The sequence below is a fragment of the Ruditapes philippinarum genome, unplaced genomic scaffold (assembly GCF_026571515.1).
Source record: "Ruditapes philippinarum isolate M1 unplaced genomic scaffold, ASM2657151v2 ctg3248_1_1_1_1, whole genome shotgun sequence".
Classification (NCBI taxonomy): Eukaryota; Metazoa; Mollusca; class Bivalvia; order Venerida; family Veneridae; genus Ruditapes; species Ruditapes philippinarum.
In genome coordinates, this window is record NW_026864929.1 from 1 (window position 1) to 52,778 (window position 52,778).

The window sequence follows — 52,778 nt, forward strand, 5'->3', positions numbered from 1 at the left end:
TTAAACACTTCGATCAAGCTAATCAACATGGACGCTATTACTTGGTTGCACATAGAAGGACGTATAAACATTACAATAAACAAATATTCATTACTTCTGCACAATTATTTTTGTAATAGAATAATGGAACTGTGGTATGTTACCTGACCTTCCTCGCATTTTTCCACTGATTTACATTCGCGTAAATTTACAGCATCAGTACAACTGAAACACTCCAAGGAATCTAAAAGAAAAACAATCATGTGTTTAATAAAGATTATAAAATATTATTAAAATGAAAATAAATGGTACTGATTATGTCAGTCTAAGACAATACGCAGATGGAATTGACTTTAATCTTTAAAGAAGAAGCCAATTTTTCTTTGTGTTTATGCCATGCATTTGAATAACTACATAGATACAATTGCAATAAAACTGGATATGAATTGTTCTTTAAAAGGACCTTTTGAACATACTACAGTTATGGCCCATTATCAAATATTTAAACTTTTATTGTGATATCTTTTAACAAAGTTAAGTTTCAAACTGCATAGAGATTTAAGAAGATACGGTGCATGTTATTGTTAAAATTTTCCTATTCACGCATTGTTATTAAAATATTTAAAATGCACTTAATACAAAGAATAAAGATGTTACATACGTGACCTACTGATGGCAGATACAGCGAAGATGAATACCCAACCTGAATAAACAACCGAGGGTGTAACTTTTGTTTCAAGATGATAGTTTAGATAAATTATCATTGCAAATGTACAAGTTGAAAAAAAAAACATTTGTTTTTTCTTTTAAACTTTAAGTTAACCCGTCTCTGTGTTTATTGTCTTGATGGAGATAAAATATGTTCAACAATGTAAATCTTTTGAGTGCAACCAAGCTGATTTAAGTTTGTCAGGCGATGTTGGATGTGGTGCGGCTGTAGGATTTTTTTTGTTTTTGTTAACAAGATTGTATAATCATGTTTGAATCATGCTATTTTACGAATAAATGTTTACAAATGAAATTGACTTACATATTTGAAATGAAATACTAGTAGGCTTCATTCTTTTAGTTTGTAAAGATGTTTACTTCATTCTTTTCTAACAGACATAACTGTCGATGTAAGAATATAAATCAAATAAATACATGCACTGATAAGTACAATTACAATGTAAAATATCAAATGGATGTAAAAATATCGAAATAAATCTTTTATAATTTTACTTTGCTTAAAACATTATCTGCTGCAGCTTAATCTTAAAAAAAATATATTTAGAAATGGAATACTTCATAAAGGAAAACATGACTTCCCTACGTAAAAAAAAGCGGACGGTACAGACAAAGACTAAATGGGGAAATTTGATCTCATAACCTTACAAAAAATGACAATTGTGTGTATTTCTTCTCATCTATGCAAACTATGCATTTATTTTTTGTTTTATGTATTTTCTAATTATTTGTTATTAAATATGAAGACCAGGTAATACGAATGAGGCGAATTACTTACTTTATAAACAAAATTTTATAATGAATTTACTTTCAATCATTCATTTACATTCAGTTAATATTATTATTAATTAGAATTGTGTCTGATAATATAAAGCTGAATTGTTACATTGGAATTAAAAATAAAACATAAAAACATATTTAGACATTTTTTATCGGAAACTTTAGCAACATTAACAATTTTTATATCGTTAAAACATAAAATAACAGTTCACGTAATATATCGGAGCTTTAATGTGGTATAAAATTTAAAAAAATAAAAGGCTTTTTATTGGTCTACAAAAATCATTCTAAATATACACATAATTGTGATTTTTTAAATATAAAACAAACGTCATATCAAGATCAATGTAAATAGATAACTAAATTTTGATAACTTACAATATATAGTCCTACTCTCTAAACGCTCATCACAAACTATCACATTAGGCGGAAGAAGGAAAATATAAATTTTGTTATTATGTTTTTATCCAATGAATGACACTGTTCAAAATATTTTGTGCACATTTTGTAAATATTCTATTGCCTCATAAAATATAAGTTCCTTACTTTCTTAAATATAAATCTTAGCAATGAAGCTTCCATGATAACAGCCGTATTTGCAAGTTATTATGCGAATGTTCTAAAGTCAAGTTATTCATTGTTTTCATGTTTATAAGCTTATCCTACTTAAGACGGTGATAGTGGTCATGAATGGAAGCTTGCGTTTACCACTATTGTCAATAAACAGGCTTAATTAAAACGGGCATTTTACATTTCAATTTTGCCTTTTTGATTACTCCATTTTTGATCATTTTAGGAAATTATATTGTCACCACCGCGGAACTTGACTGGTATATTCTTTCTTAAAGATTTCATCATTTTGCTTTGTTTTTGTTGTGATTCTGACTCGATTCCTTAATATTTCAAAAACTCAGAGATTTTGTTTGCTATAAATTGTTATCAACCATTAGATCTATTATATTAAATTAAAAGAAACGAATATTTCCAACTCAAATGATACAATGGTTTTTAGATAAATGGTGGTGTTGCGAAAATGCTAAATGTGTGCACTTTATGCTTATCTTTTCAAAAGTATTAAAAACAATCGTGGAAATGAGCATCTACTACAATATCTAAAATAAACTTATCGCACTACATCTTAGAAAGAATATGATACCATTTTACTTTCAATGTGTTTTAGTGGCAGCTGACAAGGCGGTCTTTAACATTAATATCATATGACGCATGCATTATATAATTGTTATTTTCGAAATAAACTAAACAAAAGTTCAGAGTATTCGGAAATAATTGTTTCGAAAACGACATTGTTGACAATTAAATAATATTCCAAACTAAAAATAAAGAACACAAACTCCTTAAATGTATAGGAATCAATTTTAAAAAAAACGTCCATATAGAGTTATCTCTTTGCTAATTTTACTTCTTGTATTTTCCGAAATCTTTCAAACTATTTCTGAAAATATTCGCAAACAGGGATATATTTTAGTATATGCCATTTTAACAATAACAAATATGTTATAATGTGCCATTTCTAATAATAGAGAAAGATGTATTAAAATGTGTCATTTCTAACTATAGCAAAGATGTTATAGTGTCATATTTTAAAAATAAGGAGATTAAAAACTATATAAAAATGCTTTAATATTTATAGATCTGGAATGTGTTAAGCCAAGAGCTTGAAAGTCAAAGTCTAAAGTGTCGTTTTAATGTGTTATTTCTAATTATAACAGAAGTCTTGAAATATGCCATTTCTAACCAGAGCAGAGATGTTAAAATGAAATATTTTAATAAAAGTGGATCAAAAATTATATTAAAGTGCTTAGATCTGGAATGTGTTAAGTCCATGTATAGCTCAATAGTTAAAGTCAAAATTGCCTGTTATAATAAGCATTAACTTATATTAAAAAACCACTTAACCAATATGGAGTATTTGAGTTGTAGTACAACTAATCATAATCTTTTGCTGAAAAAAAAAACAACAAATCGCAAAAAACCTTGGACATCTGCAATTTACCAATACAAACCGTGATATTCTGAATTTTTTAACAATAAAAACCGTGTATTTCTAAGTTTTAATAATAAAAACTCACATCTGAATTACAATGTACAACTACGTTTAGTTGAAGAGCAACAAGAATTGGATTTATTCGCAAACAAGTCAAAGCGTGTGTGAGGCTCATGTGCACTCCCTTTAGAAATTCTTGTCAACACTTGCTGCAGTTAACATTCAATCTCATTTTTATGTCATCTGGTACAGGATTTATTGTTTGTTTCTTGTTGTTGATACTTTTTTCTCCAAAGTGTACTTATCGCACTTTTCTATTATAAAACATTTGATAATAATGCTGCAAAAGTGATACAAACATATGTAAAAGAAATGTTCATCCTTGTCATCTATTGAGAGTATGAATATTAACAATCATCATATCAAAATGGTGCTTTCAGGAATAGCTTTGACCAGTGTTAGTTACATGATAGCTATGTATGTAACGGTTTTTGTATAGAAATGACTGACCATATTGAAGAAATAATTAAAATAGGTGAGCAGAAGCTATACATGATGGTTATAAAGAGGTATACTGTTTTATTACAAATATGCTTTGATAAAATTACAATATTGAATTTTGCCTTTATTGTTTTCATTATTATTTTTTTAAATATATTTCTTAAAACGCCTTCTAACATTATCTTTACATACCAAGCTTTGTATAAATGATAAGATGTGTTGCCTTTCTATAACAAACAACATTTATTATATTAAATATTCCTTTAATGATAAATTACAAGGACATAACTTCAGTTGACATTTATTTTGTTCGGTTCTATTCCCAAATAGTGCCCCCATTTCGAGGGGCGAAATCGTCCAAGACCGATGCCGTAACAGTGATTCGAACCCACAAATGATGTCACATGATGACCATTGTGACCAGGGAGTCCAATTTCCATTTACTGCATAAAATATATATCCGACAAAAAATACTATTGATGATTTCCTAGAGAAATACATTTGTAACACAATACGTAACAAGGCATATATATAAATTGGTAAATGATCAGTAGATGTACCGACACTGCAAGATTGCAGTTCAGCTTTACAAACAGTCAATGATTTACACGTACAAGGTAGCATCGACTTTATTCTTGAAGCAAGTCTGGCACCCATTTAAATTACTTTTGAGAATTTAAAAGATAAGTAACACAAGTATTTATTTTATTTACTAATTTATCATGATAATTGTATAATAAAAATTGCGTCTGTGTAAAATAGCCGTTAAAATCACTTTACATTATTTTAGGTGACATACAAGTAGTCCATTCAAGTGTCCCCAGAACAAGTACAACATGTTTCAATTAATCAAATGACAAGTTTTTTACACAGAATTTTGCAAATTTTGCGCCTGTTGTAGATTTCCTTTCAGGCAGAATGTAGTAAAATTGTGAATTAACAATACTTTCTACTTACTCAGATTTTAGAGATTGCAATATTTTAGACATATCTTCTTTGCTGGACTTGTTACCTAACAAATACTAAACATGGAGTTCAATTTAGCGCAATCAACCGTCTTGTCATCATAGCAAAATTAGTCTAAAAAGTATTCCAGCTTTAAATGTACCTGCTATAATAATTTAAAGAGATAAATAAAAAATATCAAAGATAGATACTTGAAAATATCTACACTTTGTCTGATGCTACTTTTCGAATATATTTTTATAATTTTTGCGATATATCGAGAACCGGTGTAAGCAAACATAAAAGTAAAAAACAAATGAAATAAATAAATGGAATTAAAAAAATAATAGTATAAATCATGTTAATCTATGCATATCATGCTTATGTTTACTTTAGGACATAAAATAGCAACAACTTGATTTAATTGATTATATTGTTTATCAATTGCTTGTATTGTGTTTGTTGAAGCGTTAGGCACTGATCTTTTGTGATCGTCTGATAACTACCATTTATCCTTTAAACTTGGGCACTTTGAAAATATTTTGTAAACATCAGAGAGAAGTTGTTTGTGTGTCAATGTATGTTAATTAATATTAGAATTCCATTCAATTAAACATAATTAATGAGTGCAAGTTTCTGTGATTATTGCGTAAATTGAAGTGTCGCGTCTAGATCTTAGTTGTTCTTTGTAAAAATGTGTACTGTTCGGAGACAACTGGCATGAATGTTTTAAACCGGGGATAAAATGAACAAAAATTGACAAAAATTGAGACGAGATTTGATGAAAAGTAAAATGGAAGGCATCAAACCTACCAATGAAACAAGTTGCAATCTTCCTGTCTTTTAATAATGTGTCATTTTTCTTCTGACATACTCAACCATCAATACAATAAGCTATGTTTACATACTTTTATTATTCAATAGTATATGTTTGTTAATGTTTTACTATTGCCTAAAGGGGAGCAGTGGCCTAGTGGTTAAGGTGTATGCCTTTCAACCAAGAGGTCATGAGTTCGAGCCCTACTCGGGTCAAGACCATGTTTCTTCATATGACACCAGTACTGGTTGGTTCCAGAAAGCGGACTCGAAAGTGATAAATATAAGTTGCAAAAACTTGTTTCGCAATTGAGCTTAAATAATTATGTTTTAACGAATTGCTGATAGATGCATCAACGCATAACAAAGAGAAAGTATAATTTTTATTTAATTTTACCCATTAAGCACAGGGTTATATCAGCAAAATATATATCTTTTTTTTTGTGAAAAACAGAATGAAAAATAAATATCATTGTGGGCGGAGACAAAACTCATATGTATTTTTGTTATATTGTCATATTTTCTTATAATTAATTATGTATCTCTTTTGCAATGCGTAGCTTCAGCTTTTCATTTCATCATCGGTAATTTCCGGTTATGTTTTTTCAAGACCGTTATGGCTGTGACAAATTGCGTATTGAATTCAAACCGCGTCAGCCACTTATTAAATTAAATAATTAATGTATTACAGCGCGCTGTACAATTGCGCTTGCGAAGCAAATATGTATAAGCATACACACCTTTTTTGAGGTAAAATTAAAACGGTTATTTTTTTCGTTTTTTTTTTGTGAAATATGAAATATATTTGCACTTTACTATATACAATTCTATATATTTCACTCTTAAAAAGTTTTGGAAACATGTTCAGTAACGTGCGGGGTTGGAATGAAATATATAGAATTGTATATAGTAAAAATATTTGGAATTGTATCATGTTTCGTTAAAATATTTTCCATATTTCACTCAAACGAAAAAAGGTCATTGTGATCTTACACCGTAACTAACAATAGGAAAGTTAAAAGAAAGACATCTCAATGTAAAGGCATACGTCTCCTGAACATAATTAAATTTAAATGGAGGAAATCGGATGAGAATTTATAAAAACAGGTCGTTTTGTCGATTAATAAGTCGCTATTCCGCTGCCGCCGCTAGAGGGCGCTTTGACGTCATACTAACGCCTTTCCTTTACAAAATAAAGCTGCTTGAGTAAAGCATTCCAAAAATCATCAAGATCCGAGATGTTGTCAAATTTCGGTCGGAAAGTACCGAGCTACCTTAAAGCAACTCATTTTGTTTAAAGGATTGTTTTGTTGTTATCTTTTTTCTTCTTCTTAAGTTTAAAAAAATGCTTTTTAGTAAAATGGGACCCACCTATCAGCATCATCGGTTTCATTTTAGGGCCGCTTCTTCTCTTGCTACTCTAGTTTTTTTGCAGCAGAACTCCATATATATAAGAACATGTTTACTTTTCTTTACCAAAATTTCAGTTAGTGACAAATGGTTTCATATAAAAATAGACCTAACAAAGATCATCATAATGAAATCTACCTGGGTATTACTTCACGATATATTTTCAAGTCTTCCTAGGCATTCATATGTTAAATTACTTTAATCAGCGGTGTTTTTATGATAGAAAATACCTAAATACTTCATAGACGAAGAATAAAGTGACAGTGTACATTCAGAAGAACATTATAGGCAAAGACTAAATCCTTGACAAACAAAATTAGGTATATTTTTCGAAAAAAAAAAATACTGTATGAATATTAATACAATTGACATTTGCTGTTACATAAATTATTTTTGTCTTTTTTTTAACTTTTCAAACCCTATTACTATATTAGTTCTATATGTTCGATATACCGTTAATTTTGTATTTATTGCTTCAAGTTTAAAATAAGATTGAAAGTATTGTGCAAAATATACAAAAAATCATTGTTATAGCAGATATATACATGTTATTATAATTATAAGATGCAAAAGGTGTATAATAATTAAGTTTTTATTAAATATACTCAGATATAAACACGACTCTAGTCACTATTAATAAAGGCATAAAAATTATAAAGACACGTAACAGAATCTAAAAATAAAACACTAACATTTCAGGTAACTATCATACTTTATTAAATCGTTTCAGCAAGTAGTTTATTCACGAGGAAGAAGGAAAATATAAATACTTTTTTAATGTTTTTTTTTTTAAAAAAGATGGCCATTTAAACACTATATTCTGTATCAGTATGTTGGCGCCTTTGATATTCAACATTGTGGCCTTTGTATAGATTTGAGATGTTATACCTGTCAACAATATGAAAATAGAAAAATAAATAATTGTTATGCCCTTCATACTGTATTTGCATTTTTAATGCCGTCATCTTACTAAATTGTAATGTAGTTCGATTCATGTCTTGGCCGAAGACTTAATATCGTTGACTTCAGACCACTTTATCCTAACCTCTGTGGGTTAGACTCCTGCCAAGGAATTTTGATTTGATTTTTTTCATTTAAGAAAGTTATAGTGCTAGCTTATGTAACCTCGATTAGTCGCCTCGAATGCCCGTTCGTACCTAAAACAATGCAAAAAAGGGTACCGAAGGTCGTGCCTGCACAAGTAAGGCTTGAAGAAGATTGCCATGTCACCTCTACTGTGTTGTTACGGCGTTAAATAAAGAAAAGATTTTCCAAATATTGTCAAATTGTCAGGAAATAAAGACAAAATTAATAAAAAGTCATCAAACGTTAGATCGAAACAAAACGTTATCAAAGGTCAGCTCGGTATAAAACGCCATCAAAGGTTAGACCGAAATAAACGCAATCAAATGTCAGACCGGTTTCAATGTTATCTTGTAAATAAAGTTCTGTGGTTGGCAATATTACATTAACGGCGTACATTACTTTTTAACATAGTGATGTGTGCATTAGAGGCATGTCTACCATGCTACAAGACATCAAGGTTAACAAATTGTTTAACACCAAGGTGATAGTCATTTATTTAACAATTGTAACTATTTCTGTTCATTCACCTCCTACCCCCCTTTTGATACAGCATACTTACCAAATCCAAATAACAAAAGTAAGTAATTTAAAAAAATGCAAAAGTTTACATCAAAGTTTTTATAAATGTTTTAATTATTTTCCTTCTTCCTTGCCTATTATGTGCGCAAATAGGACGGCGGTAAGTTGAAAACCTTTGATAGTAAAACTATTATTATTATAATATTCATTTTCAAATATATTATATTGATATTCATGTTTTCTGTATGAGCAATATATTTTTATTTATTTTATATCATCAATATGTTACTTTAAGTTACAGATTTTTATTAAAATTGCTAGAATGTATTTTTTTCTAGTTTAAATTGTTATTCTCCGTTTTGAAAAATTGCGATGTCATAATTTTCAATAATTGTTTTAATACATAATCATTTCTTTCAACATCTATTTTTTAAATTTAAATTATTCTTATTTCCATGTGTCTGAAATAAAAAGTTATAGTAATCAAATTGTAAATTTCTGTGATCATTATCTCTGGGTAAATTGCTTACAATTTCAAATGGTGCATGAAGATACTTTTGAAAGATAAAATGATAAATTCTTAAATCATACGTCCTTTTCAAATCTCAGTATATTATATTTATGTTCAAAAACATAAAGCCTGCATCTTATGAAAGAAATTTGAGGATTGTTCGGAAAGTCCTTATACTATGTTTTACTCTTAATCCATACTTATATAAGAAATGTTGCCTGTAATATATAAATATCTAACAAACACAATTGCAAAATTGAAAAAAAGAAAATGATCAATAATAAATATTATCATTATTACTTAATACAACATAATTATACAAAAAGTCACGGAGAACTTTGACAACGTCAAATGAACGTCAGTTTTTATTTCCTTCTCAAAGTAACGTCCACTCGAGGCCACACTTTTCTGCTGTCTGCCGACCTATTGCCAGAATACTTTTGAAACAATACCGATATACCATAGACCGAACACTAATGTGTAGTTATGGTAGATCCCGCATAATTTCTAGTCTTTGAAATACAGCGGAATTAGTTGGTCTTTGTCGGAGGCCAATCACGTCAATAGTCAGCAGAGTCTCTTCACATTGCTGTGCCAGTGTGTTGTCTTCGTGAAAATACGTTTTCTATATGTCCATATAAGGTCGCTTCTTTCTAATTGCTCGAATAAGATCACGGAGGATAACCTGGTAAAAAGATCCGTTCAACTCATTGCCTCTTTTACGTTTATAAGTCCTATAAATATAACGCACAGGTCATCAATATCGTCGTCAATTTTGATTTGTTTATAATACGTTTTCGTATTATGAGAGGTTTGATGTTATTTCAAACTGAATATTTACCTTCTGATAATATTTGGCGTTTACTATTACATGGCTAGGCACAGTGTGCTGGAGCTGCATCCCTTTTCAGGGGATGAACAGAACTTCCTTTGCAGATTTAGTTTGTTAAGACTTCAACAGTGTGGGGAGTTTGGTGTTTTCAATTTCGTGGAATACCGTTTTGATTATCGCTAAATTGATGCACCAAAGTTTTGTCCATTATAGTTATATTGCTAGGTAACAACAAAACGCCTTCCGCACCCGATAATCGTAAAAAGTCCGACGACGCATGCGCATACACCCGCTATGCCATTTCCTCTGTTTTCATCAGTCGAAGAACCAATCCTTCTCACACTCTAGACATATTATGTTCCTTTGTCATTCTGTCATGTATCACAGTCCGTTTCAATAAAGTAAGGATATATCTTATTTCCCACAATGTATAGCCTTGTCTTCGAATATTCCGAACACCTCTCGTATAAACGTTGACTTTTGGTATAACTCTGCCGTTATTTGTTTTTAAAGTGTTCGATTTTCCAGTTTTTCTACATCATGTATGTTTTGTAGAAGACAAATAACAGGAAATGTATGTAATTTTAAAATGAAGAATGAGAACATGCACCTATCAAACGCAAGCGCACGGTGAACGTCAATCTTACAATCAAGTCAACGCTTTTCAAAATACTCGCAATTGCACTCAATGCAACGTTGGTGGTGATGGATCCACTCGCTTTATTAAATTAATGGTTCAATTCAAATTATATTTCATCATCTCAAAAAAAATATGTCTCCCTCGCTAGAGTGTCCGCCGCGGAGGAACGCCCCTGACTCGTTCGCCTGCGCTCTTTCTCGTAATGTTTACTGAGTCTATGTACTAATCTAGCGCGAATCTAAAAAATGAACATGAAGTTATCATCATGTCAATAATTAATTGATTCTGTAAGGAAACGTAAATCAGACTTTTCAACATATTTAAACGCTGTATCTCGTATGTTGAAATCCTATAACGTCATACTTAATAAATCATGAATACATTCGATACATATTATTAATAAACAATTATCATCAAATGAACTTTGCTTGAACATAGATATTAATGCACATCTAGCTTTGACATGTTTAATGCGGGTGTAAGAATTCCATGAAGTGTGGCAACACGCAGTTTAAACATCTACGCTAGCTGGATCTGTCAGACGGCCGTCATCTTCCTTTGAATGCTGAAATGACATGCAAATCTACAAAGACATTATAAATATGTACATTTATATTTTGGCGGAATTTACAAAAACAAATCTATTGACCCAATTTATAATCAGTGATATTTAATGATGAATATACATCGGTATATGTTGGGCTGCCCAGGATTACTGTTACTATTGCGTATCTAAACAGTGTGCCGACGGCCATCTGCAATACTATTAATATCTTTATTGCACCTATCGCTCAGGTATAAATTGAAAACACATGAGTGTTTCTTTTTGTATTCTCCTGTGTCATATTTCTGTTTTATGATAGAACTCTATGTAATGTTCGAACATCCCTCGTATATCGTATGTAAAAACTGTATCAATATTTGGACTGCCAAAGCAGTAACGTATGTGGGGGAAAACATACCTTTAAATCAGGTTTTTTGTTCCTATTTTCAACTACTACTATTAAAGATTCGTACTAATTTATGCATTCTGACTGTTATTTTACAACAGAAAAAAGAGTCATATACAAGATACAAGGACAAATAATAAAGAGGAAAATGATGCTACACTGTGAGTAGTTTCTCTTAATGATTTTACAATTTTATTGATGATAAAATGATATCTGTATCTTTATTACTTGATTACTTATCATTCATGGAATCGTGAATTAACGATAATTTCCATTAACTGTAAGTTTATAAAGATTTACTTTATCATACTCAAGTTTGGATAAATAAATCGGGTTTAGTTTTAAGATAAAACTTTATTCCAATGTCAATAATAATAGTGTCATGACTACGCCATGAAAACATCAAGATGAATCCAGGTTTGAATTTATTATTATATTTATGTATATTTTGAAACTTTTTGTTACAAAAAGTTACTCCACTCTTTTGTATTTCAGTATCTACATTGTTTCTTGCTTTATCTACAATCAGATGTACAGGTAAGTTAGAACATTCATTAGTTTCCTTAATGTTTCACGTAAATTAACGATTCAGTTTAAAAGCGTAAACTTGAAAATAGTTGTGTTTCTTGTCATATCTCTCATACTCAATCACGCGATCACTTTAAGATATGATGTATGTCAAAGAAAATAATAACATTAATGTTTAAAGCAGCGCGCTTCTAGATCCATGCTAATTTTCATGAAAATTTTGAAAATGTATTATAATGTGTAACATTTTAAAATAAGGTATAGGAAGCAGTTTACACATTATCACTGGCACTTACAAACCACGTTAACCAAAAACGTGGTCTGAAATGGATAAATAGCGTTTACTGCTTTTGTAACGCAGTATAAATAAAGTTGAAAATACTGAAAAATCAGTTATTTTATCGCAAATAATAATATTTTTTTTCTTATATTTCAGTACATTTGTCTCAAGTTTTATTTTATTGAAATATTTTGACTCATCTTGAGGCACGTGGCTTTAAGCATTCAGCTCTAATTATGCTATTTTCAATCACGTTTCAGCGTCTCTCTCTTGTTTCACATGTTCCGGTGCAAACAGATTAAGTGAATGTAGTAAATCCATTGAAAAATGTTCAGAGGGACAGGTAAAAAACAATTACATATCAGAATGGTGAAGAAGCACAATTCAAAGTCTTATTTGATTTTGTGAAAAAAAAGATAATGTAAAATTCGATGTGGTTTGCAAAAAAATGCTTTCAACTTTTAGGATTAAATGCAGATTTTTGAAACAATTAGAAATTAACTGACAAAGCAGTCTGATAATAAATAAATGATGTTCTTTTAAGTGCAGCATTTAATGTCATTCAATTAAAGTGTGTAATACATTTATATGTATAAAGTGTATTACTAAAAAATAATGGTGAAAATGACGAAATGTGTAATAATATCTTGAAAAGAAATATATTTACATACTTTACTTTCTTCAAAATATTGCAAAATGGTATCTTAAAAAGAAAACAAGCAACTTCTTTATGATTTGATAATATTGCAGTCAATTTCAAAATAACCAACCAAGCCTAATCGAACACTTCGACGTATTTTTTTTTTTTGCTTCTTAGGAGGGTATTATACCGAAATTGTATTAATTAGCTTTGATGACTACCTTATTGAAATGTATACAATGCTTGTCAGACAATTTTTCTGTATATTTTTCCCAAAGGTGTGCTATAAAAAGCGGGAATATACAACACAAATTCGGTTAAGCCTAGGGTGTATTGACAAAATGGTAATATATATTTTTATGTTCATTATATGTTTTCTTGCACCTATGTCGTGTCAACATCTAACTATAAGTGACACAGTATTTTTAAAATAAGGCTAGTTTGAAAACCAAAGCAACACTATAAATTGATATCAATAATAATAATTCAAGATCCGGTATGTAAAAGTCAAAATAAGGAATGTTTTTATAATTAATTTAACATTACACATAAACTAAGAAAATCAGTAAACTTACATTTTTGCATGGACAGTAAAGTAACGACAAGCTTATCAAAGAAGAATTTTTAAAAAATGTTTTAAGTCACTCGAAATTCGAAAAATGGCGTTACGGATGTTGCAATTTTTCATAATCCCTCATGTACAGACTAAATCGAACCGAGTCTGCAATTTTTTAAGGGTTATTTTATTTGTTAAATAGGTTTCTGGAAATCATCATTTCCAAAACTTCCTGTGGAGACAATGTCGAAATTGATATGGAAATTTTATATTTCAGCTTTTTGTGGTGAATATGCCCCAATTTCCCAAAATACTTTCGGGGGGTTAAAGCAAGATGAATTTTTAAAACCAAGTAGCTTTTGTCAGGGAAGTTTTGCTAAACGGGAAAAAATGAAAATTTGATGGACTAGTTTTTTAAACCCCTCAAAAAAAGATTTACACAAATTTAAAAAAATTTGAAAAGGGTTATTGTTGCGTAATTTTTGTTTGAAAAAAAAAAAAAGTAATTTTTTTAAAAACAAAAAAAATTTAATGCATTTTAAAAAGGATGGGGGCCCAAATTTGGGTAAAATGTGTTTTGCCTCTAAACCCCGGGAAGATAAAATGGGGTTCAAGCCTCTCGGGGTTACGACCAATTTTCTTTCATAGACGACACCCAGTACTGGTTGGTTCCAGGAAGCGGACTAGAACAGTGGTTAATATAAGTTGCAAGAACTTGTTTCGCAATCGCGCTAAACTAAATATGTTTAAACCAAAAAGTTTTGTCGCATTTTCAAGTCTATATCAATAAAAAGTACATCATACAAGTGATGTCAAACGTGTATTTTGTGGTATTAAATAAAATCAATCCCTGTGTCAATAGTGTGTCATTAAATACAAAATGTCAATCAAAATGACTTTTACAGAAGTATCCTTTTATGTATGTCAATGGACTTCGCAATATTTGAATATTTGAAATAAATACGGTTAAAACAATCCATTTTCTCTGGAACGTAATATAGTCTTTGTCACCAAATTTGAACATTTCATTTTTTATAAGTTATAATAGTAAAATAATTTAAATTAATGTCTTGTAAACCCTGACATCAATAGCTTGAAGTATGTGTTTCGTTTATTTAAAGTTAGTACTATAGTTAAAACGTTAAAATTATATTTTAATTCCCGTTGACTTATGTTATAACCTGACGTTACAGTTACGTCCATTTCAAAATTGCTGCGCTAATATGACGTCATTTGCGGTTTTCGTCTCCCAATTAGCGGGACATCCTTCTTGGTAGTACAATCCGTCTCATTCATTTTTAATTTTAAACATTAAACTGAAGAGTATTAAATTGGATTGGACTTTTTTTTGCAGGACACCAATGTTGCAAGGATGACGTTTTCAACTGACTGTGCGAAATTGAATTCAATGTTTAGTATTTGTAAAGTAACAACGCAAGCAAAGAAAATTTGTCCAAGATATTGCAATCTTTGTAATTTGGGTATGTCTGACTTGAGTTCTTATCATTAATTAAATCGCATAACATAGAAAGTGTTAAAGATTATGATTCAACATAAGCTTAGGAGGAGATCAATAAATGTTTTACTTTTTTAACGTATTTACGACAGGTGAGAAATATTTTTATTTGAATTTAAAACAGCTGACCATTTTAGCAAATTAACACTGGCTCCCATTAAAGTCAAAAAGGTTGCTGAATTAAAAATGGAATCAAAACTTTGTACGAGAATGTATGAATTTTTATAATACAATAGCATAATCTGAAGATAAATATATAAATAAATACATTACACGCTCTAAATGAAAGCATTTTTGCCAAATTGCAGTTGATGGAAATTGGTCCCCGTGGTCACCATGGTCATCCTGTGATGTCACTTGTGGAATAGGTTCAGAGGTTCGTCATCGCACATGCACTAATCCAGCGCCACAAAATGGAGGCCTTCACTGTCAAGGAAAGGGAAGCCAAAACAAATTTTGTCATCTTCAAAAATGCCCTGGTAAGTTACGCTAACGCAACCATTTATAAAATTAAATACGACAGGTTGCATAAATGAACGATACATGTTTGCTTGCAATGATGTCTGTCTTTTTTTCGTTTCTTTTTTCACCAAATGAATAAACTGTTTTGTCATCAGGAAGTCATTTAAAAACACTGATTTTTTTTTTAGAAATTGAGAAGGGCATATTTCTGTGCGAAAACAGTAATTAATATATGGTACTGCTTTGCATGGTTATCAATGGAATTTTTAATTAAATTATATCACTATTTTTATCATATCATTACTTTACGAAAATTATTGAACTCAAGATTATCGGCATATTTTGACACGTTTTTACTGGACTGTATCATATTATCTGCACGTCCATTTATTTATATGTTATATACCCTTTAGTAACTACAATACAATTTTTGCAACGTAAGTGCTGATTAATTTAGATATTTAAAACACCAGAAGAATAATAAGTCTATAACATCAGACTAAAGTTATGTCGTAGATTGCACTTTCAGATTAAGCAGTCATAACTGACATATTTATACATAAATATTTCGTATCAATTAACTTACTTCATATCATAAATGTTACAATGTAAGGGGACTTTTGAATGTGTTGAAATTTTTTTAATATTCTTAAAGTGCATAAAGTAGACATGTTTCTTGAAAATAAATTCCATATATTTTACTTAAACGAATATAATATCCTCTCGATATCTAGAAAATAAATATACAATTTGAGTGAATTGTTGTAGGATGCACCTTCCGAGTTCAAATTAGCACAAATATCATACTAAGGTTGATAGGCCTGAAGTAATTTATTTGAAAACAGTTGATTTATTGACCGTGCATTTTCTTACTGCAACGTAAGAAAAATGATATTTAAATAAAATAATCAATGCAAACATTTGAATTTTATTAAGCGTAGACGTTATTTTTCTTCGTCATTTGGTCTATTGACGTCGTATCTGACTTCATATGATGTGTTATCCTTCCATTTTTATGCCATGCATATATCGTTAAATACTACACTAGACTGCCTTATCTGTTTTTAGGGGAATTATGTGAAAAGTTATTGAATTCTATGTAAAGTTACGACTTTACTAAATCAGCACTTGTTTTTTTGTGTGTATGTTTTAACTTAAAAAAAAAAAGTTCAGGGGGCCCCAAAAAGCCCTTTTAGTTTATTTCTTTAGAATTGAATTTAAAAGATTTTCCTTGAAACGCATTTTTATCGCGCAGTTTGAAATTTAAACAAACTTTAATAAAGCCCTAAAAATTGGGTTAATGAAACGCCCCCAAGGGTATTATAAAAAGGAAATTCCCTTTTAAATTTTTAGTTAAATGGGGGGCCCGGGAAGTTCGGGAAATGGGGAAACCCATGTTCAGCGACATTTTTGGTATTGGGGATACGCCGTGGGGTAGGGTCCTGACAAAACCCACGTCCATTACGTTTTGGAAAAACCATTGTTTCGGGGGACAGGCACAAAACAGAGCGGGTTGTAAAAGAATACCCTAACAAGTAAGATAAAATATAGCATTTCCCTTGTTACTAAACATTTTTATTTCTTTTCGTTTCGTTAACAGTCTTTTGCAAAGAATATTACATAGAGCATTTCCAATTTTAAAAGAGGACATAATTTAGCTGTAGAGAAAAAAACGTGTGCGAAGTACCGAATAAAGTAATAATATTTTTTTACAGGAAATGTTGCGGTTTTAAACGCATACACAACAAAAGCAATGGTCATTACAAGCAGGGAAGAAGTACTAATTTTTCCGGAAGTTTTTCTTCATTAATGACGGAAACGGGTATGACCCTATTACCGGAATATTTAAAAGCTCCTATTGCCGGAGTTTGTATCAGTTTTCAGCACATATTTTCATCAAGCCGGAAGTCTATGGTCGTTGCAATTTATGAAAGGAACAAAAACAGATAACAGCTACCACGGGAATATGAAAACAAAGCTTCAAGCTGTAATTCAGTCAATGTTATTTCTCGGGTTATGGAAAACGAAAAGGTGTTTGTCACGGCACAATGGACAAAAAGTTATTTGTTCTCCAATGGACACCGGTGGACGTCTTTCAGTGGGTTCCTCATGTATCAGTAGTGAAAACACATGTTGCAAAGGTTGTTTTAGAAATACCGCAGATTGTTTGATAATGTTTGAAATTTTCATTTTATAGTTTACTAGATGTTATCATTTTGAGGATCATTCTAACTCCATACCAGGTTCAAAGTTATTTGAGGCCAAGTATTGTGCATGTGAATACTATACACTTTCTCAAACTGTTATTACCCGGCCTTAAAAAAGGAGCTTATTAACAAAACAATATACCCAATCCTCTTTGAATTTTAACTTAAGATAATGGACACAAATTTCACGTTATTTCACCACAAAACTTCTTCTGCTTATAAAACATTTGCATAGATATGAAATTATGTAACACATTGTCTGCCCACATATCTCAAAAAGAGAGAATGGAGCTAGAAATCCAATGGCGAGGCATGATTTCTCAATAACATTTGATCTCGCACATTTTCTAGAGGTCATTTGTCTCTTACGCTTAGTCAGAAATTATGTGAAATAAGTTAACCAGGAAAGCTGCCTAGTTGGATCGGCATGGATTAAATGTAAATATATGTAAACTAAAAATCAAGGAAAACCAACAAATTGATTTATTTAAGTTTTCTATTTACATTCTGCAATGATGTTATTTAATTCAAACTCTATAATTGCTCGACCTCCTTCTGGATCTTTAAACAAATTAAGCATAACGAAGTCAGTGCTCAAATTGCCATTTCAAAAGAACTGATTCGAATATAAAACTAACTTTTTACTTTAAGGTCATTTCATGGAGATTTACAACTGAACTGTTGCATCGTTGAATACTTGTAGGTTATTTTCGATTTTTATTTGCAGCCTAATTTAATTAAGAGAAAAGGAAGTAAAATTCGAAAATAAATCTTTAAGTCATAGTACATATGTGAACGTTCCCAAAAATATACTATAATAATTTTATAAAAATGTCGCTTTATCCAGTAATGAATAATTTACTTTCTTTAAGTTACGTCAAAGATAAAAGTCGTAAGCAATTTATGATATAAAATGTTCTTACAATGTTTTGTTTTCTAATAAAAAATAACAGTTGACCTGATAGAACCAAAGGTAATTTTCTCTGCATGCTTCTTTTTTCTACATATTTATATGTAAAATTATTTGTAACTCTGCAACATGCTTGCTTCATTGTTTAATAATATATTTGCTGCCGATGTGCAAATGTCTAAGATCATGCATGTCATATTCAGTTGTGTCACACTACTTCTATATTTGTAATGATGGTCATCAAAACTATTATTTCAAAATGTTTTTATCAATTTTATTCAAAACGGCCATTATAAATTATTCCGATGGGGAAACATCTGACCCCCTCCCAAATTGGGGAAAAGTTTTGTTGGACTGTTTTAAAATTTTTTCAGTTTTGTTTTTTGTCCGCCTCCCTTTTTAAACCCTGGTAACTGATTTGTGTTTGGGTCTGCTCCATCCAAGGGGATTGGTGGGGGTGTGTTTGGGTTAAAAAATCATTTTCTTTATCTTTTTTAAAACCCCTATTTACATATCAAGTCAGTATTTAAATTATTTTGCCCTACCCAACCCCTGCATGAAAAAAAAGATCAACAAAAGAAGGGGAATTCAATAAATTTTATAACCAAAAAGATTTAGTAAAAACAGAGCAAATGGAATTGGGAAACCCCGGGAGGACACTTTAAAAAAAACTGTTGCCGAAAAAACGGTAAAACTCGGTGTTACTTTTTATACATGTATGACTCGAATTGCAACATGTTTTGCATCGTAAGACATTTTATTATGTGTAATTGTCGTTCGCCGTAAATATTTCCTTTCCATACCCCTCATTTTCCAATATTGTGCTCCTCCCTTCCGTTTTATTCCCTACCCCCACCCCCTGTCCCTTTTATCCCGGTAACGGCCTTATTTGGAACTTTTCCGAACGATTGATAGTGTTTTCCTATAGAGATAAAACGAAAACTGTCTGTATCTTTTTAACCAGGTCATTATTTGTTAAATGCTTTAACTAAAAGTAAATATTTTGAATTACTTTGTTTTGAATTGTTTCGAATAAAAAAAAATCTGATATATTTTGCATATTGATTTTGTGTATTTGTCATTGTGTATTTTATACTTTTATAAATGCAATTTGTATTAAGGAAATAAATAAGTTATTTCTAAAAATAAAATTCGTTACGACATAAAAGTACGATGTAAGTCTAACAATAGAATACTTTGAACTATTTAAAAAAAGCAAACTTGTAACTAAAGGTGATAATCTCACTTAGTAAATGTGCATGCATTATATTTAGCTTATTCATGGAGAAGTGAATATACTTGATACGATGTTAGAAGGCTGTTTAAATGTTAGCTTTGTACAAAAATCGGTTGAACAATCTCGCCGCAATAATAATAAATTATTAATAAATATGAAAATTAGTATGCGTTTAGATTCAGAAGAAAAAATGAATGATGTATAGCAAAATCCTGTTTATTCACGGTGAAGAAGTTGCGAAAAAATATTTTGTATGCACGCTGTTACCTCTTTTTTCTGATATAACAGTATTTGGTATCAGTATTCAGACTTGTAAAGCAAAGCCTTATCATCAAAAGGGTTTGCTGACTGTTTTGAAGCAATTCATTTTTTCAAAATCTAAATACTTGATTTGTATGCTATTCTTTACTTTTCTTTTGAAAGGTTTTACCTATTTTTTAAACAAACGACAGGGCAAAGGGTAATAATTCATTGTGTTATGTTTGAAATGACTTTTTTGTTAAAACTTCCTCTTTAAGATTAAGATGGCTTGCTTTTGAGTAACAAACAAAAAAACATGTTTGTCATACTGCCATTCAGAAGAGTTGTATACAACAATTGTTTTCAAACACGAAGATCGTTCGGTTACAATAAGTAGTATTGCTTCGTCAAATATAATTCAACACTTTTCTATTTCAAAATGGGAAAATATGGTTGAAACGATGTCAACTTGAAAGTGATGTTTTACTCACAAATCAGGTCTTAATGTTATAAGACTAAGTTTTGAAATTATATATTATTTTATTTAAACTTAAGGAAGTATATCATTTTTAATTTTTCATCGTTTAAATATATTTACAAGAAAGTCAAACTACCATCAAATACATGTAGAGTCTTAACATCATGGGCAGAAATGAGGCGAAAACTTAACATTTCTATATGTGGTCTGATTCAAATATTAAAAGTTAATGTACAGGCGAAAGGGAATTTTAGAAAGCTATCATTATTATATCGTCATTTTTGTGAACATTTTTCTTCATGTAAAAATGTTAAAATAATAATTCTGCTTAAGCTTGTGCAAGTGCACATCGACCGAAACTTACACTTTACAATGAACATGCTCAATCAAAACGAGCCTTCAATTATAATAAATTTTAGCGTTTAGGGCGGTCTTTAAGAATTTTTTGTCGGTTATGTAAGCCATTTCAATATCATAAACCAAAACAAAAGCAAACCAAAAACTAGAAGGAAGAAGGAAACAAAACACTAAAAGTATGTATATACAGTCGTATACAAATCAACAATACAGCGCACATATATAGCCCGTAATATTTGTGGTGTACTTTCATGTTTCACGCGTCATTAGGAATGAAGATTATAGGGCTCTTTTTATTCGTAAATTGACAGTGTATCACAATAACAAGAAAAATCAGAGCCCTCATTTTATTTTATTTATTTATTATTTTTTTTTTTATTTATTTATTTATTTTTTTTTTTTTTTGTAAAATATAAATCATGTTTTTTTTCATTTGTTTGTATTTCATTAATATAATATAAGCAAACAAAAATATAATAATACGCTCAATAATGTTATCAATGTTCATATATTGTAAATAAAAATGTTAAAGATATGTTTTACATTTGAATACATGTGAAAGTTGGCAGGATAACATTCTTAGGATCAATGTAGTAATGAATTGTTTTATTTTACATCTTTTTACATCTTGCAATTCTACATAACAAAATCCAAAAGTATACCTTTATCTTTTGTTTCACATTTGATATCCTATAGTTTATTAGGGCATAATCATTGAAGTAATTTATATATTTTTCGGTACATTTTACTTGAAATGTTGGCATTTTGTAACATTTTGTAATATCAGTTGCTAGGGAAAATTATATCAAATAGCATATGTTTCAATAGATAAACAAAACAAGCGTTCCGAAAGCGTTAACAAAAGTTATTAAGACACATCACATAAAGTGATGCTAAGTGACTGTTTTTGATGTCAAACTTGAAATTACTTCAAGTAATTCATAACAGTTAAAGTAATTCAAGTAATTACTTCAAAGTTGAATTTACACATTTACCTTCTATTGTCGTTGGAAGATAGGGTCCTATATCAAGGTTAAGCATTTCAAGCACAATACAATTTAAGAGATGGTTTAAGTCCAATGTTGTTTTGTGTACGAAGGCTCTTATGGCATATTCGAACAGATCATGGTCCTTCAAATTTGATAGACGCTGGATTCAAAGACTGATGCAGATAGTTCTAGATATGTTCTAATATTCAAGTTATATTCACGGTTGTTTGTCAAAATAATATCTTCTAAACTGTTGTTAGATCCTTTGGATTGGGTCGAATTGTGTATGTTGATACTTAAAATGTGTTCTTTCGGTAACTCTTTTTGGCATAGTTTACGCAGAATGGGCATGCGCGGAAAGTAAAAGGTTAATAAAATAAATAACACGTTGAGGGACTTCTCCATTTTTAATGTTTGCATATTGTCAGTGATGTCCTTTTTGGAATAAATAATATTCAATGTGATCAAAGTTGAACTCTACTAAAAACTGTAACGTCATTTTTATATAATCAAACCATGTAAAATAAACATTTCATATACGATTGCTACGACTAAGACATAAACTTAACGATTTTAATACAAAAGCTTTCATAGGGTCATTAAGGAAGATAAAATTTCAATTGTTTACTTCTACACCGCCTCGACTTTTATAAAAGGGCATCGTTTCCAAATAAAAACGTCTCGCCCAAATGGTTCATTCCGGAGGCGAGCGCACACACAATATAAACGTTAAACGAGGTAGAGAAATTTATCAGTTGACAACGAATCTACGAGTCTAATCTTTGTTTTTTTTATAATTTACTTCTTGGACTGCGCGAATTTGGACGACGGTATGTTATTTTGTAGATATTTTAATGAGGTTACATAATTATGTTCTATATGATCATTACTTTACAAGTTTATTATAATACTTCTCGTCAAAAGATCTCATTGAAATTATTGCCAACACTTACATGAAACGTTGTTTTCTAATTGTCTTATTATTTTACTTATTTATGTTTTATTCTATTTTATTGTTTTCTAAATTTCTGAAATTATGAAACATTACAATTCTTTTTAAAATGAGAGTAAAGTACCAACTTTAATTGGTGGGTTATTTTCATTGCACGTTTTCTTTGATAAATTCTTTAATTTTACCTGTGAACAAAGCCTATATTTTCGTTTAAAAAACTGCATATTTTTAAATTTTTGAAATACAATCAAAGGATCAAAGCAAAAACATTTTTTCTTAATATGCATCTATGTTTGCTACTTTTTATTAAAATTATCTAATTAAATTCCCTTTTTTTATTTTTTTAATTATGGAAAGATGTTCGGTTTATAAAAAATGACAAAATTCAAACTTTAAACAAGAAAAAAGTTTCAAAACAAATGTGCAAAAAACAATCAAAACGCATAGAATTGAAGAACTTCTCTTTTTGAACAATATTTTTTTCTTCCTTTTTATATTTTTATTGTTATATTTTTCTGTTTTTCAAGTACATTTTACTTTTATTTATCTATATTAGACTGTTATTTTACAACCGCAATACAGAACTTCCAGAAGAACAACTAATGCACGAGTGAGGAAAAATGTTGGTGCAATGTAAGTAGTATTTTTTATGGTTTTACAATTTTGCTTTGATCGGTATGCATGATATTAATATTGATTTATTCCTTTATATTGTATGATGATAATAATTATGATGATAGATGACATTGTATTTTTGATTACTTAGAGTACATGGTGCGGAGTATTTAAGACTGTCACGCAATATTTTATTTCATTCTTTTCAAAATATTAATATAACTCCAGCCAGATATAAAACCATGTCAGAACACAAGCACTTAAAATAATTGCACATGTAGTTTATGGATAGTCTGTAAATTGCACAGGACAATAACGACATTACTATTGAATGAAAAAATATATTTGTCTTTCTATCTTTTTGTTAGTTTTGCAAAAAATGTCTTTTCATAAACTAACCACATTCTTTTGTGTTTTAGGCTTTACAATGTTTATTTTTGTATCTACAATCAGCGGTACAGGTAAAAGCATTCATTAATTTCCTTAAAGTAATGTTTTGTGAAAAAAATTTCTTTAGGATTCGAAAAAGTCCGGCATTATTCGTCCTTCTTCGTACATTATATTTATTTGAAAGCAATTTGCTGATAAGATCGACATTCATAGTCCTTTAGAACACGTTAACACATGAACAAACCGGACTATTCAAAATAATACTAAAATTAGTTCTGTACTTGATAAGATCTTAATAAGATTGTTTGCAAAAGAGTTAAATGAATAATCAAACGTTTTTTTTTGTCATATTTTTAAATTATTACACTTTTGAATTAGCGTAACACTAGTTTTTCATAATTTTCTGCATCTTTGTTAAGTAGTAAAAAAATTATGTTGTGTCCACATCTGCATCGACTTGTGATTTAATACCGGTCCAGTTAAACAAGCGTTTTATACTCACTCTGAGTAGATATTATTCTGTGAAATAATCCGCGCAACTGAGTCACACCGTACAGATTTTGTTTTAGTAATGATAACCAACAAAGATTTGCCTTTATATAATGCGTTATTTGATATAAACTTCTCAATTAAAGAGTGGAATATTAATACAATTATAAAATTAATGATTTTTAAAAAAAATATATTTTAACATATTTGCAATTCATTAATCACACTTAGAATCATCATTATAATTATTATCATAATATATATTTTCAAACCATATTTCAGCGTCTCTTTCATGCTTCACGTGTTCTGATGCACTTAGCTTAGGAGAATGTACGTCCATTGAAACATGCTCCGAAGGAGAGGTATAATAACACATTCAATAGTTGAATGAATAAAGCTGTATTTTAGTCAATATTTTGTTTAAACATTTGCAAGGTATTACATGTAGTTGTATTGTAAAATTTTGAACTATCACTTTTTGAGTGAGATGATGTTTATCACTGTTATATCATTATTAAATTTTGGAATTTCTTTGAATATCGCGTCTTGCACATCTATGTAACAGACGTTTAGAAAATAAAATTAGACGATTTTAACAGCTCAAAATGACTGTTTTCTTTCAGATGTTACTTTTAAGATTCTTATCAGCGTCTTATTAACCTAGTAGTTGACCTACTTTCTTATTCTTTCTAGTAACGTTTATTCAGATAGACGTGGCGTGTAGATGAATGATTAAATAAACGGGAGAGAGGGAACGTTTATAGACAGTCAGAAATTAAGACAAAGACATGCATTCAACATTTTGACTGTTTCTAAGTGATCATGTTTCTAGTTTGCAAGATTTGGAAATCTAACGCAAAGAAAGACATCAGTCGCAGTTATTTGTGATAAATCTAGTCGTATGCCGCGGTTTGGAAGTGGTTTGGTGGATGGTTGTGTAGATAGATAGATAGGCAGGTTTTCCAAAAACAATAAACATGTGATATTACCTGTACCATTTTTTATATTTTTCTTGTAGGTTTGTTACAAAAAACGAGAATATACCAGTCAAGTGCAGTTTAGCCTCGGATGTATTGACAAGAAGGTAATCGTTCATTTCTATCGGTATATTCCGTTTGTAGGCAATTTATAAATGATTACTTTTTAATTTGAAGATATCATTTTAATTTGAAGTTGAAACCGTTTGAATGACGATTCTAAAAAGTCGACTAGCATTAAACAAGTAGTGTTGAAGTTGTAGATGAGTGCATCTAAAATTTGATATGAAAGAAAGAAAAGAAAAGATTTTACAATTGTTTAGCTTAAGACCCGATAAGTGTTTGACTTAAAATCCAGTAGCTTTATTGGGGGAAATATACCACAAAATATTGTTTTAAAAGAGTAACATTGTTATTTCAGACATGTGGCAGATTTGCTGAAATACAAAATACCTCCGAAGTTACAGTACAGAAAATGAGTGCTGACAAAAGTTATTGCCAAGAATGCTGTTCGACAAACAAGTGCAACAAGGATATTTGTACATATCCTCCAAGTAAGGTTTGGTTGAAGGTTGAATACTGTTGAAGGTCATATGGTGACTTTTCAGTTTTTTATGTGGTGGAAGACATTAGGTGTCCTTCCTTGCATTATTTCAGGCACGAATGGATACATGTACTAAAATTGAGCCATGGTTTAGTTTTGAAAGTTAACTGTAAAATCGACTCCAAACCTGGCAGTATTTGAAACATACGTAAGAAAAGGAAAGTGGTTTCAAATCAAATACCTTAACCACTCGGTCACGATGCAGTTTCCATGAATGATTCTGCATGCGCTGGACATCCAATTATGAAAAACATCTATGTTAAGTAAAATATTTTTTTTAGCAGACAGAGTGCTCAAATATTGTCTATTTGACTAGATTGTTTTTCAAGCTAACTGTTTATTATGTTAAACTGACGTTAAATGTAACTCTTAATAATTTCAAATTGCGTTGAATTAGGCTATTTATATTTCAGAACTTGCGTTTTTGTATAATTTAAAGGACAATTGATTCTCATTTGTATATCCTCAAGCAGACAAAATACAGAATGCAGTCACTAGGCTTTAGAACAAAACTGTATAGTTCATCATTTAGTTGATCTTAGTAGCTTAAATGAATTGCATAACTATTAATTGCACAGAGACAAGACAGTCGTTTGCTTCCCGTTCATTTAAATACTGATAAAAAAATTCATGACAATTATATCTCAGAAATGGGGTGTATTGGTCATTTGACTTTCGCCGCTCCCTCGATTAGTACTCAATCACTTTCGCATATAACAATTGCCGTTTGAACATTGTTTTTGTTTTCTACAGACTCTGAATGCAAGGATAGCAAACATGTTGATTGTGCTCAATTGAACTCAATGTTCAGTATATGTGAAGTGAAAAATGAAGCCAAGAAAATTTGTCCACGGTTTTGCGACCTATGTAATTTAGGTATGTATGCTACTTGTATGTCGGTTATAGTAATCAAATCATATATTTGCAGCAGTATCATAAATAACATTATCGTCACTGTCCAATACTAATTGACGTCATAATTGGTTGTTGTTGTTGTTTTACATATTATGTAAAACTTTGTAAGCAGCTCGTAAAAATGTGCAAAACATTTTACAATATTACTTTTAGTGAAATATGAAATATAATATATATCCTGCAGTTGATGGTGGTTGGTCGTCGTGGTCACAGTGGTCATCGTGTGATGTCACATGTGGGAATGGTTTACTGTTGCGGCAGCGTACATGTAATAATCCGACACCACAAAATGGTGGCCTTGACTGCCCAGGAAACAAAATTGAAAAGAAATCTTGCAGTCTTCAATTATGTCCTGGTAAATTCATTGAAATAAAATATTTTTTATACTTACGAATATACTCAAAGAGTTGTATTATTATTATCTGCAAGGTGTATAAGTTTCATTATCCTTGCAATTGATGTTCATTTAATAGACTTAATCATCAATTCCTTTGAATATATTTCGGCTGACTTAAATTGATTTATTAAGGCATAGTAGTGTCATAAATATTGTGTTTAGATCACATTTGTTCAACCACACATTGTATGTTTCCCCATGCATGTATCACTCATGCGTGTAATTGTGTCAAACTCAAAAGGTTAGTGTCAAGTAAGCTGGAACGTTAATCATATTTTGGATAGTACTCCTATTGCATCAATAGTCACTTTATTTATATAAAGAGCTTAATTTGTGTTTATATTTTACAGCGATATTTGCACAGCCTGCTTTAAGTTTGAAATACGATAAAATATACATGTCTTTCTTTCAAGTGCACGGAGGCTGGAGTTCTTGGGGTAAATGGGGAACATGTTCCGCGACATGTGATACTGGAATGCGCCGTCGGATACGATCATGCACAAAACCTCGCCCGGAACGTTTCGGAAACCATTGCTTTGGCAACAACGATGAAGCCGAATTGTGTAAAGTTGGTCTTTGTACAAGTAAAGTCTGTTTTATAATATCTAGCCATACCAACAGTTAGGTTACAAATTCTAGAATTGCATTTAAAGAATTCGTTTTGTGTACTATGCTAGTCTTAGATCAAATATTTTATTTCAACAACTTCTTCTATCAAACAGGTTTGGCTTTCATAGTCATTTTGACACGATATTTGCACATCACAGAAGAACGAATGCTTGCTCACCTTTTGACGTCGAATATAGCGTCAATTAACCACATGACGTCAGAAAAATGACGCTCAATGAAACATATTTTTATCAATTCTCTTTTTATCAGCATTTAAGAATTGAGATATTTTTACAAGGTAATAAAATAATGCACGGCAAGTCTTTAAAATGCTGTATACTTGATCAATCAGGCATATCGACCTTTGAAATTATATCCATGCGCAAAATTGATATCTGTTTCCTAAATAATACATTTTTCAGAAAAGGTTGCTTTTGATGCGTATACAACAAGTAGCAATGGTTACTACCCAGATGGTAAAGTGCTCGTGTTTCCACACATCAACATTAACGATGGACAAGGGTATAATCCTTCAACTGGCATCTTCAAGGCTCCTGTGGCCGGGGTATACCAATTCACAGCCCATGTTTGCCAACAAGGAAACAGGCATATTATCATTGGTATCATGAAGGGCACGAAGCAAATTGCGGTCACCACGGGGTTTGAAAAAGCTACTTCGGTTTGCAGTTCCATCAGTGCTATTTCTCGGGTTGAGGTAAATGAAAAGGTATATGTGAAGGCGCGTTATAGTGATAGCTATTTGCAGTCGGATATATACAGATGGCCTTCGTTCAGCGGAATTCTTATGTACAGTTAGGTTGATTTTAGAAATACTGAAGTAAATCAGTATAGGCTTTTTAATCCATATTTTTTAATTTCCTGTAAGATGTCAAACTTTGTTAAATAATGTTTTAATAATGAATACTTAAACCAAAAGAAACTAGCGCTGAATGTGCAGTAATGTGTTGTAAAGGCTGCAACATCTATTCAAAGTAGTATTTTTACTTCCATACAAAATACTAATTTTCTTTTATATATACCAATTGCCAAAATGGCTTAAGAAACAAAATATTGTTTATGTATATGGCAACTGAGTTTATTTTTGGAAACTGGTGAAAAATACCAAAATAAAAACAAAAGTTTTGGGGAAACAATGATAGCATTTTTAAGGCATAGCATGACCGTCCAGACTTTTCTTAAATCAACTTGTTTCAAGCTGGCACAATTTAAGATTAAATAAAAAGTATTGATGTTCGAAAATTCTTATGATAAGAGTTACAATTATCACCCTTCATCAAAACCGCTCCTGCTTTAAGAAATTAATAATTACTTGTCGACAGGTAACTCAAATCTGTCATGATAAATTGTCTGATGTTTATATAATAAATTTTTAACATTACTGTTAAGCATTAGTCTTCTCTTATTGTATCTCACGTTGACATATGTATTAATAAGTTTATACAAGATGATGTACTTGTAAATCTAAATAAATTGTCTAAATAAATTATCATTTTGCTCTGTTAAAGATAATTATATAAACTGTTAGATGATTTATTTGTATAATTTATACAGTGGAATGAACCTGTCTATCCATGGTATTATGATTTATCGCAATTTGACTTATATAAATGTTGAATTCTTCTCGAGGCGATGTTAGGGTATGCAGACGATAGCTTGCATTTACCTCTATGTCCAAGAACGAGAGTCATCAAATTGAGTATGCTACATATAATGGACGACCTTTTTTGTTGGTTTTATTTTGTTGTTGTTGTTGTTTTATATTTCAAGCTAATATTTGTGGTATGGTGAGAGAAAGTCAATGTAGCATTAAATCGTTTAATATCTATGTTAGTCGCTATCACTTGTTATTTCTCAATTATATTTCATAGCCGATTAAACTTGCGTTTGCAAATTATAGTTGTTGAATTCAGGAAGTTAGACGGTAACTTTTAACAAAATTATTTCTCTATCAAACTTCAACAGTATGAAATAAATCGTCCTATCTTATGAATGTAAAACTAGACGATTTTATGCTGTTATCACGTGTGTACACAAAAAAAAGAATTATTATTAAAATATAAACTTTAAATTTTGTAACTTGAAGCATAATAAAATACTGTCTTTCTGCATGTTTGTGTCGCTTTATCATTTGAGACTCTATAACTTTGTTTGTGTAGTGTACATGGAGTATTTGATATATGTCATTTACTATTAGCAATGGACTATTGTAGTTTCACATTAACTACAGGTAATTTTAGAGTTTATTTGCCGTATACAGATTGATCCACAAAGGTTAATCGGCATCGTCATTTTGTTCTGGTTTCTCTTTATGTTATATCATAATTATGTGAATTTCCGGATTATTTGATGCCCATTGTTTGGCATTATTGACATTAAACTTTTTTATTTGTGGGATGTTTTTCGTTAATTTTGTATTATTATTATTATTATGATTTACGCATAAAATTGTAATGATATTACAAATCTCGATACTTTAATCAAATAATATTATACAGTGTAAAATAAATAATTAAATACTGTTTGTAGGCCGAGTGGTAAGAACGAGGAAGTTGTGATCACGTTATATGAATAGATTAATTTCAATATGTATAGTTGCACAATGGGTGACTCGCATGTATAAAACATAAAGATCAAGTCTAGAAAAATATAATAATAAATCATACAAGAAAACATAAAACAACATATGATTCAAACCTACAACTTACTGAAAGTCTTACTCCTTGTCAAGAGGCTTATAAGTCAAGAGGTAGGCTGGTAAGTTATACGTTTCCCGTTGAATTATAATCATTAAAATCCGTATGGTTTACGTCGGAATCCTATAATTACCGGCAAAAGGTCATTGAATATGCAAATGTCTCAGGTCAATATTGCCAAACCATACTTTGACTTAATTACTGTTGGGTAACACTCAAAGTTATCGGGAAAATATTGCTTACTAAATAATCACTAGCTAAGAAGGAAGTATAACGAACTAAGTGTGTCTATTTGTTAGTTTAATAATACTTTATTGCAGCTATTTTATACATAAATACACGTAAGGTTATATGATAGTGGTGCAGGTGCTTTAATTACTATAAATAAAATCATAAAACAGTATTTTAAATTGCATTTGATTTTTCCTTAACATATTTTACCCTATCATTGAAGCATCTTTACCTATCAGTCTAAAACTGTGCATTTAACACACTACAATGTTATCATCAAATTGTATATTTAATTGGAAAATACATTTAAATAATTGCAAACTATATATTTTCGAGGTAATTAAATAGCATCGTGTTTAATATACATGTTTCTTCATATTGTAATATGTTTTGTAAATAATATTTTTGCGTAAACTATATACGTCGATATTTTTTATTACATTCACAATATCCGTAAAACTACCACGCACTCATTAAATTGTATATTCAATTGGAAAATAACATTTAAATAATTGCAAAATATATTTTGTTTTATATATATTTCCAGTTAATGGCGGCCGACAGTACAGCTTCCAGGGTCGACTCACTTAAAAACCTTATCTATAAAATCATAAAACATATACATATATAAAAACCCAAACTGTATCAATAATAAAAACTGCGTCTGATAACAACAACCCATACTTAGCCTTTGTAGACTTTGAAAAATGCTTTGATAAATAACAGCGTTCGTTTATCATTAAAAAACTTATTCAGGAAAATGTTAGCTCAAAATTTGTATATTTTAAAGCAATTGAGTGTACACCAGCGTAAAACCAGCGGTACGGTAAAATAAAATAAAGAGGTAAACGAAGAAGTTTTTTTGTCAGACATGAATTTTAAATTGTAAAAGAAATGTTTGAACTACGATAAACTGCATCAAATTCAAAGTATGTTTTAACTTAATATTATAAAACTAACATGAGAGAAAATCTTTAGACTGAATTTCAAAAAAATAACGAAAATCACAGATCAAAGGGAAGGTGATTCTTGAAATAAAGGAATTATGTCAGTACTTCCAAGTGTAAGAAAGGTGAATTTCGAGGAAATACATGTAGGTCAGAGCACCAAATCATCCGTAGAAAATTTCCTATTTTTTTTTTTTTTTGTTATTGTTGTTGTTGCTACTACTGTTGCAGTTGTTGCTGTTGTTACTATTTACGGGAAAACAAAAATGTTGGAGCTGTGATGATTCTACAAAGCCATTAAATGACGGAAAATTATATTTAATAACCACCTACTGAGGCTATTTATGCTGTGAATGACAAATATATTAGCATAATATATTACCTATTTTGGATATTTGTCTTTAACGAAATGTTCGATTAAATTATACAAAATTTGATCATAAAATTGTCATGACTTAGTAATTTTTTTTTTATTATAATAAATGATTTTCCTCGTAAGATAACATATATTAAAAAGATCAGATTATATAAATCATAACTCTCACTGTCAAGTTAATTAACATGACATTGTACGTATCACACAATACATTTAATCATGTACTGCCCGGGGGTGCGGAAATTAGCCTCAATATACCTATCAATCAGACACTCTTTTATTGCCCTGTGGTAATTTTTCAGTGTTCGAAATTGAGATACGGAAATGGTGTCAACAAATCAAGATGCATTATATGGAGAAATAGGGAGATATCCAATGGCAATATACCGTAAAATCATAATGTTCAAATACTGGATTAAAATACTTAAGTCACCTGATAACTCAATTCTTAAAAAAATGTATAACATGCTAAAAGAAGATGCAGATAATGAGCTATCATACAGAGAAAAAAACTGGGCTTATCAAATAAAAAATATACTGAACCAAATAGGAATGTCTTACGTTTGGCTACAACAAGATAATTTAAATATAAATGTATGTGTCATAAAGCAAAGAATTTTAGATATCTACAAACAAAATTGGTATTCAAGTATTAATAATTCTAACAGACTTTCGTCTTACAGTCATTTTAAACAGGAATTTCAGTGCGAAAAGTATTTAAGCGTTATAAACAAAGATAGCCATAGGATTATTTTAACCAAATTTAGATTATCGGCTCATTATCTCGAAATAGAAAAAGGAAGGCACGATAATATTCCAAGAGAAAACAGAAAATGTCGAAATTGTCCATTAAATTTAGTAGAGACAGAATATCATTTCTTATTAATATGCCCGAAATATTACAATTTACGTAGAAAGTTTTTAAACCATATTTTTGTAGATGGCCTTTAATGCAGAAATTCGAAACACTAATGGCATGCACAAATATCAAAACAATTACTAATCTGGCAAGTTATCTGTACTACGCATTTAAAGAGAGGACATAACTTAAGATTTTAATATCCGATACTTTTTTCTTATGATTACAAGTAAATGGGAGATAACTACGACAATAAATGATTAGTACATATACAACGGTTATGCCATCTTAGAAATACTATAATTTCCGTTTGATTTGTGGATATCGATATGATATAACGTTAACAAATATCTTTCTACTTAGCTTCTTACATATTTAAGTGCATTTATGTTTATACTTGTCACCAATAATTCTCGGCACGTGAACAAATCTCTTTCTATTGTGTACATGTATAAGTACTTTTATGCAATTATGTCGTAACCTTTGTTTATATTTGTCAACAATACTTCTCGGCAAAGTTAACAAATATTTTTTCTTCTTTGTTTAAGTACATTTGTTTCTTACATGTATAAGTATTTCTTATGCAAACTCTGTTACATATATCATAACATTTGTTCATACTCGTTAGCAATACTTCTCGGCTAATTGTAACTTGTAACACTTAACACTATACAGAATATGAGTTGACTATAAATTGTATGTTTACAATTTTATGTGAAATAAAATTTATGTTATGTTATGTTATGTATGTACGTTATAACTCGTCTGAGTAAACATAAGAATAAGTATTTCTGTTTTCATGAATACTCATTTTCTGACATTGGAAAATGTTGTATTTTTATTTTTTGTGTCTGTGTTTTGTTTTTTGTTTTTTTTTTTGTTTTGTTTTTTTTTTTTTTTTTTTTTTTTTTTTGGGGGGGTTGTTTGTTAGTTCGACTGTATTTTTAAGACTATTTACATGTGTAACGGGCCTTCAGCTTTTCAATAGGTTAAATATATATACTCTTTTCAGGTTAATCGTTTCATAAAATTGTCAAATAAATATATTTAGAGTGGAAAAGGAAATTTGACGACGATAAAATACATGAACAAAAAAGGAACACCTTTTTAACCTCCTATCTATAATTAGATAAGTTAAGCGACTGATTCGTGTCCCGATCTTCTATTTTTAGAAACGAAAGTCTCTTAAGCGTTAAAAATAGCTCACAGAGCGCTGTTTTGAAAAAGGCTTTAACAGTGATGCGTTGCACTTTTCCGAGATAAACTTACTAAAATACATAATTTGAAACAGTATAGAATTTTTGTTTTGTTTTGTTTTGTTGTTGTTTTTTTTTCAACAGAAAATAAAAATCTTTAGGCCGCTTTAACCCTAATCACGCTGGCTGCAACATGTGTACATGTACGACAAGCGAGAAATGCAGACGATTAGATCAGCCAGACATTTGTTTTGTCTCATCATGGTCTGCAGTGTTTCTTTATGCAGTCAATACATTCCTATATGTCTTGAACATTTCATTTAAAATAGATGATTTTTGGTCAAGATTGTAAGATAAAAGCTGAATCCATGTAGGATATTTATCGTGCAAACTGTATACTGGGGCTGGCTGATTCTCTCTGATATACTGTCTTATTAACTTAGACTTTTACTTTTGTTATTCTTTGGTAGGTGTAGAGTTTATCAAGTTTTTATCCAGATATACTTGGCGTTTAAATGAAAAAAAGAAAAGAAACACTATTGAGGACATTCTAAAATATGCAAAATAGATGTACAACAATTTTCACATCGACGCATACTATTTGGAAGATAAAAGTAGGGCATGGAATTATCATTAACCCATTACTTCATGAGCATTTTGTGAAAAATGTATTTTTTCATCGAAAAGTCTCCTGTTACAAGTTTAAATTGCTATATAACTATAAAAACTGCTTCAATACTAATCAAACTTGGCGCAAATGTTGACTGGACCATTGCTTTTGTACATAACGACATGCTCAGTCTTAAATTTCCTTTCACCATGGCAAGGAAGGGACATCTCTAAATTGCCAAAAACACTGTTTTGCGTTGATTTTTTCCATGAAAATTGATTTCAAAGGGCTGCAACTTCTTAATGGATTGAGATAGAGTCAAAGGTTTTCAGCGTTGGTCACAGGTTACCTTATGATCGACCTGAGGTCATTTTTAGCCTCTATCAAGTCCAAAACTTTCTTGGCGATGAGGAGGACTGCCCCCCCCCCCACCCTTCTGGCAACCCCTGATGCATCTTTTGGATGAGGGACGGCGCCGAAAAAGTGGTCACTTTTTTAAGCAACACTCCGTAAACAAAACAAGTGTTGGGGGCCTTAATTATGCATTTTTTTACCATTTGAGACAACAGATGGGGGGGGGGGGGTAAAAAGGCGTGTCTATCGGGTATTGAATTAACAGAAAATGATGAAAATACCTGAAATTACACACAATCGCTTTTTTTATGTTAAAACATGGTCTTGCATATAATTTTGAAGAAAAAATGATGTTTTGTAGATTTTTTTTTTGATTTTTTTCATTACTACGCTGTTTGATTTGTTCATATATCAAAATATCAATGTCGATCATGCTGATATAGTTTGATCAAAAAATAATTGTTTGAAAAAAAAATATTAAAGCACCAGTGTATAGGCCTAAAAGATTTTTTATTAGTTTTAACGAAGATAATAGAATTTTAAGTTATTATCTTATTTTAAGTATAAGATATATTGGGAACTATCCCTTTGGAGGCAATAATAATTATTGCTATGTGGCAAGCATCTAAATATATATCTACTTGAAGCAGTCAGTCCATATATCATTTCTTTACTAATTATTCAAAAAAAGCAGTAATGCAAAACATAGTAGAATCTAGATATAATGTCAGAAATCAAGCAATCTCCAGATTTTCGTCCCACACTTTTAAAATAAAACGTTTTCCGCAATTGTCTTCATTGTATTAATTTTTATTATTAATTATATATTCAGAACAGTCATATATATGTGTATTTAAACAGGGCTTTTTTCTTTATATAGCAGGAACCGTTATAGGCCTGCTTCCCCAAAGAAAATTTCTTTAAAATCATGAAGTTTTCCCCAAAAATTGAATTAACATCAAGTAATTTTCTTCCCCTTTTGTAAATATATCGTGTTATTTTTCCCCATATATATCGTGTAATATCCCCCATCCCCCAAATTAAGGACTGGGCTGCTTCCCCAACCTGTGAAGAAAACCCCTGATAAGTGCAATTTTTGGACAAGATATCGTGTCTTTAGAGATATTATATAGGCCCATTGCGAATCTTAACTTCCGTACTAAGGTAATATTTAAAATCAATATTTATGACGTCACACTGTTTGACGTGTTATATTCAAGTTTACAAATGAACAATGATGTATATCTAAAGTCCAACTGACAGGTAAGAACGTTAAATAGTGATAATGTGCAGTAACCTATAGTTAATAAAAAGTAAACTGTTGTTGAAATTAAATGCTGCCTTCTGCAGTAAGATCTATATAAAAATGTTTGAATATAAGGCATAATATCAAGTCACGTAGCTTCGTCTGGTTGTTCTGGAGATTGTAGAGTTATCTTTTTGGCCCACATGCCAACATTTATATGCAGCCCCTATTACAGATCTATGGAAAACTGTCTCGCCGGCACCGGCGGCCAATGTCTGTAATTTTACTTTAAATATTCGGTCCTTTACTCTTAAGTAAGAATAAGTCAATCACTGTTGACGGTAGAGGTCACTGGTGTCTTTTTCGAAAGTTTCACCTACAGCTTCATAAAACAAGAGCCGGTCGAGCCGGTTGATGATCAACGAATAGGTTTTGAAATTAGATAAGTACCTAGTTTCTTACTATCTATTGTAGTTTCAGAGTGTGAAAATGAAACAATACCAAAGCAAAGTTACGGGTTTTATGTATTTCACTTTCACTCAATAAGATATATAGATCTACATACAAAGTTTCTTGTTGATACTACTTATAGTTTCAGAGTTATTTTCCAGACAATATTCAAAATGTGGATATTAAAAAGGGCAGCAACTCCAAAATTAGGCAAGGCTGAATTACGGTTAAAATGCACTATATACTTCTGCTCAATTGGATCTACCTACCTTCTTAGTGTATTGTCTCTCTTGTAGTTTTAGAGTTATGTCTCGGACAATGTTCAAAGTGTAAAAGAACAAATGCTCTAGATAAGGTAGAGTTGCAGTTCTTAATCATTGCCCTTTTACTCGATGAGATTCATTAACCTTTGTAATACATTTACGCAGTAAAACATATTACATTTCCACAGTAATAAATATCTGCTGTAATACATATCTGCTGTATTTAAACGTATTCATAGTAATACATATCCACAGTAATACATATTACATTTCCACAGCAATACATATATTTTGTTCTAAAAGTTGCAGATATTTCTCTTGCTCCCTTATTAACGGCTTAGGCATTTTGTATAATTGATAAATTTCAAATGAGTTTCTTTGTTCTTCTTTTTTTTTAAGTAATTACTAATAAACTTGATATCTAACATCTCATTACTTACTATATCTACCTTTCATTGTATATATCAAACAAGATTCTATCCTATACTAAGTTTCAAAGATATGATTTTCGTGTAATTCTGCTGTATTTAATGTTTCCGAGGGATCACATTTTTTTCCTGATCATTTCCATTTAAATCATTTATGTATTTTGATATAGAGTGAGAGATAAGTATATATCTTACAACATTAATGTGACTTAAGATTACAGTCATCATTGAGATGAAAAAAATAACTGTATCAGTCACAGTACAGCTCTATTTCACTTTTTCGCCGTGTTTTTTGTGATATATAAGATAGCTTTCATAATAAACGAAAATCCGGATTAAGTTTGTTTTTTGCGTTCAATGATTAAGTCCTTATTCCGAAATATCATTGTTTGAATACATTATGTACAAAAAGGCTCACAACGCATTATAGCATTTAAATATGTATTTGGTGACCTGATTTAATACGGCTAATTGGTGAAAAATATATTTCGTATCCCTGCGAATAGGCATAAGACAATGTGTAAAATGAATGTAAATATTCCGTCTGTTTAAAAAGTTAAGATTAAATTACACAAATCGTCGTATTTATTATTTAGCAAACTTACTCCTACTGTGATGAATGTGACTCATTCTTAAGACAAGAATAACACGTATATATTATTATAAAATAATCGTTCAATTTTTTATGATTTTATTGTTGTTGTTTTAAGTAGAAAACTATACGAGAACAGCTGCGCTGTGCTGCATACATACACATCATTAATTTAATAGCACAGTGTCATTATTGCATAAATTATTATTGGATATATTATGATCAAACTTGGATAAAAAGTTTTGTAAATGGCTTGAAGTTATAGAACTTATAGTATATATATATATGACATTCAGAAATATAGTGTTACACGCAATCTGGAAGAAAACGGAAAATTAAGGTACAGAAATATAGTGTAGTAATTGGTGGAGGAAAACGAAAAAGGTACGGGAAATTGAGTTGTTTCGTACGGATATGTACTGGATTTACTATATAAATTATCATGTATAATAGTTGTGTTATGAATACAAGTAGTGCTATTGATATTATTATTATTATTATTATTATTATTATTATTATTATTATTATTATTATTATTATTATTATTATTATTATTATTATTGGTGTTGTTGTAGTTTTTGGTGGTGGTGGTGGTGGTGCCTTGTTACGTTTCTCTTCGACGAAATAACTGTGATATCATTGGCATCTTAAATCGTGTTGGCTATTAGTACAGTTACAGTGTATTAGTATTTTGTATAGAAGTGAAAATAACACTTTGTTTAAGTTTTGCTACCTTTAGCACAAACATTTTCACATTCAATGTAATTTAAGTGACCGTTCAAGGCAACTGAAAACAGGTTTTTTATATTTAAAAAACGGTCTCCTATGACAAAATGTTCATTTTTCATAACAAAAGCATAAGTTAACATAATATGCATGTATACATTTATTTCATCATTCCACTTTTAAACTTTTCATATATTTTTTTTTAAAGCTGCGTAAAGATAAATAATTATTTAATATATATTTATAACATGTATCATTTAATAACGATTTCAAGCTGTGTCACGAAACATCTGTTAAATGCAGTGTGCAGTATTCTATGATAATTGATCTGTATCTATTTAGTACATAATGTACATGATTTAACATGATCATCTAAACAAGCAGGATGGCGCATTTAAAGGAGTGAGACTTCAAAAAAAAATTATGGAGTACCAAACTAAAAGGCGGAAAAGGCGCTTTGAATTATTAAATGCTTAAATCTCGCCTTTTTCACCCGTCGAAATGCAATTCATGAATGAAAAAAGTTAGAATCGGCAAAACAGCGATATTTTTATACTATGAGTTTGTGCGTCTAGAAGTATACTGCAGTGTAAAGGCGGGAAATGATTTTATATAAAGTCTCGTGCCACTTACGCATACAATAGTGCATTAATGATAGAGCGTTTATTTGCATACAAGAATACGTCGTTTAAGATATGGAATTCAAACATTGCACTATTGAACATATAGGAGGTAAAGACATGCATGCAATATAATCACTGTGTTGACTTTGATATTTACACTTTCAAGTGACGTAATAGTTAAAATGAAAGAGAAGTTAGGAAATCAATGAGGTGCAATTTTAGGGAGCCCCTAAGGTGACATTTTCCACTTAATTCGTTTTTACGAAATAATAATTAGTAATTACGAAATTATATTTCGTAATTACGAAATATTAATTCGTTTTTACGAAATATCAATTCGTTTTTACGAAAAATGAATTCGTTTTTACGAAATATTAATTCGTAATTACGAAATATTGATTCATTTTTACGCAATATTTATTCGTAATTACGAAATATCAATTCGTTGTTTTTTTTCGAAATATACGAAAAATTATTTCGTAGTAGCGAAATATTAATTCGTAAAAACGAAATGTTATTTCGTAATAACGAATTAATATTTCGTGATTACGAATTACTATTTCGTAAAAACGAATTCATATTTCGTAAAAACGAATTAATTAAGTTCCGGGAAAAAAGTAAATACGAAATAATATTTCGTACAAACGAATAAATTTTTTCTAGGGATTCAAAGAGTTTTGGTTATGTTTATAAAGAAAGCCTTGAAATTAAGTTCCAGACTAAATATAAGGCATGTAAATGTAATATAAATATTGATTTTTTTCCTCCCCAAGTTTTACAACTTAACACTATTGTATATAAATTGAAATAATCGCCTGTCAATAGCGTTGCCACCATAGCCGTGATAGTACTTAGTAGGTAAGCGTACAATGACCTTAAACAAGGAATTATTATTTCGTAATTAAGTATTTATATTTCGTAAAAACGAATTATTATTTCGTAAAAACGATTTACTATTTCGTAAAAACGAATGAATTTTTCGTAAAAACGAATTTGTATTTCTTAAAAACGAATTAATATTTCGTAATTAAGAAGTAATTACGGATTGATATTACGTAAAATCGAATCAAAAGTGTCAAAATGTTACCTTTTGGGCTCCGTACAATTTAGGTTGATACAGGTACGACAGCATTTAATTACTGATGTCTTGTTAAAATCGAAATAGTATGAGTTATCTTATCGCTCAATAATTCACTGTAAAACTGCGTCGTTATGGTGCGCAGCATTGAATCACTATAGTTAAGCCGTTGTGGTAAGCCTATAATTCCTCGCATCGAAACTCCAAATATAGTGATTTTATTTAAGCAATAAGATCACTGTTGGGGATATATTATTTCTTAACACATTTTCATTTGTTTTCCTTATTCAATCATAACTTACGACGTGTATCACTTAGGTTAACGCTGTTCAAGTCACAATTCATAATAAATTTCTTTGATTTGTCAACCTCCATTTTCTATGAAAAGTGTCCGGTAATAAATGACGTATACAAAATTCCGTCTGCTAAATGTCGTCAACTAAATGTCATCTACTAAATGTCGGCTACTAAATGTCGTCTGCTAAAGGTCGTCTTCTTAATGTCATCTACTTAATGTTGTCTGCTAAATGTTTTTTCCTAAATGTCGTCTGCTAAATGTCTTTTACTTAATGTCTTAAATGTCTTCTACTAAATGTCGTCTGCTAAATGTCTTCTACTAAATGTCTTCTACTAAATGTCATCTACTTAATGTCGTCTACTTAATGCTGTCTTCTAAATGTCGACTACCAAATGCCGTGTCTTCTAAGTGTCGTCTGCTAAATGTCTTCTACTAAATGTCTTCTACTAAAGGTTATCTACTAAAAGTCGTCTACTAAATGTCCTCTGCTAAATGTCTTCTAATAAATGTCGTCTGCAAAATGTCGCCTACTCATTGTCGTCCACTAAATGTCGACTGCCAAATGTCGTCTGCTAAATGCAGTTTTAAGCTTCATTGGATACGCTAATAAAATTTGATAATTTCATAGTTTGTATAAACGTAGGCATAAATATCATTTCTCAAAATAAACTTAAAATAAAATGGCTTAAACTTTTTTTTCAAGATCCAGTGTTGCGAACGTAAAAGGTGTGCATGTCTAACATATGCAAATAGGCAGAGAAGTATAAGAGAAAATGTCTTTGAGGAAATACAAGTGGTTAATGAGTAAGTTTGATTTTCTAAATATTAGTGTCTGAAACCTTAAGGTAGCCTTTATTACATTCATAAGTATACACAATTGTGATATACAAAGTACTGATAAAAATACTGAGACAAATAAAAAGAAACCCCCCTTTTTAATTCATTTTTATCAAATTGAAGGTCTTAAAAGTAAATAATAAGAATCAGAATATTTTTGGTATAAAAAGGGAGTGAAACTTCAACAAAACAGTTTACTCCCATTTGGGATAGAAACGTCTTGGTGTGAGCCGTCTTCAATAGTGAAACGTCTGTCTACCTGGTTTATGTCCCTGACTTCTATAATACTATCGTTTGACCAGTGTCTTCCACCGTGCATTATGCTTTCATTTGTTAAAACATTGTTATTCAACCATTATACATTTTTAATAGATTCATGCTTCAAACATTAAATTAATTCAGAGTTATATTTAAATATATAAAGGGCATCAAACCCTTTTTTTGCATTGGAAGTGACGCATTCTAAACCAAACATGGAAATGCAGGACTTTTGCATGGGGGAATATATCATAAAACGAAAGCAAACCATGGCAAACCATTTCGTGTTATATATTGTAAAATATGAAATTATCAGATTACAAGGTTGTCTCCCTTTGTTAAAAGACATCATCGGTATCGGTACAATGTCTTGTCTGAATATATTTAATCATAAACTTACGAGATTATCTGCCTTTCTTACAAACTTAAAAATCATGAACAAGAAAAATATTGATCTGGTCGTATTATTAGATTATGAGTTTACGAGGTTATCTCCCTTTATTATAACTAATATTCAATAATGACTTTACAAGGTTGTGCCCCTTTATTTACAGAACAACAGCGATACAGTATTCTCCTGGTTGTAACAACTACGTTCATAATGTACACATTCTTATGGAAATGTAAGTGTTTTGGAAGTTTTGGATGTTAATCAAAATAGATTGAGCCTTTTTAAGGTTGTATGTTTTTGAAGGTGTGTTTGTTAACATGTACCCTTTTTCTTTCTTTCTTTCTTTCTTTCTTTCTTTCTTTCTTTCTTTCTTTCTTTCTTTCTTTCTTTCTTTCTTTCTTATTTTCTTTCTTTCTTTCATTCTAATTTTCTTTCTTTAAAAAAATATTTCTAAAAATATCTTTCTTTCTTTCTTTCTTACTTTCCTTCTTTCTTTCTTTCTTTCTTTCTTTCTTTCTTTCTTTCTTTCTTTCTTTGTTTTGCTTTGCTTTGCTTTTGTTTGCCTCGGCCTTTGTTCTTCTATTCATATTTTTTTTGTAAACGGCCCTTTAACATGCATGATTACTTGTATTTTAGTTAATATAAGAAATGCTATGATTTTTTTTGTTGTAATTGCTGTTTTTTTATATTTTGTTATTAACCTTTTCATTACTAGCTTTTAAAAGTAAAGCTCTAACCAAGGATCACAAAATTCAGAGATAGGCACCTTATTCACTAGGCCACAAAGACGCACTTTGGTCAGAATTGTCCGTATCAAATTTATTTAAATATTGCTCATTCATTTACTTCTTAATTGAGAAAAAGACATCTTATTCGTTAGACCACCTTTACCCATAAGACGCACTTTGGTCACAATTGCCTGTCATAAAATTATTTGAATATATTTGATTTACAAATTATTTTAATTGTCTTTGTTTCTTCTTCATTAGTTACAGTAAACAGTGGAGTCCATGACAATTCAATATATGGACAGCTAAAGGTTAGCGGAAACAGTACACATCGTCACGTTATTCCTTTGACAACGCAAACCGTCACCAAGAGTATGTAGGATTACGTAATTGACGTTTACTTTTTATATGAATGTTATTTCAAATTGTTCTTCTCTGAGAACTGACTCTTTTTCATCAACTCTAAGCCTGCAAATGGTGATAGATTCTCCTAATGCGAACATCGTCATGACCTGACGACATATCTTGCCGATCATGAGCAGACGACATGTCTTGCCGTTCATGAGCAGACGACATATCTTGCCGATCATGAGCAGACGACATATCTTGCCGTTCATGAGCAGACGACATATCTTGCCGATCATGAGCAGACGACATATCTTGCCGATCATGAGCGGACGACATATCTTGCCGATCATGAGCAGACGACATATCTTGCCGTTCATGAGCAGACGACATATCTTGCCGTTCATGAGCAGACGACATATCTTGCCGATCATGAGCAGACGACATATCTTGCCGTTCATGAGCAGACGACATATCTTGCCGATCATGAGCAGACGACATATCTTGCCGATCATGAGCAGACGACATATCTTGCCGTTCAGGAGCAGACGACATATCTTGCCGATCATGAGCAGACGACATATCTTGCCGATAATGAGCGGACGACATATCTTGCCGATCATGAGCAGACGACATATCTTGCCGTTCATGAGCAGACGACATATCTTGCCGTTCATGAGCAGACGACACTTTTGTCAGTAAATATTTTGAAAATTTCCCTGACAATGACAAATGGTCATGTCATTATTGAAGGATTGATTAGTCCTTTAAATAATAAGCGTATTAAATATTAAAAATGTTTATTACTGGATCGGAATCATGGGCAATATTCTTTATAAATTGAAAGGCCCATTTAGTCTCAGAAATTCTTAAGTTTTATATTTCTCAAAAGCTGTTTATGTTTGTTGTACTTTTATAGTACCAAAAAGGTTACAAATTACTATAACCTTTGTTTTTTTTCTTCATCTGTTGCTTTTTGGTAATCAGTATTATAGTTATAGTGATTTACTATTTTGTATGGAAGTCACGATACTTGTTTGTTTACACTTTGCTAGTATAATGACAAAATTTCCAACATTTATCACTACTCTCTGCAGGTAAAAAGCATCAAACTTTCTCTATCAGAATTCATGTTTGCCTTTCTAAAGAAGTGAAAATTTATTATGTTTCTGAGGCATACTGTGCGTTGAAGTAAATATAGGTACACATTCTAGATCACATGGTTTACAGTTCATAATTATAGTCCTTTCATTTCAGAACACAAGGAAAAAGGTATGTGTGACCAATGGTTTGAAGACTCGTTCGAGAAAAATTTGGAACACATCGCTCGTTATCCACGTGGACTGGCTGACAAATACATGTATACCATTGCCGAAAATCGGTCAGCACCAAAGACTGTGTTTAAAACATTTCCGGTCGTTGTGACTGCGGCAGATAGTGGGTTTTATGGTATCTCGCAAGGTTTGATTAAATCTGTCTATGAGAAATTGTTGCCAAAATACAAAAATATCAAGATAGTCTACTATGATATGGGACTCAATCCTAACCAAAGAAAGCAGGTAAGATCTGCAGCAGTTTGACGATTATTTTGCTCAAATATTAACTCTGAAGTTAATTGTATAAGTACAAAGAAGTCAAAAAAGTTTGCTCCTGCTCACAGAAAAGGCCATGCCTGAAATTTGGACATTTTCTATGTGTATATAAACTATTGCAAAGTCGGTGTATGACTTTAACAGAACAGCCTTAAATTAAAGCCAAAAACTTTAAAAAAAAAAAAGGAATAAAAAACTACTACGCATTTTTTTATCCATTTGGTTCTTAAATTGTTTTATATATTGTTCAATATCATTATGTCCCAGTATTTTTATGAATTGTTGGCACGAGGTACCTATTATAATTATTTTCTGCTCCAAATCTAACGATAACAAACACGTTTATTTTCCAGTTAGAGACACACTGCAAGATTTGTGAAGTGAGGAGTTTTCCATTTGAAAAATTCCCCGCACATTTTAAAAGACTAACAACTTATGCTTGGAAACCTATAATAATAATGGTAGGTGAACGTTAGATTGTAATTTTGCTTTTTTCTATAGTCAAGTTGAACTGAGGTACTTAAACATTTAAAAAAAATTGTCTATCAGCTATGGTAATAGACCAATAATTGAAAGTGAATATTAAAATAGGAAATGTTAAACATTAAAAAAAACTGTTGCAGGCCCCTGTAATACTCGACTTACTCGTTACCGAACACTTATTAAAACTTCAGTGGATCGCATGTGTTATTGAATATTTATGACAGACACCATTTCTTATTTATCTTTTTCTCGACTTTACCAGTCATTTTGGTCTTTAACACGTAGAGGAGGCATAGAAATTAAGGTGTATGCCTCTCAACCCAGGGATCATGAGTTCAAGCCCTACTCGGATAGCGCCCATGTTTCCTAATATGACACCAGTACTGGTTTGTTCCAGGAAGCAGACTCGAATGTGATAAATATAAGTTGCAAAAAAGCTAAAATAAAACTAACACGTAAAACAAACGTTATAAGAATACTTGTTTCAACGTTTGTTTCAATATTTATGATCATTTTTGATAAATATCAACTAAAAAACAATATCAAATGATTTTTTATAGCGTTATTTTCTTCCATTTAATACTTTGAAGAAAAACATGTCTTTATTTTCATATTTTTAAGAATGGCAAAAATACTATTAAAACATTTCTAGCGTTTCCTCTACATTTTGATATAATTTATATCTTAATTATTAAATATCATAATCTATAATAATGAGCAGTCCCGCTTACAAAGTTGTCTGATGTTTTCTTCAATCTTTTCTTTTCAGACATTATTGATGGAATATGGCTGGGTATGGTGGGCTGATAGTTCCGTACGTTACGTCACAAGTGACGTCGATCGCGCGTTGACTTATAGTAAAGATAATTCAATCTTATTCTTTACTTACGGTGTAGTGTTTTCAGTGGCTCAACACACCGATATTCAGACAATGGAGTATCTGAAAGAAGATCGATGTAAATTCCGCCATTTTGGGGAAGTTGAGGCAACATTTGTGTTGTTTCATTTTGATGACGTCACACATACTATAGTAGACACGTGGGCTGCGTGCGCAGTTAATAAAAACTGTATAGCTCCTCAAGGCACAAATCGGAAGTTATCTTGTCGAATAAGCAACAAATCTGATGGCAGGTGTCACAGATTTGATCAGGCAGTTTTAAGCATTTTACTACGTAGACTGTATCATGCGAAAAATGATTACCCTCTAGTTTCAACACCATTTCATATCCACGAAATAAAACGCGGCAATGCTATATCATATTTCCCGGAATGAATATGTCTGAATATACTCGCTTATGATAAAATGTAGAGTGCTGGTGTTTGTAAACAAATACAGGAAGAGCCTCCAAATTTTAATATCGCTATTGCATGCTATCAGTATTATATTAAAATTTGAATAAATGATGAGTGATAAAAGAATACTATGTATTTGTCACAGGGTGATATTTTTTTCAAATCAAATTCTTACATTTGCTATGAATAATTATTATAAAGAGGGTGTGTATGCGTAAGAAAGCAAGCACAAGTCGTAATGATATGTATAGTTTAGTTTAAATATTGTATATTTGGTTACCATTTGTATAAAATTGTGAAATAATGATTGCGGAGAGAGTTTTCAAAAAAGCTTTTCTAGCTTCCTACATGTCCTACTCAATCCGTGAAATGTATCTTTATGTACTTTATTATGTTAATGAAAAAAAGAAATAAAGATATTGTTTAAACTAACATTAAACAAGTAGAACATGCGTTAAAGAGTTTCGAAAAGAGTTTTAAAATCAGCACTTAATTAAAATTGTAACGCTACACGTAAGGATCTGACGACCACAATTATGTTGTATTGAACCTTCTCGTGACCTTTCAGGCTTTCAAACAGCCAATCATCGGCGAGCTTTCACACTTTGAATGTACGTCTGTAGCCTGACAAAACAGTCGAACATGGGATAACTTGATTAGAGTGATATTTGTATTACACATACTATCACGTTAAGATTTTAACATGAAATTTCAAAATTTATGTAAAATTATGGAACGCCTGGACTGTCTTATGTGTAGAATGACTGATATACATGGTTAAATGTCGTTCTGTTGAGTCCGAGATACAATATGCTGGGTCAAAAACCCAATATACTGGGTGGAAATATAAATGCGCTCAGTTATTGAAATGTAATGTTGTGTGCTGATTACATTTTATTCAGTCAAGTCAATGTATTGTCGGGTGCATTAGTCGTTCTGTTTCAGTTCTTAAAACAAACAGGCATGTGGTAACACAATTATGTTGAGTTAAAAATGATATGTTGTAGGGTGTGACAGTTGTTATGTTCGGTTAAAATAGCTCTTCTCATCATGTTCAACCATGAAAAATAAACAGTTGAGTGGTTACTATCATTTCGTTTGGCTGAGGCAGTGTATTATTGGGTGATACTTTTATTATTTTCAGTTGCAATACATGCTGTTGGGTGCTTTATTCAGACTGCTCAGTCGTGAAATAGAACTGTTGAATAGTACTATTATTATGTTCAGTTCAGATGATGTACTGTTCGGTGCAGAGGTCATTATGTTCAGTAGTGAACACAAACTGTTGTGTGTGATACTATCATTATGTTCAGTTTCAGATGATATACTTTCGGTACAGAGGTGATTATGTTCAGTAGTGAACACAAACTGTCTGTGATACCGTCATTATGTTCAGTTCAGATGATATACTGTTCGGTGCAGAAGTCATTATGTTCAGTAGTGAACACAAACTGTTGTGTGATACCATTATTATGTTCAGTTTAGATGATATACTGTTCGGTGCAGAAGTCATTATGTTCAGTTCAGATGATGTACTGTTCGGTGCAGAGGTCATTATGTTCAGTAGTGAACATAAACTGTTGTGTGATACTGTCATTATGTTCAGTTCAGATGATATACTGTTCGGTGCAGAAGTCATTATGTTCAGTTCAGATGATATACTGTTCGGTGCAGAAGCCATTATGTTCAGTTCAGATGATATACTGTTCGGTGCAGAAGTCATTATGTTCAGTAGTGAACACAAATTGTTGTGTGATACCGTCATTATGTTCAGTTCAGATGATATACTGTTCGGTGCAGAAGTCATTATGTTCAGTAGTGAACACAAACTGTTGTGTGATACCATCATTATGTTCAGTTTCAGATTGCTATACTGTTCGGTGCAGGGGTCATTATGTTCAGTAGTGAACGCCAAACTGTGGTGTGATACCGTCATTATGTTCAGTTCAGATCATATACTGTTTGGTGCACAAGTCATTTGACAATGCGCTGAGTGGTTCATACAATTATGTTGGGCTTCATTCGGGATATCTACGCGCAAAACAAGATGGCGGGCGGGAGCAGCTAATTTCCATAGGTCACGTCGAGGCTAATGACCACTAAATTGCCAAAACAATTTTCTTCCCCGTAAATACCATCGGGAGCATAAAAACGTTATTTCCATAAATTCGTATGACAGATCGTATGGAATATTTAATGCCCCATGAGTATTTTATCAAGTTAATTTATGACTATACTATACTGTTACAGTCATAATGGGCACAATATATAAAACTTAAAAATATGGGTAAGGGTAGCCTGTTCAAGTCACACATGACCACCGTAAATATAAACTTAAAATATATGTGTTGGTAACTTTTAAGACTCACAAGTGGACACATCAAAACGAAATTTCAAATATGAAACATAATATACAAGTAAGGCAAACATTTTGAGTCACACATGGCCACCATTATATGGACTGTTAAAGTATGAAGTATGAAACCCCATTTGAGACACACAGACCACAGTAAATGGAACATCTATATATAAAGTAAGGTCAAACATGGCCAAAGTATAAAGAAAATTCGTATATAAGTTAGTGAAACCTAATTGAGTCACACATGGCCACAATATATTAGACATCTGTATAAGTCACGGGAAATGTCTTTGAGTCTAATTTTATTAGGCTACCCTTACTTATATATAATGTTCCATATACTGTGGTCATGTGGACTCAAATAATTTCCCTTACTTAAACATAATGTTCCATAATATTCTGGCTAGTGTACTCAATAGTTTCCTTACTTATATAGATTTCTTCCTTAATGGGTATGTTGACTTTATTGCGCTATCCTTACTTATATTTAAATTTCCAATATACTGTGCCATTTGACCTCATAATGTTTCCCTTACTTAAATATTATAGTTCCATTCTATTATGGTTAGTGTCACTCAAATGCGTTACCATCACATATATTTTAAGTTGCATATGCTTGCCATATGTGACTTTAATAGGCTACCCTTTCTATTATATCCATTACGTTGTGCCATATGTGACTCAACTTAGTCCCGACTTGTATATATGTTTTATATTTTAAATTCGTTGCTGTGTCCATTAAAATGTGACTTCTTATAGGTTACAAACAGATTAATTTTAAGTTTTATGTACGGTGGTCAGGTGTGACTTTAACAAGCTACCCCTTAACCCATATTTTAATTTTATATACTTTACCCATTAAAGACTGAACAGTATCAGTATTGTCATGAATAACTAAAAAAATACCCATGGTATTAAAAGTCGCAATTTATGAAAATAACGTTTAAGCCCCCGATGATATTTACAGGAAGAAAATTAATTTTTGCAATTTTAGTGTTCATTAGCCTCGAAAGTGACCTATGGAAATTATGCTCCCATCTTTTGCCCGAAAATATCGAATAATCCCAACATAGATTGTATCACTATCAACAGTTTTCATCTGAACTTAACATAATTATGTACCAAAAAACTCACTGAACATTTAAACGACCTTTCACCCAAACAAACACATTGCTTGACGAAGAAATATAATCAACACAGATAATGTATACCATTTAAGATCAGGAGTGTACCATTAACATGTCTATTCACGTACTGAACAGAAGGAATAAAGCACCCAACAGCATGTCATTGGAACTGAAAATAATGAAAGTATCACCCAATAATACACTGCCTCAGCCAAACAAAATGATAGTACCACTCAACTGTTTATTTTCATGGTTGAACATGATGAGAAGAGCACCAAACAGCATATTATTATAACCGAACATAATAACTGTAACACCCTACAGCATATCTTTTTATCTCAACATAATTGTGTTACCACATGCCTGTTTGTTTTATGAACTGAACATAACGACTTATGCACCCGACAATACATTGACTTGACTGAATAAAATACAGTCAGCACACAACATAGCACTTCAATAACTGAGCACATTAGGATTTCCACCCAGCATTTTGTATCTCGGACTCAACAGAAAGACATTTAACCGGGTATATCATTCATTCTTAACATAAGACAGTCCAGGCGTTCCATATAAAATCGTTCAATGATTTATAAATGCATTGGTAGCCACCATATTCGTAAAGATTTACAGAGCGTGTCCGAATTTGCATGTTCTATATTTATCACATTTTTCAACCTACTTTGTTAAAGGAACTTGACTGATGTCTAAAACAGTAAAAACAACAAAATTAGAATGTCTTGCATATATTAAAGCTCGGTCACATAAAATAGAAAAATAAACAAACGAAAATTAAGAAATATACTACTCTGAAATATATTGGAAATCGTATATTTGTGCTATTCTTAGCCCGATTATTTACGTTTTTATATATATTTTTTTTAGCAATTAAAAAAGACAATTATACTGGGGAAAAAAGAAGTGAGCGAATGATGTGAATGTTTTCACACAAGGCCTTGGTTTTGACATACATCAAGTGAAACATTAATCTCGAAAACAATTTAAGTTAGAAAATTTAGAGACCTTATTAAAGGTCCATCGCTGCATTTTAGAATATTGACAAAGAAAACACCTCTTGTCCTTCATTTCAGTCTGAATAAATGAATACTTAGTCGATCTAATTTACATTGTCTAGTCCACCTTTTATAAGTAAATGTAAACAATTCAATATGGCTTCTTTCTAAACGATTTATTCGAGCGGTTATACAAAATGGATTCTTTTTCACACAATTTTTTTTTTCTGTTATCCAAACTGCAAAGTTATTGTCTTATTGCTTTAACTTTGAAGAGTTCCTGTACTTATCATGTTTCACATATGAACTACAAAATCTAACATGGATTATTATTGTCATATTGTATGTTGTTCAACCAATAAGACTGGGAATAAATGTAGCTTTAAAAGCATTTAACAAAATAGATACATGTGAAATACTTATAAACAGAAATGTCAGCGAAAAGATTATATGTGTATACATATACAGTGAGTCATCGGACAGTGACCTTGAGCGCAGTTTTCACAGCACCACTGTAAAAAACCTGGAATACTCGAATATGGCTCTAGTGCCAAACATGCCATACTTGATGAGCATATTTCAAAGTCATCACCGTTTGTTGTTGTCGTCGGAGATTCCGTTGTTTCCACTTCCGTTGTTGCTGTTGGTGTCGTTGTTGTTGTTCCTTCTTCCGTTAAACTTTTGAAAATAAATCAATGTCAAAATTAACTAATGCCTAAACAGGAATATGAACTGGTTTCAATTAAATTATCAAAAATGATCAGCAAAATATAATTACATTTTGATAAACAAACGGCGGCCAAATTTTCATAACGCTTATAAAATCTCTAAAATAGAAATCCATTTGGAAAATATAATTTAAGGTTTATATTTTTACATCACCTTGTTAACAATAATTTATTTCGTCTTATTACGTATATATTGTCATGGGATAGATAAACGCTTGTTTCTTACCTAGTTGACGAAGCAGACGATATTACGGTTATCGATGACGTCAGCGCTGTCATAGTAGCTGATTGGCTGACACTGGAACTACTTTCAGTCGGAGCAGTTCCGGTTCCTCCGTCATTAATTCGGATATCAGCGCAATTCACGAAATTTTCCTGAGGGCCACGACCAATACCACATCCTTCGGAATCGCAATTCCAGCTATTTCCTGTTTAATAATATAAAGACAGAACTGGAAATTACCTTCAAATGAACATAGCAGGTAGTTCAGTTTCTTTCAAAATATAGTTCACATTATTACGGTTAGGATATTGACTAATTTCTGTTTCTCTTAACTACGGTCCACTTTCTGTTTATGTATTTCT

General features: G+C 31.0%; 2 protein-coding genes and 1 long non-coding RNA gene across 4 annotated transcripts; 2 read left to right on the forward strand and 1 right to left on the reverse strand.

Moving 5' to 3' along the window:
- Positions 1-141: 141 nt before the first annotated feature.
- On the reverse strand, positions 142-2,249 carry LOC132727309 (uncharacterized). Its single transcript, XR_009625333.1, has 4 exons — positions 1,864-2,249; positions 1,010-1,089; positions 641-682; positions 142-223 (listed from the first exon to the last, which is right to left on the reverse strand). It is a non-coding gene; the product is annotated as an uncharacterized LOC132727309 (long non-coding RNA).
- A 20,322-nt stretch (positions 2,250-22,571) lies between these two features.
- Positions 22,572-29,531, forward strand: LOC132727320 (A disintegrin and metalloproteinase with thrombospondin motifs adt-2-like). Its single transcript, XM_060712754.1, has 10 exons — positions 22,572-22,930; positions 23,609-23,685; positions 24,087-24,128; positions 24,829-24,908; positions 25,565-25,630; positions 25,945-26,077; positions 26,881-27,003; positions 27,227-27,397; positions 27,853-28,023; positions 28,471-29,531. The coding sequence occupies exons 2-10, from the start codon at positions 23,673-23,675 to the stop codon at positions 28,863-28,865; spliced, it is 1,194 nt and encodes a 397-aa protein (XP_060568737.1). The 5' UTR covers positions 22,572-22,930; positions 23,609-23,672; the 3' UTR covers positions 28,866-29,531.
- Positions 29,532-38,524: 8,993 nt separating this feature from the next.
- On the forward strand, positions 38,525-47,689 carry LOC132727312 (uncharacterized). 2 transcript variants are annotated; one of them, XM_060712744.1, is made up of 7 exons: positions 38,525-38,654; positions 41,743-41,843; positions 42,689-42,757; positions 43,515-43,625; positions 44,856-45,157; positions 45,544-45,651; positions 46,443-47,689. In XM_060712744.1, the coding sequence occupies exons 2-7, from the start codon at positions 41,813-41,815 to the stop codon at positions 46,944-46,946; spliced, it is 1,125 nt and encodes a 374-aa protein (XP_060568727.1). In that variant the 5' UTR covers positions 38,525-38,654; positions 41,743-41,812; the 3' UTR covers positions 46,947-47,689. The 2 variants fall into 2 exon arrangements, with proteins under 2 accessions (XP_060568727.1, XP_060568726.1); XM_060712743.1 differs by having other exon boundaries at positions 38,533-38,698.
- Positions 47,690-52,778: the final 5,089 nt, after the last annotated feature.

Excerpts from the sequence above, each read along its gene's own strand:
- LOC132727320 (XM_060712754.1), top strand. Across the intron at positions 24,909-25,564 it reads AAACATGCTCCGAAGGAGAG|GTTTGTTACAAAAAACGAGA; the intron begins GTATAATAACAC and ends TTTTTCTTGTAG. Across the intron at positions 25,631-25,944 it reads TCGGATGTATTGACAAGAAG|ACATGTGGCAGATTTGCTGA; the intron begins GTAATCGTTCAT and ends TTGTTATTTCAG.
- LOC132727312 (XM_060712744.1), top strand. The coding sequence starts at position 41,813 with ATGTCTTTGAGGAAATACAAGTGGTTAATGA. Across the intron at positions 43,626-44,855 it reads AACGCAAACCGTCACCAAGA|AACACAAGGAAAAAGGTATG; the intron begins GTATGTAGGATT and ends CTTTCATTTCAG. Across the intron at positions 45,158-45,543 it reads ATCCTAACCAAAGAAAGCAG|TTAGAGACACACTGCAAGAT; the intron begins GTAAGATCTGCA and ends TTTATTTTCCAG.